The following is a 72089-nucleotide window of genomic DNA, read 5'->3' on the forward strand; positions in this document are numbered from 1 at the left end:
AAAAGTTGTATAAGGGCGGTAGTAACTTTGCAATATGGAAGACTTTTTAGAATACATCAGGCAATAGCAAAGTATGACTTCCTAGGTAAGAGTGATGAAAAAAAATAATGCAATTAACAAAGCAATGATACAGAGAATTATGCCATAGTGCTTAGCTTTAAGCAGCTTCTATTACAAGGAAGATAAGACCAAGAGCAACTTTAGGGGAAAAATGAGTTCACATAATCATGTATAATTATGTAATTAATATACATGATAAATTGGTACATGATTAGAAGGATTAAAGAGCTGTAAATATTCAGGGGGTATATTTTATGACTATTAAAACATTTTATATGACTATTATCCTATCTTCAACTGTAAGCTCTTTAGAAGAGAGTCTCAAAATTAGCATAGAATAACTATTAAAGGTTTTGCTCTATAATCTATTTATTAAAAACATGAAGAGATCATAAAAGTTGTGATGTAAAAAACGCAAGGAGGCTGAATCCTATATCTTGAGATAAACATTAAATACATTCAGGAAAGCTAAAAATGTTCTGGCCCTTCTACATAACTTCATTTCTGAGGAATTAGAATCCGGTTATATTTTAACTGATGGGGAAAAATGATTCTAACAAATCAGTATGTAATTATATCTTAATTTTAGAAAGCTAAAAATGCCTCTTAAATGATGTCTATTTTGTGTGTACTTTATAATATTCCTTTTAAGTGAAAAAGTTTATAGCTTTCACTGAAATATTAGACAGGATTTCAATCATTCAAGTAGGTTAAAATCTTGCAGAACTGTTAATTTAACTATTTTACAATGTATCAACTACCATGTAGGGTTATTAACAATAATAGCTACTATATCACTAGATAAATTATGTGACTTAGTTTCAGCAGTTGCTTTCAGCCCCATAGTCAAATTCAGAACCTCCAATTAGACATCGCCATTCTGTTTCTCAAGCTACTTTCTATTTGCTGTTTTATGTGGTTTAAAGCCAAGTAACCAGTTACAAATTTTCATACAAAATATAAAAAGTTTTTCCTTTGAACAAATATGACACCAGCGTGATCTGCTTGCCTGCCCATTCTTTTCATTTTGAAAATGTGTCATGGATATTATGCTAAATGAAATAAGTCAGGTAGAGAAAGACAAATAGCATATAATTTCACTTATGGGTGGAATCTAAAAAAAAAGAAAAAAGAAAAAACCAAATTCATAGAGAACAGATTGGTGATTGCCAGAGATGGAGGTGGGCAGTAAAAGGTGGAGGTGGGAGAAATGGGTGAAGGTAGTCAAAAGGTACTAACTTTCAGTGATAAAACAAGTCCTGGAATTAATGTCAAGTACAGTGATTTTAGTTTAAAATATTGTATATTTGAAAGTTGCTAAGAGAGACCTTAAAAGTTATCATAAGAAAAAGTTTTTAACTGCATGGTTATGAACGTTAACTAATTGACCATTTAGCAATATATACACATTTCAAATCATTGTTATACACCTTAAACAAAATTTCATGTCCATAATATCAATACAGGAAGAGAGGGAAAACACGAGAGAGAGGAGAGGTGGGACCAAACCGAAAGGCCACCAGACTTGTAAACACTGGATGAGGTTTAGTCTGGAAAATAAAATAAAGTCCTCAGAAAATGGGTCCTCATTTCTGGAAGCAGATGTGAACAAATGCCCCAAATTCATATCTTTCTCAAAACTTTTCAGTTGGTGAGCTTTTCACATTGTAGGTTGTGTGTTTTTACTCAAATTTCACAAAAGTTCTTATTAGTTTACCATCTCTCTCCATTATGCACTGTCTTTAAATGTTTATTTCCATGTCTGTGAATTACAACAGAATTCAAAACTTAAGTCATCCGTCTTTGGATTTTGGACTAAGCTCCTTACCTGAAGATCTTCAACCTCCTCTGTAGCTTTCATGCAGGTCAGTTTATTTAGATCATTTTGGTAATGCGTGGATTCTGGTAACTGAGTTGGTGTGAGAAAACTGTTTTCTTTCAAGTCTGAGCTGTTCCAAGTTGTTAATTTCCTTCTGATAACCTTGTACTTTCTTAGAATCACCACGTGCCTTATTAATGGAACTTCAAAAAAGAATGAACTCGTTTCTTTTCTTTAGTTGAACTGGAGTCTGAAGAAGACTACTAGTAAAGTGCCAGGCTTCAAAGATAAACTTTATCCATCATTGTCACTGGAAGGCCTGAAAAACAGCAAGAAATATCTTCTGAGAGTGCTTTAATCTCCTTGGTTGAGATTGGTTGACCCTTTGATATCTTAAGTTTCTGGAATCGCTTGCAGTTCTCACAATCTATTTTCCTTCATCACTAGGTGTTATCCTGACAGCTACTATACTTACAGTGAGAGAAGGCAAAGGTCAAGGATTTTTCTAATCTCTACTTTATTCAGGCCTTTCTCTTTGTGTTGCCACAGCAGATAGGGAGCTATGAAAGCCCTGAAACTTCATTATTTTTTTGTTTGCTTTGCTTTTTTTTATGTTTATCAGTGATAAATCTAGAGGAGTAAGAGTCTCTTTTTAGTATCCGAACTCTCCTAGTCATTTAGCTTTTGATCTTAGGCTACAAAAGATCCATCATGCTGTTCCACGCACCTCCTCCCCACCCCTCCACCCCCGCCCCTGCCGCCATTGCATCAACAGAAATCCTTGTGGAAATTCAGATTTTAGTCTTTACATTAGACTTAGAAATGTACTGTAACTTTTTCTTTACTTGGAAGCATTATGCTTTTTTTCTAGCTCCTGAGAAATAAATAGGTGTTTGATTTCATCATCCTGATATAAGTGATCACTCTTTGAATCCCCCACTTTCATCGAGTAAGATGTTGGTATTTGCCTTGCTGGTTGTAGTGAAAGCAGTGCTATTCATATTGTCTTTCCGAAGGGCTTTTCAGAGTGGCTCATTTCTCTAAGAGGTCAATAGCCAGGATTTTGTTCTGCAATAGGTAATGATTAATCTTCACCCAATTTGTGTTTTGTAACACTCTGAGGACTAGTGGTTGGGGTAATGTCCTTATTTTTCAAGTCAATCTTTACTAAACCTTTTGAAAATACATAATTCATCTTGGAGAAACTGTTTTAAAGTATTACTCTTGGAGGCTACAGAGGCAAAATTTTTACATAAGGACAAAGATTTGGCACTGAATATACAGCCTTAGGATCCTTCCTACAGAAGGCTTTTCTGTGGCCTTGAGCACAGTATTGTTTTTTGCGAGTTTTGCCTGCTTTAGTCTTAATTCTTGACTATCTATGGCAATGATTTTTCAAAAATTAAAGCATTTATATCTTTTTTTCCCCCAAAAAGCCCATATTAAAGGGTAGTTATTTCTCAGATACAGCAAACCAGAACTTAAGATTATAGACTTCATTCAGGGAAGCTTCCTAAATTATTTCTGCTTAGATCTCCCAGCTTGGCACTACAGCAGCCTCCCTAGGTTGTTGAAGGGCCTCCAGGTCATCCTGATGCTGGATAAAGACCCTAGAACTGCAGGGCTGTCTGGGGATCCCACACACATCGGGGTCCTGGTTTAGCAGCCACTCTTGTCAAGCTTCAGGCCACCTGAGGACAAGTGGCCTAGAGATGAGCAGACTTTTTACAGGAACCTTTCTTTTTGCCCACTAATATAGAATAACAGGTAGGATAGTAGTTTTGATGCCAGGATTATAGTTTAACACTATGTGTTCTGAGAGCTTGAATAAGTTGTGTAACCTCTCTGGGCCTCAACACCTTTTTCTTTTAATGAAGGATTTCTCTATTATTGTTTTCAGCTGTCAAATTCTGTGAGTCCAATATGCCTTTGAGATACCACGGAGCTGTCAGAATTTAAAGCTTCTTCTGTTCCTTCACTTGAATTTTAGAAAAATTTCTTATATTTTAGTAAGTTATTAGAGACACAGCATAGATTTCTACACTGATTAGCTAGTTCAAACTGACCTATAGAGACTTTGCCTTCACAAAAGCATTTAAGGAGAACCTGATGAGAAAGGTACGCATAATATGCCTTTTGAAGTGTTAAGGGATAAGCAAGGTGAGTGATAATTGAGAGTACACAAAGGATGAGACAGAACAAAGAATTAGGCACTGATTCTACTGAAGTGGTATTTTCAGAAATAATGTAAGAAATGGTTTGAAAAGGAACTGAACCTTGCCTTTTGAGACCTAAAGGAACAACTCTGCGGCATAATAAGTTAAGACCTGAATTGTCTTATGAGACAACAATACCAAGGTTGCCAATTTCTAATGAAGGAAGAATCTTTACAGTCCCTGATCTATGTTCCAAAGGTGTCAAAACAAAGCTGATTAAGGTCTCTGTCTTAAAGGTGAGTTTCAGGTGGAGAGCATAGGCCTTTGAGAAGACATATTGACATAATTAACATAGGGTTACCTGTGTATGGAGGACTGGTGTCAGGAGGAAGAGAATCATGTCAGTTGGGTCCCTCCTTCGATCATTCTACAACAAAACATCTGATATAAAAGAACCCTGAGCACAGAGCCATAAAGTCTGGTTTTATGAGTACTGGGTAGGGCTGATAAGAAGGAAAAATCTATTGTACTGTAGGATAGAATTGATTTAGATTTAGAAAGTGATCAAAATTCGGAGGAAGACTGAAAGTCATTAGTAGGACATGCAAGTCAAACCGGCAGTGATGTGCCTGCCACTTTTTATCTGTTGTGTAGGCAAATATTAGAGTATGCAATGCCAAGAATCAGTGGTGATGTGGACACCCAGGAGCCTTTGTGAATCGCAGGTGGTGGTGAGGCCTGGAGAGACCATTCTGAAGAGCGATCGGGCAGCAAGCCCAAACATACTAGAGCAGTTTTGGTTGGGCTTGGGGGAAGAAATTCAGGGGTCAAAGAATTTAGGAAACAAGACGTTCTGAATCAGCGTATTGAGTAAGATGTTTCTTCCAGCAAAATATTGTGAGACTCAGGTGAGATAAGGAGACCATAGACATGAACTCTGGAAACAATTGGAATTCAATCAAGTGGAGCAGAGCTTTTGCCAGGCTGAACTGGGTGGACAATACTCCCAATATCCTCAGTTATGGTACCCCTTCCTCCTGTTGGTGATTTTGATGTGAAAGGCTATGTACATATGAAATAAACATTAATGATTGGAGAATACCAGCTCCATTTTGGAGAAGTTGTGTGCAGTGGACAAAGAGCAAGATCACAGAGCTGAAAATAAAAGTGCTCTGAGCCAGCAAACACAAACAACCTTTCCCTTTGAAGAAGGCCAACAGGCATTGAATGGAGACACTTGTTCTCAGGGCTGAACTTTAGCCAATGGCCTGCAGAAGTATCCTCTCTTGTGCAGAATAGCTTATGGATGGTAGAGCTCAGTACCCAGAAAGTGAGTCACCTTACCTGGAATGTATGAGAGGGCATTCCTCTTGATTGAGCGACCTGTTAATTTCCCTATAATTCCATCCTAACTATAATCTATATGCTGGAGAGAAGGGGTCTTCACATAGAGTAAAAATATTTAAGGGGATGCTTTATTCTAAGAAAAAAATCATGAGTGCACGTAGAGGGTTTAGGGATATATAGATACCACTTAAAAAAAGGAGTAAGGGACATTTACATTGTAACTGTCATGAGTGGATATTTAGTTCCCCTAATGTTATCAGTAAAAATAAAAGAAAATGAGTGTGGTAGGACTGCAGACATTTGGGGTGCAGGAATCTTAACCTTTGAAAATGATAATGCTAGAAAGAATAGGAAAGTTGGCTGACCATCTGGGACCCTTAGGGGACAGTAGATGAATAAATGACTGGAAGTTTAGATGTTAATAAATGAGATGGCCTACTATCTTTTTCACCTCTCATAGTTTATAGAATTTTAGATTTTAGAGAGCATGAAGCACAATCATTTTCTATATGAGAGAATTATGACATAAGGAGATTAAATAAATTGGCCAAGATTGCAAAAATGGCCAATGGTGGAACTTGGGATAGAGCCTAATAATTCCAGTTTCCATGCTGGTCCTGTTCACAACCTACCACACTGCACAGCACCTTTTTCCATTTCTTTCTACTTATAGCTCTGCTTATAGTTCCCTTTAAGCCATTGCCATTAAAGAACAAGGAAATAATAAAATTCACTTTTTATTGGCCAGTAGGTAGCATCATATACAGCCCTTGGCCCATGGTATTCATCATAATCACCCTCCCTTAATTCTCTTCGATTCTCATCCATGTTAATCTTTGCTCTAGGCCTCTGCCTACACAAGACTTGTCCTGAAAGACTAGAAACTCAATGTAGAAGTTTCAAGTTCTGAGGACTTCCCACCCTACCACCCTCTCTCCCATAGTTGAAAAGAATTTCCCATATTTTGAACCGTGTAGCTGCCTAGCCCTTGGAATAAAACCTGTAGCCGTTGAAGGAAATGGAAAACAATTGAAGAGTATGTATTATTCTATAAAAGAGGTAGTGGGGGGCAAGAGGAGGAGAATCTGCATATCTGTTAATATTTGATTGATTTCATTGTACAACAGATTGTGTATAAAAGTACCTATGTGTTTTTCTTTCCAAATTAGATGAAGTCTTAGTGCTGCTCCTGGAACTGGCAGTTTAATTTGACCTTTCCTCACTCGTACTTTGGCTACATGGTATTTGTCATGTGTTTCAGAATCAGTTCCAGTAAGTACTAGACCCTAGAAAAGATAAACATTTTGAAAAGTATTCTTCCATCAATGCTTAATATTTAAAAGTTACCACACTTCAGATCTAAAGAGGGCAAGTCTAGAGCTGCAAGGGCACTTAGCCATTCAAATCTAACTCCTTCATTTTATAAGTAGGGAAAATGAGAATGAGAAAGTTAAGTGACCCCAGGTGATCCGTATTTATTGGGTGAGGGGAGCCAACTTTGCTTCCACAAAGTTCTGCTGAATTCTCTTTGCTGTGGAGTTCCCAGTTTCTTGTCAATGTAGGGTGAAGTTCTCTAGGCTCAAAGGACCATGGTGATTTATGATGAAGGTAAAGTTTGCTAGAGATCAAAGATCTTGGTCATCTACTCAGGAGTAGGGTGTGGTGAGAGGGGCATAGGTTTTGAAACCAGACTCCTTGTTCCACCACTTTCGAGATGTGTGTCATTGAACAAGCTTTTTAAACTCTGGTTCCTTCTGTGTGAAGTGGGCTAACAGTAGCTTTCTTATAGATTATTTGGAAGCTTAAAGTAAGTGAAAGTACCTGTCATAAACAGATAAATAGTGTTAGGTCCAGTCTATGGCCATGCCACCCTGAACAAGCCCGATCCCGTCTGATCTTGGAAGCTAAGCAAGGTCGGGCCAGGTTAGTACTTGGATGGGAGACCACCTAGGAAGACCAGGTGCTGTAGGTATAAAAAATAAAAAATAAGAGATTGTAAGCTGACAAGTTCCTTGCAGTCTGTGAGATCAGCCAAGAGTTGCCTCACCTAAAAAAATTAAATAAATAAATAGTGTTAGTCCCCTGATCTGTCCACTTGTAATTCCTCTCCATTGGAAGACTGTGGTTCTGCTGAAGGTCTGTGCTCTGCAAAGGCTCCTTGGAACAGTGTTGTTGGCAGTGAGGAGTCTGGTCTTTAAGAGAAGACTTCCGAGTATTTTAGCAAAGTTTTTTCCTCAGTGATCCAGGTTCCTTTTATGTCTGGGATAGAGTTTCTGAAGCGGATCCTTGGGAACTAAATATAATTGTCGTTAGATTATTATTTATATAGCACCTTCCACTTCGCTTCCAGAAACTAACAAAATATTCTTAACTTTTAGTCAGTTGCTTCTCACACAAAGGAGTTATTCTCTACCTGAAGCTAATTTCTCTGTCCATCAGTGTACCTTGTCATTTAATAAAATTCATTTATAATCTGTTCACTTTTATGTGTCTTGTTGGGACTTAATGTTTTCAAACTTTATGTGTTTCCTTTGTTGTCACAAACATTTGTAATGTTCTTAAAACAGAAGGCATCTTGCATATGTTTTCAGGAAGTCTCTATATAACACCTAGTATAAGATGTACAGTGTGATTAAGAAATGCCAAGACAGTTCCTAACAGTATAGTTAGAGTCACATTTGAACTTTGGTTTCTGAGCTAGGTTTCTCTGAGCACATGCATGGTGGAATTTTTCCTAGTAGAAAATGAAAAGATGGTCATGGCTCAATGAGCAAGTCTGCTTAGTTTCACACTGTGGCCAAAGCGTGAAACCATATGGCACCAACCTGAGAAACACCCATTATTTTATTTTCTCATTGATTCGTTTGTTTTCTAGTTTGTTGACTATTTAGTGCTTTCTATATGAAAAACACCATTGTGGGTCTTCTGGAGAACAGACGAGTTAATTGTAGCTGTCAAACGAGCTCACATGATATGGACAGTCTGGTGATTGGAACATTTTTGTAGTGTCAAAAACTAACACAACAGTTTATGTTTTCATCAGAGTACTGTTTCCATATGAGTGGGAGGAATAAGTTTACTTGCTAATATGTAGTCGTAACCCACTAACTGCATATATATACAGATGTCTTAACAGTGGCATTCTTTTGCCTTCCCTGTCATCATGTATTAGGTCCATGTGCTGAAGTCTGTACTGGTAAAATGGTCACAGGGCATTGGTTTGGTTTTGATACTGGTTGTAGTATCACTGGCCAGAAATGCAGAGAGAACAGGCAGAAGAAAAGTGAGGGAGAGTATATCTATTTCTTACAATAGGAGTTTCAGCATCTCAATTTTTGATGATGGCAACTTAATATTTTTATAAAACAATATACACAAGATAATTTAGCAAAATTAAACGTAGACAAAAGCCAAAATAAAACAAAAATCATTTATCTCCATAGACCAGATATAAGCAAAACTAATGTTTGATGTATTTCTTACAAAGTTATATATGTACAGTGCACATATATTCATAAATATGCAGCTCTACTTAAAAGGATTATAAAAAGCAATCTAAAATGGATACTAGAAACAACATGGGGGTGGGAGGAGGTAGAAGAAGGTAAAGGGAATCAAATATATGATGACAGAGACTTAACTTTGGGTGGTAAAGACAATGCAATAGACAGATGATGTATTGTAGAATTGTACACTTGAAACTTTTACCATATCAATGCCACCCCAATAAATATAATTAAAATAATGAATACTAAAAAACAACAGTATTGAATAATATGAAATAAAAAGTTGGTCTTCTGTCCAACACCATCCCCTCTCTTTGTATATGAAGTAGTTTTTGACCATTTCTATTTTTATTTTTCTGATACCTACTTTCATAATTCCAAATAATAATCTCACAACTTCATTAAGAATTTGTCAGTGGATCCCCACACTATAAAAGAAACTTAGCTCACATATACTAATTTACAAATTTTAGTAAAAATAAATTGGCTTCTATTTGCATAATATTATAGTTTTAAATAATAAACTTGAGTGTATTTTATTCGGTAACCTTAAATACATATTTTGACTCTCGATTAGGTAATATGTATAAATGTGGTGCATCTCTAGCAATCCTTCCTTTTTTGTTTTTCGCTACAAGTTGTGTTTATTTATCCAGGGTCACAGTTGATGGTTTTGCAGACAACTCCAGGGGGCACTCCATTCATTCATAGTCATCATCTATTTCTATAGTTATTGCAATGGGGTGTCTTGCAGATGAGGCACTATTTTATAATCCACACATATTGTTTGTTTGAGAATAGACAAGACTGATAAATTTTGTGCAGTATGTTCTGCAACGATTATAAACTCTTTACTCTGTATGTTTTGTTCATGTTTATTCTGAAACTTGAAAACCAATAAATATAACTGTGTATTTATTCACTGTAAAACTGTAAAGTGTGACACGATCCTTCTGGAAATACAGACTTATATGTGACTAAAGCTCTGTTGCTTAAGAAAGAACGTCGTAAGCGTGAAGGTTGAAGAATTGTCTTACATGCCTTCGCTTTGTTCAAAATCATGTTATATTTCAGTTTGCTTCATATTTTGACCATAGTTTGTTTCATTCCCCCCTTGAATTTTTAATTTCAATTTTTGTGGTTAATGAAAGCTCATCACTAAATCTTTAATGAGATATTTGTTACTGCTACTTCAAGAATGCTTTGATTTTTTTCTTCTAGTTTAGATCAACTGGGTCTAAATTTCTAGGTCTGCCATTCATTTTTTTTCTAGCATTTTCGATGTTTTCAAACTTTCCCCCTCTTTTTGGTTATATTTACCGTTTTCTGGGTCCCATGTTTTCCTTTATTCTAAAATTCTTACTGTATTTGTTGGAATACATTCTCAAATAATTTTGTTAGAAAATGTGCATGGGAGATAACTTTGAGTCTTTAAATGTCTGAATTTCTTCCACTCCGAATGCCAAAATAAGGAAACTTATACTCTGAAGTGTGACCACCCATAATGAGAGACAAACCTTTTCCATTTGGTCAGTGTACTTTTAAACAGCATGTCTTCCTTTTAAGACTGGGTTAGAACACTGTGCTGCCAGCATTCCTTGAAATGTTATGGTTCTGCACCATCATTTTTAATGGCTTCTTAGTAGTCAATTATTTAACTCAATGATAATCAGTAGACACCTAGATCGTATCTAATAGCAAATAAAAACAATGCTATGAAGACCATGCTTATTCTTATTTAATAAAGCAAACTCTTAAATGCAGGTTACTATATGCCAATATCCATTTATGTCCTTTACATGTAATAACTTATTAATTCCTACAGTAGCTGTACGAGGTTGTTACAATTGTCCCCATTTTACAGATGAGGAAACATGCACAGGGAGGTTAAGTGATTTATACATAGTCAGACATCTTGTAAATGGCAAAGTTGAGAGTAGAACTCGGGCAGTTTGGCTCTAGAGTCTGCTATTAACTCCCCTGTTGTTATTTCCTTAGTGTAAATCCCTGGAAATGAAACTGAGGGGTCATGAAGAGAGCATTCTGTTTTTATTAAAGAAGAAAGCACTCCCAGTAATTATTTACTAGGCGCAAAAGCAGTAGGATGTTAGAGGTGATGTAATGTGAGGTTTTCAGTTTCATAATGAAAATTTCAAAGAATGTCTGGAGAGTGGCTCAGAGGGGTTCTCAGGTTAAAAAACCCAGCTCTGAGAATTGAAGGAATTCTACCCATTGTGGAAAATTGCATTCTCGACTAGCAAAAGTTGATTTTATCATTTCTGCCCTGTAGGGAGCTTTCCATTGTCCTGTTTATTTCCTAGAGAGGGAGGGGAAAAATAAGGAGAACAGAAAATGAGGTTAGCTATGGCCTTGCAATTACACCATGCTGACAGTGGCATATGGAACACCTCATCTGAACTCATACTGTACATGTCACTTAAAGAGGGTAATCTATAGTTTATATGGTTTTATGAATGTGTTTAGGGAAGTAGAATCCAAGGCAGGGGAAGGGATATTAATATCCAAAAGCCAAAGGGCTGTCAAAACAGCCTCGTAGTGATCTGGTATTTATACTGAGATTATATGGCCATTCAAAGAAAGTTTATTGCCGAGCAGCTGAATTTGTTTTTTTTGTTTTGTTTTGTTTTGTTTTTGTTTTTGTTTTTTAAAAGGAGAATGAAGGAGTTCCAAATGGATATTATTTATTCATTAGTTTTTACTGCCAGCCTTCTGTATGCTAAGAGATGAAACTTTCAGAAGCTGATGCTATAAGGAATGTGAGAATTCTGAGAAATGTTTGCCTCATCTCCTTATTTGATACCAGCTAATTGGTTGCAAGCAGTAAGAGATTACTAAGGCTGAAGGATAAAGGAGTACTCATTATATTGCAGGTAATGAGGTAGCTATTTGAAAGGATAGTGTGTTTAAAAAATATGCAAATAAAGATGCCAAAGAAAGTGTATTTCCAAGGAAGCAGCCATGAGCTAGAATACCATTACTAGCCCCAGTATTTTCCTTAGTTGCTGAGTTTTGTGGGGATAGAAAAATATTTTTCCTCTCTACTTTTTAAGTCTTTCTGGCTGGACTAAAAATCAAATTAACATGAGACAGATTAACAGGAGAAAATGACTAAATTTATTATGTATGTCCATATTGGAGTTCCATAAGAATAGCGAGACCTCAGGACACATTGGGCAGTTGAGACTTAGATGCTATTCTGGACAAAGGAGGCAGGGGTCTAGGATTTCAAAGGGGAAGTAGGCAGTTCAAAGATACATGAGAAAGAGCAAACGTGGTAAACAGATTCTTGCTGGACCACACAGAAACAACTGGACACAGAGGGGCGTCCAACAAACAGACTTAGCTAGATTTCTGCCTCTCTGCCACTGAATTCATTGTTGCTAAGGTGACCATGCTACGGTTCCCTTTCTGAAGCAGGTTTTTCTATCTAAATTTTTTTAGGCAGGTAAAGGGAGAGGTTGAAAAGCTCTTCTTGAATTTGTTGGATTTTAATTGTTTTCAATTCAAAATAATCTGCATGCTAGGGTGGCATATTCTGGGGAGACTCATTCTAGATCCCCATTGTTTCAACTCAGGTGCATTTATATGTATTGAGCAAAGTTTTTGTTTTGTAAGTGAACCTTTCAAGAGATGTATATAGGAATATAGAAAAGAAAGATTTAGGTGTTCCTGGAGAATGGAAAGATGGGGATAAGCTGTATTCTGCAGAGCCAGTCTTATCAAAGTAATGAAGAAGATAGATAGACCATGGGCATTCTCAGTATTTTTTTTCTCTTTCAGTGAAATCTTATCTCCATTCCCACTTGTACACATAGTATACTGTTCTCTATCAAAATAATTTCTGATAGAATCATGTTTCTTTAAGTGGTGAAATAAACTTCAGTGTATTATTTCCTTGGGATATTTTAAACACAGAAACAAAGTATTAATCATAAGATAGTTGAAGGCAAGAACATTTTGGGGGGAAAAGTTGGGAGACTTGGCCTACCAGATGTCAAAATTTGTCTACTGCAACAATTTGGTATTGGTGTAGGTACAGAAAAACAGATCCATGGGATTAAATAAATCAATGAGCAAATCTGTGTACATGGAAATTCGATATATCACAAATGATTTTCCAAAGGCATGTATATACCAGACAGAAGAATCAGTAGGAAATTTTAACTTGGAAAGCAGAATTTAGAATAAAATAGACCATCTTTATGACTTTAGGATAGGGAAGGGTTTTTTTTTAGCACAAAAATATAATTCAGAGGGGGAAATATTGGATAACTTTAGCTATATTAAAATGAAAAACTGCTTTTTTTGGAAAAATACAATAAAGAAAACCTAAAGACAGGCCATAAACAGAGAGATATGGTTCATGTAACTGATAAAAGAATGGCATCCAGAGTATACAAAGAACTCTTACAAATCATTAAGACTAACTCAGTAGAAAAGTGGGCAAAAGATATGAACAGATAGTTCTCAGAATCAGAAAACAGGATGACCAGTAACCTTTGACCTAGAAGGTCTTGACATTCTCCTTAGCTTGACTAAAATTCAGATAGGCCAGACCTCCCTTTTCTTAGAACACTTACTTAAGAAAACTTCAAATTATAAATTCTTCCTCTGTGCCTTTGAGATGTAAATCTCTTGAAAAGACTCTTGCCAGTTTTATAAACTGTTTTTTCTTAAGGACCTGGAAGCCATCCCTTTGAAATGTAACCATCAAGGGAGATACACCTGCCTCTATCTCCCAGGCTTTGTGGGAAGGGGAGCACAGGTAGCCTAGTCCCAGAGGAAAAAAAATTGCCAACTCAGAAGTAACAATGGGCTCAGCACACCCCATTAATTGACTTCTGTCCTAACATTCTCCAGTACTCTTCCACTAACTCACCCCAGCAGTTCAAAATCCTCCTGGTCTTGGTTTCAGCAGATTTGAATTCAGACTACATTTTGAACTCAAAATGCATCTCTATACTGTTGCATAGCCATGAGGAAAGTCTTCTTACCTGTTTGTCCATGAAACTTTTGCTCTGATACCTATCATCAGGAAAATGCAAAATTAAAACTACATATAAATGCCATTTTATAGCCACCAGAATGGTAAAGATTAGTGGGAATAGAGAACAATCCTGGTGCAAATATAAATTGGCATAATCCTATTGGGGTACAATTTGGCAATTGCAAGAAAAGTTGAGGCTGTGCCTACCCTCTGCAATTGACCCAGAAATACCATTTCTAGATATATACCATAGAGAAACTCTCCCTCAAGTGCACAGAAAGATATGAGAATAGTACTTACAGCTGCTATGTTATAATTAAAAAACACTGGAAACAATCTAATTATTATCTGTGGGAGATGGACAAAAATTAAGATACAAACAAGAACAGAATGCACTACTGCACAAAAGTCATGAATATAAAGTTGACCAAAAAAATGTTGCAGAATACATACAATATCACATCTTGAATGTAAAATTTAAAAACATCAAACAACATTGCCTTGAATGTAAACTTTAAAAACATCAAACATCCAAACATATCACCATGCATTTTATTTATTTATTTACATACTTATTTATTTTTGCTAACATCATTTTCAAATTCTGAGTGGTTACCACTAAAGACAGGGGTGAGGAGAGAGAGGGTGATGGATTGGGGAGGAACACACAGGATTTCACATGGGTTGACATTGGTTTATTTTTTGAGTCTAGTGGTAGAATCAAAAGATAAAATATTTTTACATTTAATGTCTAAAATTTTCATAATAAATTACAAAAGGTGATTTTGGGAAAAGGGTTGGATGCTTCTACTTCATTATGTCAATTTCTAGGTGTCACTTCAAGTTTTTACTGTGTCCTTGAGGTAGAGTGCTCTTTGACTTGTAAATGGTATTCAACCAAGTTTGGGCTGGTGATTGAATATAACTCCGATCCAGCCCCTGCCTCTGGAACATGGTGTGATCTTTCAGTCATCAAAGTACTTTTGGGACATTCAAGCTTCCTTCAGGAAGAGATGGAAATGCCAATACCTAACATGCAAGTCTTGGAAATAATATTTGTCTCTGTGAGCCCATTAGGCTTCTTGTACATCATAGGCAGGATGTTCAGAGACAATCATGCCAAAGGTCACTATGATCTAGATAAGAAGGTAGACAGGGACCTGGAACTGAAGATGGGGTCCTTCGAAGAATTCTTACTGCCTTTATTCTTCCTCATCCAGCTCAGTTTTCTTGATGAGGTACCACTTTCCTTACAAATTGGGAAGTTGGGTGGGTTTTGGCTGCATTTCTACCGAAGTCTCTGGCTAAGAGTAAGGGGCCTGGAGGATACCTTTGTTAAAGCCCCTGAGTGGAAGTTAAGGAACCTGTCAGGGAAATGCCACTGTGGTTTGTCTTCTACTCACTGCTACCAAATGCTGGCAAACCACACAGAATGATTTGGGATGAAGAGTGAGGCATGGCATTATTATCTGGTTGGGAAACCTATCAGAAAATGCTTTCTGATATATAAGAAGACCCTAATATAAGAATTTCAGTCTATGGCCATGCTATCCTGAACAAGCCCGATCCTGTATGATCTCAGAAGCTAAGCAGGGTCGGGCCTGGTTAGTACTTGGATGGGAGACCACCTAGGAAGACCAGGTGCTGTAGGCGTAAAAAATAAAAAAATAAGGGATTTTGGTTGACAAGATCCTTGCAATCTGTGAGGTTAACCAAGGGTTGCCGCGCCTAAAAAAAAAAGAATTTCATTTAATATAAGAATTTCATCCATATAAACATAAATTCCCAAAGAAAAAGAAGCACTGTCTTCTGAGTGCTCTGTAGTTGGTTTTACTTTTCATTTTCTTTTAAATTTGTATTACAGAATAGCTTTGGATAATCAAGAGAAATTAAAGAATGGCTCTTCTAAGTCCTCCCTAGCCTTCAACTGAATTGCAAAGCAAAACTGTAAGCACTAAATGAGAGAAAAGCAGCCTATTCGCAAGTTTTGTGGATGCGGTAGACAAATGTAGAAGTGGCACCGATTACCTGTCTTCTTAATTGGACTGGTGGTTCCAAGGCAGAACACTAAGAACTACCATTCTACTGTTTTTATGAGTTTGATAGTTTTGATAACTTATGTCAATAGAACCATGTAATATTTTTCTTTTGGTAGGTAACTGGCTTATTTTACTTAGCATAATGTCCTTTAGGACCTTAACTGCTAACTTTCTGGAAAAAAAATTGGGTGTTTTTTCTATTATGCATAAATAAAATCGAAAAATGAGTTTGGTATGACCACAAATACTCATGAAAAATTCTTAAGGAAAAAAATACAAGGTACTAAGTAATGTGGGGAATATGATTCTATTTCAGTTTAAAAAGGCAAAGAAATATACATCTGATTTTTCAAATGTGTAAATATTTGAACAAGGAGAAAGTATGACAGGACACGCACACTAAATTGTGACTGTTGGTTACTTCAGAATGTGGGATAAAGTAGAAGGGAAATTAGATTTTTCTTTATACTTTCTGATGTCTCACCTGTTGTAATACTGATCTGCTGAAAATCAAAGTAAAAAAGCTTTTAAAAAATTAACAATATAATGGATGTAAAGTTGTTGACACTCTGTTTCATAGATTATTTGCTTTCATTTTCTATTCTTTGGTGGAATTTCCAGCTCCTTTCTAGTACCTTTTCATTCTATACCAGGGCTCTGCAGACTGGGGAGATAGATGTAAAGTAGCTCTTTATTTTATGGGGATTAGGGATCTTTGAGTAGCCCCAGTCTGAAGTTTGAGGTTTCGTTCTTGTTTATAGTATATGTGTATATATTTTATTCTACAATTATCTGTGTGACTATATCTTAGTCTGCTTGACCCTGGTGATATGATAGGGGAATACGCTAGGCCCAGTTTCTGCCCTTAAGAAGGTTACTTTCTGGTGGATATACCCAGAAGGGGACAGGAGTAGTTTAAAGCAGAGACAATTTAGGCAAGTTGTTGTCTAAAAGTGAAACTGGACCAACATCTTTGAAGTTCTGAAAATATAACAAAACTAGTCGTTTAACAGAAGCCTTTATGCTAAGAAAGAACAAGATTCAGTCTTACCAAGGATTTAAGTTCTTGAGTTTAATTTGGTGAGAATGAGGTTAATATTTTATCACTGACAACAAATAGCAACCATCATTAGTCAACTTTAACACTTAATTGCAGCTTGAAACACCATAAGCTGTGCATATGGAATTTCTGCTTTAGCTGAGCAGTAGGCAATATAGCATATGCAGTCTCTAAGAGGTGCTCTGAACATGCAAAGGAAGTGACACTTGCTTTAGGAAATCTCTCCCTTCTTGGCAAATGTGTTGCACAGCAAACCTTTATCCAGCTTCATATAGACCTTCTGCTTCAGCAGGAGTCCTAAAATTACTTCTCTATTTACTACTGCTATTAAAAGTCCCTTGTGGCCATACGCAGTAGTAATCTCCAGATTACTAGAAACACTTAGGGGCATCTGGTACAATATGCAAATTGGAAACACGTTGAGATGTTAATCTCAAATATCTGAAGTTACCCTACTATCTCAGAGGATTTGAGGAAATTGTCATCTGGGGGGAAAAGTAACACTGTAGTCCAGAGAGAAGAGGTTTGAGTGTGAGTTGGTATACGTGGTATGTTTAAAGCTGGGAAGGAACCCCATCTGCTTTATATAAGTAAGCCATTCAGAGAGTGTGGAAGCTAGCTGCTCAGATCGTGTGATTTGAAGGTGATTAGAGAGCCCTGTATTTTATCTTTCTCACTGCTTGTTTGTATTTCCTTCTTTTCATTTTCTAGAACTTTTGGACTGAAAAGAAAATACCTGTCAAGAAAAACTGGGAAAAATGTTGAACTGGGCAAAGGAAGATTAGTACATGTCTTGCCTAGCTCATCCATCAGGGTTATTGCTATCTTTCATTGTTTCGAGTTATTTTACAACTCTGAAAATTTTAGCAAACTGATGATAATTGATTCTTATCTATAGAATTGCAAATTAATTGAGTCCAGTGAAATGCAGTTATTTATTGCCTTGTAGATAGCCATTTTGCATTGTTTGTAGATTCAATTTAGAGTTTCTTATTCTCTACATTCTTTGCAATCCCCTTGGGACCAGGTAACCAAGCAGTTCCCCTTCTGTAAGTGTCCTCCTGGCCTGGCCGTCGGGCGAACAGCACATCGTAGTCTCTGAATGTGGCCCAACCAACACCTCAATTTTCCTGCCTCCTCTCTACATTATTTCCCTTCAGAGATTTTATTCCCTTAATCTTAAGGGGATGTTGAAGGAGGAAGGTCTGTCTTCTGTAACTTCTTCAAAGCTGAGATTAGGCTGTAGTCCCTGACTACTGGGAATAAAAATTTCTAAAAGCCTATTCTAAGGGCCCCAGAGGCAGACAACGTGAGGTCGGTCCAGCATGTAGAGGTGGTAGAAAGCCTTGTAACCTAGAAGATATAAACTTAGCAAAAGGATAGAAAAGACAAGTCAAAGTTAATAGTAGAGGTAATTGATGATGAAGTTACTTTTTCATGACAGTTTGTTATTTCAAGGTACACAAAAGTTCCCTGATTCCCTGGGACATGTGGACTTATCTAGTTTGCAGAACAAGAAAGAACTTAAGATCTTCCACGGGTTCACAGGAATAGGTTGCATTTTCTGGTTTATTTTCTGGAGGAACCTGTGAGGACTCATAAGAGACTGGTTTAATTCGAGATAAATATACCCACCCAGCTGTTGATTCCTTGTAATTTGACAACAGCTGTGAACTTAACAAAACTTGGTAGGGCCTTTTCTGTTTGCCTTGAGGGGTGACTTTCAACAGATTACAGGGAGGTAGTTGCTCTGCTAGTAGGAAACCCTGACATAGAGGTGGATTGTCTATGAATGGTTTAGACTTAGGTTCTCTATAAATGTGCTCTGTGTGGTGGGTGAGGGAGCTGCCCCTTCTTTTGGCTGTGTCCCAGTTTTCTGGACAGGGCACTCTCTGCACTGGACCCTGGTCCTGATGTGTGGCAGAGAACTTCATTGCTAGTCCTGGTCTCACAATGAGAAGAGTAAATTACATTAGGCTGACTATTTATTCCTATCACTGTGCAGTTAGCATCGGAGAGAGGCCCATGGGATGGGTCAGGACAGAGTAGGTAGCTCCTGTATCTAGTAAAAATTCAGTTTTTTCCTTCTTGCCATGTCGAGGGTGACCTGAGGTTCTATTGTTGTGATCGTGGTGGATTTCTCTAGGTCTGGAGCTTGCAAGCGCTTGGGCCTCTGTTGTTGGAGGAGAGAGCAGCCCCTTAATGAGTGGCTTGCTGTGTAGGGTGAGAGCTTATGAGGTCCACTCCTCCCTAGTTTCCCAGGGCTGAATGGACACTCGCCCTTCCAGTGCTCTTCCTTTTGCAGTTTGCACACTGATTATGCCTCAGTCCCGACAATGCCACTCATGGCCAACCAAGATCGAGGCTCTCCAGGCCGGCAAGGTTTTTATTGCCTAGGGTCACCTCAAGATGGTCCCTGTATTATGGCAGCTAAAATTTGCACCCTTTTTGTACTTTGCTTCCTTCTCTGCCCAGTCCCAGTTACTGGACACCTTAAAGACTTTTGGCACCAAGGCAGCCTGCGAGGTTGGGGTTCAGGCTCCAACTTTTGGAATTTCCTTTGAATATTAGGCACAGACCGAGATATAAAACGTATAGCTAGTAGTGTCTGGCCCTTTGGGCTAATGTTAGTATATTCTCAGACTTTGGGCTAATGTTAGTATATTCTCTAAAAGCCTCAGAAAACTGGTTAAGGCAACATAAAACACAGAAATTACTTTGATTAAGCATGGAATCCTTGTTTTCTACTCAGAAAACTTTTCCATAACATCGGTAGCAGACTAATAGTCTAAAAAACATTAAAACATAACTTTAATTTTGCATTAGCTTACTTTTGGCATTTAAATTTCCAATCTTGTTTAGCTTACATAAAATTTCCTCTAAAGATTTCTCTTCACAAACCTTCTACCACTTTCCTCATTCCTTCAGTTTGCCTCTTTTCACTCATTCAGAAATAACCAACTTTAAGACAAATACTTTTTCTTTAATTTCCTTCAAAATAAATCTCTATACTTTATGCCTTCTGTTACCAAAAACATACATTTTCTTTTCTATCATAATTAGAGTTCTTAACTGAACCACCATATTACATATAACACAGACAATATAGATCAGAGGTCATGCACATACTCATGCACATACTCATATTTTTCCATCATCAGTATTTGTAACTTCCCTGGGGGTACATATCTAGTGTCCTCAGGGAGTGATGAAATAACCGGGGTCCGCAGAGAACTAGACTCCCTCAGAGTCTGAGGGTGGAGGGGGAGGAGAAAACTCCTGATGATTTTGAGATCTATGGGAAGGTGCTCTTATCATCGGGCCATCTAATAAGTCTGGGTCTTGGTAAAGGACCATAGAAGCATATATGTTGGGGACTTCTTCCTATTTCTTGCAAAAAAAAAAAGATCTAATTGGAAGATAGTATTGTAGTTTAGTGAAATGTTTACAGTCTAAACTTTTTGATTCCCCTCCCATTGTTAGTTTGGAAGGAGGAGGGTCCCTGATGGGTCCTCGCTGTGAGGAAATGCTGCTGCTGTATTTCACTGACAGCTGGGCCATGGGGCTGTGGTTTCTTCCTTCCCTGCAGGGCACAAGCTGGGAAGTGCTCGTGCCGCTGGTAAGGAAGGAGGAAAAGAGAATATTCTTCCCTAACCGAGAATTGAACTTGGGCACCCTGGGCAAAAGCACTGAACCTTAACTCCTAAAATACCAGGGAACACAATCCAAGTCGTGTCTGAATCTGAAAGCGTGTTACTCACTCTGAGAGGATTATGTGTGTGCCCTGTGGCGTGGTGCCTGGAGAGGCTGAAAAGGGATGAGAGATGGCAGCTTGGTTCTGGGAGTTTCAGTCTGCGGGGCTGGGGGGATGAGGGGTTTGGGAGGTGGGGGTGAGTGGGGGGGGTTAGTGAGTGTCCATTTGATTTTTGTTTTTCTTTTCTTTCAAAGGCCTTCTGTTTGTAGATTCCCATAGGGGCTTCTCCACTCCCCCCCGCCTCCTTTGTGCCTATTGAGGGGTTTGGCCACATGTGTCAAAGGTAATTTGAGCCTATAGTTTTCCTGGGGTCAACTTGACCCTGTAATCCCCTGAGAAGCCTTTCTTAAAATTTTTCAACATACAATTCAGACAGTTGGCTTAGAGGAACCTCCCCTCCCCTCCCATATTTGCCTTAGGGAGTTTCCTAATAGAGGGGAAAATAGACCTTAACATTTCAAGAAAATAATTTGATAGGGGACCCCTATTTCAAAAGGGCCATTTTTATCTCTCAAAGGGTGCAGAGTTTCTGTAGGGTGAGTTTAACTCCATAATTTCCTGGATAACCCTTTTTTGAAGTTTTTGACCATCGTGGCCAGGGGAGGAGGCTTTCCCTGTGTACCCCCCATGCCTCCCATGACAGACAGCAATCATACCACATGGAGGGTTGGGGGATAGGGTCGGGGAAACTTCAGAGGGGATGTCACTCGTTTCCCCCATGTCCGGCCATTCCCCTCGCCGAGATCTTTCAGGCATGCCTTAGCAATTGGTGGGTCAGTATAAACCCCCGACCTGGATCACTGGAGTAGACTCCTCATGGAGATCCAGTGACACCACCTTAAGCCGTATGAGGTTCACCATGGACCCGTGGATTGGGGCTCAACTCTCTCTTTGTGGCCAGGCCAAGTCTCAGTCATTCAGCACTCACTCTCTTCCATGCAATCTCTCACAATTCCCTAACGTGTCCTGTAGAGAGTAAGCAGTCACTCCTTTTAACCTGTGGAGGATGCTTGGTTACTCTCTGGAGGGTGATTTGGCCTCCCTTTGCCCAATGTTAGCCAAACACGTCCCACCCTCCACCCCATGTACCTGTAAGGTCACAAGTTCCCCAAAGAAATGTAGAATATTCGGGTAACTTTGGTAGATGATCAGTCTCCCCTTCTACTTAGTGGGGCAGTATCTCAGCTACCCTGTGCCCGGTTTTTCCTTACTGTGTCCCTGACATGTCCTAGTTTTCTTGTTTCTTTGTTTCTTGTTTCTTTGTTTTTTGTTTCTTATTTCTTCCCTTGTAGGGACCGGCAGCTGGGGTTTCCCCATTCTGTCCTATGAGGTGTCCACATGGGGTAATCCCCGGTGTGCACTCAGCGGGCATGTCTACAGGGCAGGTTGGGGTTTCCCCAATGGAGTACACAAAGTCTGCCAAACGTGGGCATTGTTCTTCCACGCTTCCTGGCCAATACACCAGAAATCTGTTGCAGAAAGCAACACCTGATGAAGGTTGCTCAGACAACTTTGTTAGAGGAAGGAGAATTTATTGGCCGGAGGAGCGTGCCGGGTTAACACCATGCCCAAGCTCCCCTTGGTTAGATTTATTACAGTTCATATACCTCTGCAGTGTCCATGCAAGTGGCACATGATTCCTTTGTCTGAGGTTCTATGTGTATTTCGTGACTCAGGATGGGGAGGAGGAGCTTCGGGTGGGGGGTTGCAAGGAGGGGAGAATTTCCAGACCACTGGTTTTATTTATCTACAGGTCATTTTTTGCCTTGTAGAATCTGAAACCTTGGCGTTATCAACACTGTTATAGGATTCTCAGAAAGACAGGACACCGAGGCTATAAGCAGGAAGTAGCACTTACTGATTCCAGCACCGACTCAGCAAATTCCTAACCAAAGGCTGAGCCCTGATTGTAACATAACAAACAGTTTTACCTAGTCTTGTTATTCCTACACAACTACAGAGACAAGGAAGAACATTAGTTGGACAGCAAACTATAAATCAACAGATGTGAGCTGGAGAGTTCTTGATGTGGGGGAGGTAGCTATGGGAAAACATGTTAGCTGGAGAGTCCTGGAGGGGGTGAGAAGGCAGTCAGGAATGGACACTAACTGGCTGTGTCGGTCATTTCTGCAAGCCCTTTCCTTTGCATTTTTTCAGATGCCTCCTCTCCTTTCTTTCCCTTTGGAGTTATTGTAACATCTATTGTAACATGAGTTAAATATAATCTTTGATATTTGTATGAAGGTCATACTTTAATTTTTTAAAAAATTATCCTTTAATACACTTCTGGGAAAGATAAATCATCATTTCCAGAAGCATATCCTAAAGAATGTTCTACAAAATGCTAGTTCCACTGGATGTTAAGAGGGATTATGTGTGAGGATGGGTGACCAGTACAATGATAAGCTATACTTGGGAAATGTAGGATTGAATGAAATCTTCATTGTGGCACTTCTCAGTCTTAAATATCCAAGGTTTGATATTAATCTCCAGGAATAGGATATAATTTTCTCAGTTTCACTAAATCTTTGGCCAAGGAATGCTCTGAGAAAGGCACTTTTGAGAAATCCTGCCTCAGGGAGATTTGCTGAGGGAGTGCTGAACCCAGCTTGGCTCTGGTTGGGGAAGGTAGAGAAAGTTCAAAATTAAAAAGAAACTAAAGGAAAGGTAGAAAGGAGCTAAGATAAACTTTACCTTTGTGGAATTTTCTGTAAGATTGGCCTGATTGCTGATTAGCCCCAAATGATGTACCCAGCTCTCTGACACTTTTGTGGTCAGAGAAATGCATATGCCCTTTAGCACATATCTTAGTATAGTACAGGGACTATAGCCAGGCTTGGCATCATGACAGGTTTTCCTACATCATCCGGGACCACTGAAGTCATGCCTAAAGTTTGGATTGATTTAGGACAGACCTATAAAGCTTACAACTAACCAATTTGGGCAGGTGTGGGTGTTTAAAGGTGTGACGAAGTCTTGTATGGTTGACGGGAAGGAAGATCTTTGTCTTTAGCTCTTGGTCATTGCTGAATATCTGGGAGGTTTCTAGGTACATCAGGTCATCATGCATCTTTGACTGAATTTTGTACCTAGTATTGCTGGGGTGGGGCAAGGGATTAAGGGAAATGAGCTCAAGGAGTGCTATTTTCAAGAGCACCTGAAGGGGCCCCTCTAGGCTCTGATTTCATGGGCATATCATCATAAGTCTTTAGCACCAGTCTAGGCCTAGTGCAGACTTTCTGGCTTGAAAGAGACTTGTTCCCCTAAGCACTTCCCAGTTTTCTGAAACTTATCTCTGGATTGGGCTGAGAACACAGAAATCTAATTGGACAGTCGTAAGGTAGTTTTCATTGGCAAGTTTGTTTGGAACCAGAAATGTATCTTGTGATGATAGATAAACACTTACCTTCACTATACTTTTTTTGACTACGGAAATGAAGGGTTCGTATATCACCATTAAACTCTATTGCTGTATACAATCTTAGATTATTCTATAAAAGATAATGGCATAGCAGTGCTTAATGCTATAACCTTAGCAGAAGTCTCCTGGAGAATTCACGGGTTCCATTAAGCTCTGGGTGCCAAGAGTAGAGAGCTGATGCGTTGAGGCCCTGGGTGAGAGGTGCTAGTGATATAGGCAGCAGTGGCACAGAGTTGAAGCTTTGCTTGGATAGTGCTTGAAGAACTACCTTCCCTTTGCCCCAACTGTGGGTTCCCCCTTCATATTCAGTGGAATACTTCATCTAGGTTCTCAATATACAAATCTTATAAAGAAAACAAAATTTCGGGCTCTGATTTTTTTTTTTGAGTAATTTTCTCTTGATTTTTAAAATTATTTTTCCACTTAATGAATATATAATAAGTATATACATATGTGTATATATAATATAAATGTGCCAGACATTACTTGTTATTTAAAATATTTTAGAAATCACTAAAAAATTTAGACAAAAATGAAAATAAATTAAAAGCACTCATTAAACCCATTATGCAGAAGTAGCCAATACTAAAAATTTTGTGTATGTTCTTCTAGTCTTTTACTTATGCACACGTATGTTTATGTATTAAAGAATTATAGTTATACAGTATATTAAATTTTTGTAGGCTGATTTTTCCCCCACTTGAATTATCATAAACATTCCCACGATATTAACCATTTTTCAGAAGTGTATTTTTTTGTGCTTCGTAATGCTTAATTTTGTTGATCTAGTACAATTTATTTAATCAAATTACTGTTTTGTTTCCAAGTCTTTGCTGTCATAAATAATCCAATTATCACTCTTTTGCACAGGACTTAGATTAAATCTCTGATTGATTGTCTTAGGATAAATTCCTTAATGTGGAATTACTATGTCAAAGCTCATGCATCTCTTTCATCCTCTTGAAAGGTTGAGCCAAATTACACTCTCACCAGCACAGTATGAAAAAGCCTATTTCAGTGGTACCAACGTTTTTATGGCCTTGCTTTAAGAATATGAGATCGCAGCATTGGGAAAACTGAGCAAGAAGGTAGAGAAGGCCTTGTTGAGTTGATTCTTTTTTTTTTCCCCTGATGTGGCTCCAGCCTCTGAGAGGGACCATGACTGAAAAGCCCAACTGTGTCTACAGTTCTCTGTATCCTGTTCCCTGGCTAAGAGCCAACTGATTCAGAGGGCATCTGGCTAATACGAGGCTGTGAGCTAAGGGACACTATACTGGTGGATGGGTAAATCTGGTCACACTCTGGCCAAACTCTGTAGGGATTTGGACCAGCGCCAGTGTCTCTGCATTCCTCCTACAGTAGCTGAGGCCAGATTCCCATTGCAGCTGCTCTGGTGTTTGGACTGGCTTCTGATCATCACTATCGTATTCCTTGGGGTGTGCTGAGCCTTCAGGAAGGCAGGAAAGCTGAAGAACCCACACTCAGAAACAGCAAAATTAGCCAGTGGAGTGAAAAAGGCCTCAGGCTGATGAAACACATGGTTTTCTGTGTCTGTTTGGTTTTAGTTTTTAGATGAAAAACTTGAGCTATGCATTTTTTCGGTCACCTCTTCTTGATTCTGATACTTTTGAGAGAGACATTTTGTAACTTATTCCTCTATGTATTCAAGTACTGGTAATTGGTATCACTTCTATGTTACATTTATTTGGTGCGAAAGCCTAAGTAAGCATAAAACCTGGTATAATATTAAGTAGCAGGAACCCATGAGAATCTCGTTTGGAATGTTTGATACAATATTTTTCTGCATTCTTTTATTAGGAATTTTTTGTCATAGGCCAATGTTTTGACAAGCTACTGGTACAAAAGTAATTTGCCAGTAAATTTCACTTTATAATTGAAATGTTCCACGCAGAGGCTTTTCTTGTGGTTTTAAAATATAAACTTATAGGCTCAATTTCTTTAAGATATTTTCTAAAACGCAATATTAATTTTATGTTAATTTAAAGAACTTACCCAATCGTTGTGTGCAAATGTAGTTACAATTTATTAATTCAGTAATTTACCAAATGATCCACTAAGAAACTGCTGTATGTTTTGTAAATTTGTCAAAATCAAAACCTTCCATTTCCAAAATACAACAAATACTTCATTTTTCTTTTTCTTTCTCTTCTCCTTCCCTTTCCCATCATCTTTCAAATCACGATTGTAGGCCTACTTGATATAAATAAACCTAATAGAACAAAATAGGATTTGTCATTTTTTTCTTAAATATACTTTAAAGTCATTTTCTGATGAAATTAGAAACAAAATTTGATGAATTAAGCATTTTGTCTCTAACTATAATTGAATTTATTTTTAGTTTTCTTCAACTTCAAGTCAGAAGTAAAGAATAGTACATAAACAGAATAATAGAACCAAAGAATATTTGATGGCACTCAGGAATTACCTAGTTTAAATGTTCTTATTTTATAGATGTGGAAACCAAGTCCTATTCTTTGGAACATTTCACATATAAGATCAAAAATCATTTTCTGCACAAAATAAATATCACAAATTCAGTTTGACTCTCATAAATTCTCTACAAAATACTTTCATTATTTGCAGGATGAACTTCAAATGCTTTGTTCTTCTATTAAGTGTTTTTGGGCTGTCATTAGCGAGCTCAGTTGAATGCATTTAAAACGGCATTTGTTCTGGGACTGAAATACAGGACACACACAAAAAAGTGACTCTAAAAAAATCTTCAGTTTTAAATATGTTAAGTATAGTCAGTTAGAAAAAGATTTTAAAAGACACTTATTCCTCACTTAACACAAAATCATATCAGTTTCTCAAATTTTTGAGGTATATTTTAGAGACTGGGCGCTAATATTCCAAAGAGCCCCTCTGAAATAGGAGCTTTATAGGTGGACTTTCTGCAGTAGATGCTAGAGATTGATTCTTTCTCCTTTTATTCCAGGCCTAGCTGAGAAAAAATCATGGATCGATTTAGGAGAAGTACTTTTACAGAAAATCTGGAGCTTTTATCAAATAATTTCCTATATTTAAATCCATTTTAGAGCCAATTCCTGATACAAACATAAGTTTTGTGCAGAAAAGAGTTACATTTTTAAGAGATATATTAGTATATATTATTCTTTATAATAGTGGTTTAAAAAATTATCACAGTTCATTATGTAGCTAAAATTATGCTTTGTGAAAAAGGATTATAAGACCTTTCAATACAATATATGTAAACTTATTGATGAGTCAGGAATGGTTAATGAAAGTCTGTGTTGTCAGATAATTGATCCTTAAGTAATCATGGAGAAGCAATCAGTTGAAAGAAACATTAGGATTTGAGAGTGTGAAGTATTGGGAATCTTTTGAGAGCCACATTCTAGTGCTGAGGGAGGTAGATGTTAGATTTTAAGTTCTCTAGATGAGTCTGATAATTAGCAAAATTTAAGAATTTCTGCCTTCTGTACCTGTCAGGTAATGAATAGAAAGATGCAGGACTTCATATGACTCAGGAAACTAGGAAAAATGCCAAAACTCCAAATGTTTAGATTGTCAAACTATGGCTTTCTCTAATAAAATCCAAGAAAAAGCCGAGAAAACTGCTTAGAGTCTGAATGCAAGATATCCATTAAATAAGTACTAGGAAGAAATTCAGTTTACACTTGGAGAAGGAACTAAAAACATAATTTTAAGTATGCAATGATTGATGCATTCATTTAGAGTAAAAGGTATGAGAATGTATTCAGGTTTTCATATTTTAATATTTTTTTCTACAAGTGTCTCGGCTTTGGCAAGATTACAGGAAAATTCATGTTAATTGTTTAGTTAACCACTTCTGATTTTTCAGATGCAAGGCCATATCTGAGGTCATTGTTGTGATGGCTTTTTCCTCTGCTCAGCATGCTTTCTCCACCCTTTCACCACCCTTATGATAGCACTACCTCCCTTTCTTTGAGGAACTGGTCAGATCTGTTCCAATCACACTAAACCTATAACTCCCTCCTCCTTGGACTGTGAACTCTTACTTAGTACGTGACCTCAGAGCTGTCAGCAGCTATGTTCTCTGCCTGAGGGAAGGAGACAGGAAGCCCTAATGCCCTTTGAGTCTTTGGATGCAACTGATCTTGAAGCCAATGTGACCAGTGTCTTTATGATTTGACTATGTGAACCGTGATGCTTACGTTAGTTTGAATATGTTTTTGTCCTCTGTAATACCTAGAGATAGCTTATTTCATTTGCACAATTAGCACTTTAGAGGAAACACCACCCTTAGATTTGTAGAACAAGCTGATGGCAAAGTTGAGAGAAAATATAATAAACTCTGCATGAAAATTTCAGTTTAGAAGGTGGAACTGGTGCTTATTTCAGGCCAACTCAATTGTTTCTACAAACTTTTTTTTTTGTATATAGATAGGTTTTGAGAAATATGATTTGACAAACATTTGAATCCATGCTATAAATGGGTCACATTTTAAGTAAGTTGCTGGACTAGATCGGGAACAGAAGGTCAATGAGAGACATATGTGCTTTCAAATGTACAAAGAACTGTTTATTTGAGGAAGTAGACCAGTTATTTTCAAACTCTTGCTCTTGACTTATTTTATTAGTGGCTTAAACAACTGTCTGGGTCAACTCTGCCTCACCTTTACTACTTTTTGCCCTTCTGAGTAAGAAACATTCTTTGTAGATAATGCTGTTTAGGTAAAATTTTTGCCAAAAAAAGGGGGTACAGTGGAACAATGATAGGAAATATGGAGTCTTCAAATATATTAATATCTGATAACTATGTCCAAAAATCCTAAGGCTATCATATAATAAAGTCAGTGTATTTGATAGGAAAAAACTCCCTCTAGAACATGAGGGAGAGATAATAAAACGCAGTTTGGCGAGAAGTTCAGAAACTATAACCAGATGACCTTCAGTGACACATTCTTCCCTATGAAGCTGACTTGATTAAAGCCTGAAATTTTCAGGCAATCTGAACTACTCTGTGCAGAATTCTAAAAAAGTGTCTTCTTTTGACCCAAAGTATTCTTTCTCTACACTGGTTTTCATAAGGTTAGTGAAGTAGATTAAGGAGAAAATAAAATATTTTATCAAACTTATTTTCTCATTTAAAAGCATTTACCCTAGCTTTCCCACTGATGGACTTCAGTTTGCACCTACAAGTTAATGATGGACAGATTGTATTTGCCAACCCAGAGTCACCAATTGGCCTGTATTCCTTCTCTTGTCATTAGCTTGATGATTCCCATACCTGCTGCTCTGTCCTCACCTCTGTTTAACAAAACTGTTCTTTCTGCCTTCATGAGAAGGCTACTTTGATGAGCTCTGCCCTGGGGTCACTTACCAAGCTGATAGCCTGAGGATGCCAGTCTATGTGGATAGTAATGGTAGAAATGGATTGGAGGGGTTTGTCACATAGAAATGGAGTAGCATTTGGAAATGCCGCGTAGATTTGGGAGTGTGATGTGTTGATTGGTTGGCAGTGGCCTTCAGCAGCAAGAAAATTGCATGGGAAGAGGGTTGACTAAGGGTGGAGATATTGACTGATAGGGAAACTGATTTAGATGATGAAGTTTGGTAAATGTGGGACAAGTTAGAGGGCTATTGAGCATCTGGTACAGAGCATGAAGGAAGATAAGCGAGTAGAGACAGGAAAGTTAGGTAGAGGTAGATTGCTTGTGTGGTCATTTAATCTATTAACTTCCTGGATATCTAAAAGCAGTAATTTGAAGTCATGAGTGAAGACTTGTGCATTTTTGGGCAGTACCTGAATGATTTGGTTACCAACCTCCATTTGACAGTATAGTATTTGATTTTATTTGGATCACATCTTTAGTAGGACAGATATTAAACAAACCTTTTAAAATTTTAAATTTTCAATCAAAGCGTTTCAATCCCCATGGCCAAGTACTGTTTTACTTCTCTAGTACAACTTGTGACATTTTCTGGCCAATATTATTAGTAAGAAACAACTTTCTGGGAGCTGTAACAACTTTAGTGGTGCTATATAGAAGAAGCTGGTAGACCTGTTCCACTTAGGGATGACTGATGTGGCACAGGGAATACCTACAATGCAGTATTTCTCAAAGCGTGAGCCTCCAACTGCCTATATAATAAGATCACCTGTGTATGTTTCTATAGATGCATGTTTCTGGGCTTAAATCCAAATAAGAGACCATATTCGGATATGTGAACTTCTAAACAATATCCACAGATAAATCTGATTCATGTTACAGTTTGAGAGTCTTTAATCGGGAAAATTATTTCATGCTCAACAAACGAGGGCTCTTTATTAAAATAATAATGTTACCATTCATGTCGACTCTTCCTATTATAAAAACTTAGAATAAAAATGGTATAATTATTTCTATGTTCACTGCAGCATTATTTACAGTAGCCAAGATATGAAAGTGTCCACTGATAGATGAATAGATAAAGAAGATGTGTACACACACACACACACACACACACACACACACACACAAAGATATTAGCCATAAAAAAGAAATAAATTTTGCCATTTGCAACAACATGGATAGAACTAGAAGATATCATCATGCTAAATGAAATAAGACAGAGAAAGACAAATACCATATGACATCCCTTAAATGTGGAATCTGAAAAAATAAGAATGAACAAATAATACAAAAAAAAATTAGAGAACAAACTGATGGTAGCCAGAAGGATGAGGGGATGTGCAAAAAAAGTGAAGGGGATTAAGAAGTATAAACTGCCAGTTATAAAATTAGTCATGGGGATGTAATGTGTAGTATAGGGAATATAGTCAATATTATTGTAATAACTATATATGGTATCAGATGGTTACTAGACTTATCATGGTGATGACTTTGTAAGGCATATAAATATCTAATCACTATTTTGTACATCTGAAGCTAATATAATATTGAATATTAACTATAAAAAAGAATGGTATAATTGACTTTGGTGTATGTAAAGTTGGAATGATATTTTACACTAAGTTGTGCTTACCAATGCATCACGTATTTCATGATTTCTAAGCATAGAGTTTTATTAGAATTCTAATTAGCTTGAAGCAATAATTCAAAGGCTGATATGTAAAGCTAGCTGATCCTATTTCCTCTGTTGCTTAATTCTTGAGCTTTTAATATTTCTCATTTCACAGCTCATGATATCATGAGTCTTTAGATTTGGGCTATGTCTCCTGCAAAGAATACTCTCTTGACATAAATTCAAATGGTGGATACGTGGGAATAAGGTCAGTCCCTGCAGGTAGCTGTATATTTCATCTTCTGAAATTAAGTCACTTAAATTAATGGGTGAATCTTAGATCTAGACCAATTTTCTTTGTCTAAAGCCTATGGAATACAGAAGGACATGCACTGACTTTGTTCTTATCATTTCCTCTCCTTTTATTAAGGAATATTCTTCCTCTTTCTTGAGTTTTCCCAAGAAGATGATCACTGTGATATCTCTTATGGACCTTCACTTAGTAATCCATAGAGCTGTCTCTGTGCAAAATTTCTCATTGACTTTTCATTTGATTTAGAGTCATGCTTGTTTATAGTATTTGTCTTTAAATGATAAATAAATACAATTTCTAATGTTTATATATTTACTCTAATGGAAAATCCTTTGCCAGAATTGCAGGAGCCACCTGTCTGGTTCTTACCTTGGATTTTCCTCAGACTGTCTGTTAGAGTAGCTGAGCCTTGTGTGGTCTGACTACAGAGCATCTCCTTTTCAGATGTGAATAAACATCTGGTCTGGATTAGATAGTTTTGGCTCTAGTAAAAGGAAATAAACCGTAGGAGCCTAAGTAAGCCCTGTGCTCGACTTGTGATTCAGATATTTTGATGTCCTTCCTTGTGAAGAGTCAGCCCAGGAACTCCTTAGTTTCTCTGATACGTCAGTCGGTAGCTTTTATCTGCTTTTTAAAATGGACTTTGTTTAACTTTAGCAATAATGCTAATTAAAGGATTTTTTTCTTTTTTATTTTTTTTTGTGGTGCGTTTTTTCAATTTAAAATTTTAAAGCTGCTGCTTCTGTTTTTGTTCATGGGAACTATGCTAGGGGCAAGCTCTTGTCCAATTGAAGGGGTGATATATAACTTGTTCTTTTTCTCAGGTGAAATAATCCCCCCTGGTCTCCCATCTTAAAAGTTATTTTGTGGGGGGAGCTATATTTAATAGCTCCAGAGACCTTATCAACATGCTAAATATCTCCCACACAGAGACCCACAGTGCATGCTAAATATCTCCCACACAGAGACCCACAGAAACAGCCTTGAATATTGTTCGTAAAAGTGATTAAACAGAATTATTTTATATTATATGAATAGGTCATCAATTGCCTGAGGAAGAAGTAAGGAGGGAGTAATAGGAGTAATAGTTATAGAAGGCTCATTATGTAAATGTCTAACCACTATGCTGTATACCTGAAACAAATAAAAAACAAAACAAAACCTTAAAAGAAAAAGACAACCCAATAGAAAAAAGGAAAAAAAATAGAAGGCCCTCAGTACACTTCTTCTACAAGTTCAATTTTAGAAAAGAATCAGGTTATGCTGAATCTTTCCATGAGACTTTGGGAAAGATGCAATAGAGAATCCTTAAATAAGTAATTAGAACAGGTTGTACACTGGTCTGCCTCTAAAAGAGGCCTGAACTTCTTGATCTACTCCATTAATACAGGACTTGAATGGATTATTTTATATCTAGTTTTCCCAATCCCTTGAGCTCTCATGAAATACAAGGAGATATTGGCCAGGGTTATATTCTCTGCCTATTCTTTCCTGTTCAAATGGATCTTACAGAGCAGAGGCAGATATGGGTCTGTTGAGTTATGCCATATTCTTAACAAAGAACCCAAAACATTTTCTGATATATGAAGGACGGATTGAATTTTAAGCCTTCATAATAGGGATCTTGAAACGTTTTGATCCTGCTAGGTTCCAGTCTTCCATGAAGAAGTTTCACTAAATTCTGGTTTCATGGGATTAGAAGAGATCTATCTCAGTTAAGTGAACACTCATCCTTTGTTGCAATACTTCCATTGTGCTGCTCATCTGAGTTATTTTTTGTCATTGAAAAGTCTAGCCCATAGTTTGGGATTGAGTGGAAAGTTTTGTAGAACGAAGCATTGAGGGCAATAGACACAGGGCATGTTTCCTCTTCAGATAAATTGTGCTGCATGCTTATTGAGTGTGACACCTTCATATGTATCATATGTATCATTCTTTTCTTTCTCTTTGCTCATTCTGTCCCATATTCTTGACCTAATGAAAAATCCTAATCCAGAACTTTACATGCTCACCACCATTTGGTAGATAAAAAATGTGAAGCATAGATAGGCAGCGCAAAGGTAAAGAACTTGTAGATACTCTTGGAATATCCAATAATGCTGTAAGAAAACAAAGCTGTTTTTGTTCAGGTCAGTTTTCAGGGTTTTGTGATCCATGAAGAGTGGATTGAACCATAGGAATCTCTAGGGTAGGAAGCAACGGGATTGAAGTGAAGGGAGTTGCCCTTTCCCATCATATTAAGAGGAGCCCAAGTAACAATAATGATTCACATTTACATAGTGCTTGCTATGTACCAGGCACTGTTTTAAGTGCTTTACCTGTATTATATAATCTAAACCTCATAATACCATTATTACCCTAATTTTACAAGAAGAAGAAAAATAGAAAAGAAAAACCTCTGGATGAGGGAGGGAAGGAAAACCAAGATTGGTACAGAGAAAGGCTCCAGGCACAGTGAGGTCCGCTAATGAAGACGCTTGCTGATAAGATTAAGTCCAATTATTCTAAAAACAATTAGAGCAAAAACATCATCAGAATTTCACCTGAGTAAGACACTAAGAAATTGGTGAATATGTTTCAGACATAGTGAAGGAGGGAAACATAGAAAGGGGACAGAGAAGGGACTCCCAGGCTGTGTAACGACAAAGACCCAAGGACAGAATGATGAGGTGATAGCAAATCAGAAGAAGGACCTAAAGCACAAAGGAGGAATATTTGAGGATCACTCAGGAGAAAATTTTTCCTGAAGAGGGATTATGGCATGACCTACTGACATTAAGAGGACTACAGAACATCTATTTCATGCATCCCAGAATGAGATGGCACAGCTTGGAGACCTGTTCTGGGAGGGGCTGGAACAGAACGAGCATCCTACATTTTCTCTCAGGGATGTTATTCTGAATTTCCCCTTTCTTGAAATTCTCAACAACGATATTAGTATTTAATAAGGGGGTGAAAGTATAGAGGATAAATGAACATTTGTCCCTGAGACAATTTCTATGTCCAAGATAGTTCTGGCTAGATTTATGAAAAATTTTTTAATTCCTAAAACTTGTTTTCTCAACAACATAGCCTTTTCTCTTTTTTGATGCCTGTGTTATCCATGTCTCTCTTTTTGTTTCCTGTAAAGTACAAATCAATTTTTTTTTCTGGTTTTAAAAGTTGTGCCAAAATTAACATAATGTAAAATTTACCATTTTAACCACTTTTAGGTACACAGCTCAAAACCACTACCATCATCCATCTCTCAATTTAGTTTTGGAAAAGGCATGTGCTCCCTTTTTCCCTAGCAAGAGAAATCACTTGACTGCTGTTGTATCCATTTTTCTATGCCTTCATCCTCTGCTATAACTTGGAAAGTATTTATTGTTGTCAAATTATTTGGCTATTATAAATAAAGGTGCCATTAACATGCACGTACAAGTCTTTGGACAGAAGTTACATTTCTCTTGGGAAAATTCCTAATGGTGAAATTACTGGGTTACATGTTAAGTGTATATTTCACTTTCTGAGAAATTGTCAGTGTTTTACAAAGTGGTTGTAGTACTCTACATTTCTATCAACAATGTATGAGAATTCCAGTTTCTCCATATCCTTGCTGCATCTTGATAATGTCAATTGTAGTAATTTTAGCCATTCTAGAGGATACACGGTGGTATCTCATTATGATTTTAATTTACATTTCCTTGGTGACCAATGATTTTTAAGTGTCTTTCATGAGCTTATTGGCTGTTTTTATAACTAACTTTGGTGAAATGTAAAGGTTCTTAACGTATTCTGTATACAAGCCTTAGATATATGTATTATAAATATTTTCTCCCCATCTCTGGCTTGTCTTTTCATTTTTCTAACAATGTCTTTCAAAGGACAGAATATTTTAATTTTGATAGTCAGATTTATCAATTTTTAAAATTTATGGTTTCATGACTGTGTCTTGCCTAAGACAGTTTTGTCCTCCCCAAATTCACAAAGATTTCCTCCTATGTTTTCTTATAGAAATTTTATAGTTTTAGGTCTTATGTTTTTCTCTGTGATCCAGTTTTTTAAAAAAATTTTTAATAGTACAGGTAGGGTTAAAGGTTTCATTTTTTTCCATTTCCAAATAGATACCCAGTTGTTATAGCATTACTCATTGAAAAACTATCCTTTTCCCATCAATGTGACCTTTGTCAAAAACCAATTGACCACATATAGGTGGGTCTTTTTCTGAAATCTCTATTCTGTTTATTGATATAAATATTTCTTGCAACAGTTCTATATTATCTTGATAACTGTAGCTTTGTAGTTTTGAAATCAAAAGAGTATAAGCACTTTAACTTGTACCTTAAAAAAAATGTTTTGGGGAGAATTGAGATCTTCTTAACCATGGTATATCTCCTCATTTATCTGAGTCTTCATTAACTTCTTTCAATAATATTTTGTAGTTTTCATTATAGAGGTCTTGCACATATTTTGTTGATGTATCAGTGATTGTTTCTTGCTTATTTTCATACAGTTATAAAAGGTATTTAAAAAATTTATTCTCAACTCTTCATGGCTATCATATAGAAATACAATATATTTTTGATTATTGATCTTGAATCCTGCCCTCTTACCAAATTCTTAAGCTCTAGTGATTTCCCCCCATAGATTCCTTAGTATTTTCAATGTATATGATCATGTCATTTGCAAAAATTATATTTTTTTTCCTTTCCATTCTTTTTGACTATTGCTCCATTGATTTGCTTTATTACACTGTCTAGACCTCCAGTACAATGTTAAGTAGGCATAGTGAGAGTGGATATCATTGTTCCAATCTTAGAGAAAAGTATTCGGTGTTTTGCCTTTAAGTATGATGTTAACTGTAGATTTTTTTTGTTGATGCCCTATATTAGAATGAAATTTTCATTATTCTTAGTTTGTTAAATTTCTTTTTAAATCATGAATATTATGTCAAACTTTTTCTGCAATAACTGAGATAAGCTTTTCTTTACCCACTTAAGTTATTAAAATGATAAATTACATTAATAGATTTTCCAATATTAAATCAACATTTCTGGTATAAACCCTACTTTGCTATAAATTATATTTTAATATTGTTTGATGTTATTTAATAATTTATTAAGAAATTTTGCATCTATATTCATGAGAGAAATTATTATATAAATATCTTGAAGTCTTTGACTAGTATTTTATTAAAGCAATTCTGGCCTCATGAAATGAATTGGAAGGTGTGCCCTCATTCTCTGTATTTTGTAAGAATTTGTTTGGTAGAATTTACCAGTAAAGTCACCTGGCTTGGTGTTAGTTTTTTTTTTTTTCCTAGAGAAGAAGGTTTTTAATTATAAGCTCAATTTCTTCAGTAGCTATACGGCAATTCAAGTTTTTTATGTCTGCTTGAGTCAGTTTTGGTAAATTAGTGCCTTTAAAGAAATTTCCCATTTTGCATGTTATCGAATTTACTTGCATGAACATTTTAATATTCTCCTAATCTCTCTTAAATATATGAATACTCCATAATGAGTTTCTTTAATCCTGATATTGGTAATTCAAATATTTTTTCTGTTTGGTTAAAGATTTATCATTTCATTCAATCTTTCCTAAAACTCTGAATACTTCAGCACAATTTCATTCTCTTTAAATTTCTTGAGACTTGTTTCATGTCCCAGAATATTTGATGTTCTGGTGTGTGTTTCATATATATTCCATTTTTGTTGGAGTAGTCTATAATTGTCATTTAGGTCATGGTTTGTAATATTGTCCATGTTTTATTTTTCTATGATGACTTTCCGTTTGTTCTATTAATTATTAAGGACTGTTGAATCTACAACTCTAACTATAGATTGTCTGTTTCTCCTTTAAGTTCTGTCAATTTTGATTAATTTATTTTGAAGTTCTGTTATTGAATGCCTGAGTTTTAGGATTATTATGTCTTTTCGATAAAATGTTCCACTTTATCTCTTACGATATTCCTTTACCTAAAATCTTTTCTTTTTTTTTTTCTGATATAACCACTCCAGCTTTCTTAGGATTAATTCTTTCAAGAAACGCATGTTTCCATTCTTTTACTTTTAAACTTAGTGTCTCATTTTATTTAGAGCGGATTTCTTGTAGACAGTTAATAATTGGGTTTTGCTTTTTCATCCACTCTGACAATCTCTGCCTTTCAAATGGAGTGTTCAGAATATTTCTATTTCATATATGCTTATCTATATGTGTAGGTTTAAATCTGAACAATTTTTCTGTTTGTGTCATTTGGTCTTTTTCTTTCCCTCTTTTCCTGTCATCTTTTGTATTGACTATTTTTTAGAATTCCACTTTATCTCCACTTTGGATTGTTAACCACATCTCTGTTTTAATTTTTTTAGTTGTTGCCATAGGTTTAGCATATTCAACTAACTTTTCACAGTCTACCCTCAAAAATATTAAAATAATATTCTACCATTTCATAAATAAGAATCTCGTAAGAGTATACTTTCATTTTCCCTCTCTCATCTTTTGTTCTATTGCTGTCATACATTTTATTTCTACATATTTTATAAACTTCATGATACACTCATTTTTGCTTTGAAATGAGAACATGGTTTATACTTAACCAACATAATTGTCATTCATCATTTATGGTTCTCTTTTTTGTAGATCTCAGTGTCCGTTTGTTGTAATTTTGTTTTTTGCGAAGAATTGTTTTTATTTCTTGTACTACATGTATGCCGGTGAAAGATTTTCTCAGGTCTTATTTGTCTGAAAAAGTATTTTGCCTTCATTTAAAGAGAATATTTTTTGTTGAACATTAAATTCTCAGTGTATGATTTTTTTTCTTTTAGCACCTTAAAAATGTTTCATTATCTTCTTGCTTCAATGGTTTTGTTTTGAAATTTATGATATTTCTTCCATTTATCATAATGTGTTCTACCTTATTTGATTTTATAGTTTTCTATTGCTGGTTTTCATCAAGTTGATGATGATATGGGGTGTGTGTGTGTGTGTGTGTGTGTGTGTGTGTGTCCTGCCTGACTTTCATTGAGCTTCTTGGATCTGTGGGTTATGGTTTTCATAAAATTTGAAAAAGTTAAGCTATTAAACTTTTTTTTCTTTTTTTTTTTCTGGGAATCAATTATATGGATATATATTACAACCCCAACTACCCATATCATCATCATGTGTGTGTGTGTGTGTGTGTGTGTGTGTGTGTGTGTGTGTGTGTTGGGGGGGAGATGGAGGGAGGGAGATGAGGGGAGGGAAGGAGTGAGAGAGAGAGAGAGAGAGAGAGAACACGAATGAGAACATGAATAAAAATTAGTAAGAATCAGTTGGAGTTGTTGAGTCCCATGTCTAGCAGGTGCTTTCGGGAATGCAAACAGTATACATGGGAGAGCAAGACAATTCATAAACTGGTGAGTAAGAGCTTGGATACAGAGATATCAAGAATATAAACTCTCTCTGCCTTCCTAAGAGTTCTCAGAAGTATTGAGAAGTCATAAGACTTTCTACTAATATAAAAGTGGGAGTTTGTGCCAATCTTACCTAGATTTTAAGAGACCTTGTAACTCCAGGCAATATCTGAGTCACACATAATGATAGTTGTTATTGATTGGGAACTTACTATGTGTCAGGTTAAGTGCTTTATAAATGTTATCTTTTAATTCTCTTTAAACTCCTATCAGGAAAATGCTATTAAAATTCAGTAATTATCAAGAGATACAGCTTAGAGAGACTGTCACTTAGTTGTGGTTGTTCAACTTGATAAGAGGATAATAGTAGGAAACATTCTGGCAGGTGAATCAAAGATAGGTGGTTCAAGCAGTAGAGAAAGAGTAAAATGCAAAACTACAATTCCTTTCTTTGGGGCAAAGCCTACTAAGGGGAATGATTTGACAAGCCAATTAAAAATAATTTTTTAAAGTATATTCATAGAAGAGTCCCAAGGTTGCTATTTTATTGTACCTGCCTTGCCCCAGATACAGCTATCTTAGGCTGATGTTATGGGGCTTAAGAGAACAGATACTGGAATTAGAGTCCTAGATTTGATCTTGGCTCTGACACTTATGGGTATGTAACCTTGTCCTAGCTGTTTAACTTCTGAACCTCAGTTTCCTCCTCTGTAAAACAGAGGACACTAATAATAACATTGGCTCTTTTTGTGAAGATTAAACAAGAAAATGAGTATAAAGAGCTTGGCACTATGCCTAGCACATAATATTTAATATCTTATAGTTGACTGAGGGACAAAAAAGATTGGTAAGAGAACAACACAGGACCTGCAATGAGTCAGGCATCCTTTTAGCTACTTTGTGTATGTTATTGTATTTGATACTCACAGAAGCCCTGTGCTATGCTCTCTATAAACTACATCAAGCAGTGGAAAAAGTTTGAGACTAAAAGAGGTAAAATAACGTATCCAAAATGGCTTCATCCATATGAAGTTGGCTATGAACCCAATTTTCAGATGAGAAAACCAAGACTGACAGAAGTGAATTTGTATTCATATACCTATTTAACAAAGATGTACTGAGTGTACATTTGCGCCAGAAATTCTCTAACTTCAAAGCTTATCAGATCCCACTACTACATGCTAGCTTCTCTAGGCTATGCCTACTTTTGAGTGCAGTAAGACTGAGCCCTTTTAAGAGATTAGTGGCAGCCTGGGAAAGGAGTCTGTTTGCATGAGATAGTGTACGTGAAGTCTTTGTGTCTGAAAGAAGAGGGTGTTCAAACATAATTTATTGAGAGACATGCTAAAGAGGATAAAATGTTTTCTATTGCCAGTTGAAAAAACACAACCCAGGGTTGAGGATGGCCCTACTTGCTACACCTTTGTATGGAGTACAGGGGAATCTAGATGTAAAGATGACTGAAGAGAATACTGGCTTTATACCTACTTTAACAGAATTCTCATTCTTCTAGAGGATGTTGGCACCTACGGCATTGATGATGTATTATACTTCAGGGCCTTTGTGGGTGTTGAGCTTTAAGATGAGAGGGATAAGAACCTGGTGAAACTGGAGGAAATTTTGTTTATCAAGCTGCAAGGGGCCAGCTCCAGGCAGAATGCCCAAGTGTGCGAGAGAGTAGTTTGGTTGGTGTAATAGCTATTGTGATTAATGCCCTGACATAATTTACACTTCTTCTAACGTGATTCGGAGAATTGATCTCAGCATGTGGTGGGCTTGATTGACCTAGAAGTATTTTCATCCCTCTTGTCAATGATTGGTTTAGAAAAGGACATGCACTTAATGAGATGTATGGAAAAGTATACTGAGGCTTCTGGGAAACTACTTCAGAGAGCCTAATGGGATATTGGTCTTTCATTCCTCATGTATAAATGAGGAACCTATAGCTTCACGTTGTTACTGACTTAAACTACAAGGAGAACCAAAATTAAGATGAACCTGTGCATGGCAGTGGAGACAAAGGAAGCAAATAGGTCTTGGATGATGTGGTTGAAATGGTAGATCAACTAGTCTTGAACCTGTTCTACTTCTCCAAAGGAAAAAAAATTTTTATCGTATGTTAGTTTTATGCCAGATTCTGCTTTAGGCACTAAAAATTCAGTGTATGGAACCTGCCCTTAAAGTGCTCACTCTTTGCTGAGAATACAGATAGTGTAGTTAAAAAAAAAAAATACAATACAGAAAAAGCCATAACTGGATCTATGGAAACACGGAAAAGGTCCTTTCACCTAGGCTATGGAGTAAGAAAAATTTTACTGGGACGGATAACATGTGAGTGAGGTTTGAATGAAGAATGTGAGTTGGCTACGTAAAGGGAGGGGTGGGGAATGGCTAGTCAGTTAGATGAAGCAGCAGGTATAGAGGAATGGACTTGTAAGAGAGAAAGGTACATTCTGGGAAAGGATACATTCTCCAGTTCTGTGTAATTGGAGAACACACTGCCAGAGGAGTAAACTTTGGGAGTTAAATCTGGAAACATATGTAAGAGCTAGATCACAATCATATTTGAAGAATTTAGATTTTATCGTAAAGACATCTGGCTTCCTCTGAAGGATTTTAAGAAGAGTGTATGATCATATTTGGTAGTGGTGTAAAAGATGAGATGTAGGTATTATATATGAGAGAGGAATCAATTATGAGATCATTGTTTCTGATAAGAAATGATGAATGGGATTTAGAAAATAGGAAGACTTTGAGAGCCATTAGAAAATAACTGTTAGAATTTGATGATTAGTTGTAGGCAGTAAGAGAGGGAAGACTCTAGTATGATCCTGGAATTATTAGGTGAATTATAGTGCTTACAAATCAGGTTACAGGAGGAATTTGGGGGCTGATAATTATTTGCATACTCTTTCCATGATATGCCACTCTTGATAGGCATCCTCATGGAATGGTTCTCCCCAAAGAAACTATACTGATGTAATTAAAAATGGAGGAAAGTAACAACTTTTATAAAATCCGATATTATAAATGAATACATATTAGTGTTATTAACCCATCCGATCAGGCAGGACCTTTAGTGCCTGTAAAATCATCTTGAGACTTCTGTGAATTCATCTCTAAAAAACCTGTCAGCAGGGATACCATGAAGACCTGTGTTCTTGCTTCAGCATCCTCGTGTCTCCTACCCTCTAATACACTTGAAGGGGTTTCAGTATTGTCTGAGCTGGAACATAAGGATGCCATCGTCTGTCTCCAGGGTACCCTTTCCTAGTGTCCTTGGAGCCACTGTCCTTTGCAGGTGGTGGGAAGTAGGGTCTCCATGAAGATAGCTATGTTCTCTGCTCTGTCTTATTTTGTCATATGACCTCTGAGCAGCACCCCCACTAGTGCCATTAACTCACATAGTCCTTCGGCCTTTAGTCTTAAGCTTTCTTCTTGATATTTAAAATCAGCCTCAAGAGGTGGATGTGGGAGTGTCTCCCTTTCCCAGTCTACCCTAATTTTCTAAATTAGACAGTAACCCCAAACAAAGAGACTTGAAGTGTATCATCCCATGCAAAGAAGAGATCAGAGAGGGGTCTTTATTTATTTATTATTTATTATTATTTTTTTTAGAGAGGGGTCTTTAAGCCTCCATTAGTTTTATAAAAACCCAGGTCATGTTTGGCTCCACTGAGACATCCTGGTATATTTCATTTTTTTAAAAAAATTCCCCAACCACCACACCTCCATGTTTCTATCCATCCACACTCTTTCACTTGTGTCTTTTTAGAATATACTTTTATACTGAGAGCTGTCAGTCCCTGTGGGGACATGTCTTCTCCGTGGCAGATTCTCAGAGAGAGAGAGAGTGTTCTTTATAATCACTCTCTTCCAAAGTTTCTTGGAATTCTGTAAAGATGTTCTTGTTATCTTTTTGCTTCTTGGGCATTGAGTAAGAAGCTGAACCTGATTTTCCAGCATGCCCCTGTTTCTTCATTCTCCACAGCTTTGCTGTACTGTTCTCAGTATATCCAACTCACTATAGTCTGTAGAGTATTCATGCTGTAATGAACCCTAGGGAGAGCACCCTATTCACCCCTTCTCTCTATCCCTCCTCAGTTTATTGATAAAGAGTCCCAGAGATAGCACCTTTGGGTCAGAACCCAGACTGGTTTGGACTCCCCTGATGTCAGTGTACTTCCAATGCACAGGAATGGGGCAACGTGAATCAAATTGGGTCCTCACAATAGCACTGTGAGTACGGGACTTGTAAATTCATTTCACGAGTGAGAAAGTAGAAACTCAGAGATTTAACTTCCCCAAGTTCATACCGCCATTTAGGAATGGAACCATTTGGGATCCATCTTCTTTGTAGTGTTTCTCTCTGACTTTATGAAAAATTTGAGAAACTGTGATTTTAAATTAAACTTGTAACCTAAGGTTCACCTTATCTAAGAATGTTGTGACAGATGCACAATATATAACCAATTTTTTTTTTGACCAATGCATTTCCTGAAATCTGGAGCTTTTTCTATGAATTTACTGAAAAAGAAATAAACTGTTCATTTATCTTCATGCCTCAAAAATGCCATTGGAGAAAAATCTTAATAAAAATCCATCAGCTTGGCAGGAGGATATTTTATTTCTGAAATCTCACCTGTCTGTGCTGGATGAACTTAGAGACAGTGAAAATATTTAAAGTTTATTATTTGCATTTTCTTTCCAAAGATGGCACTTTTTCTCTGATTTGGTCTGGTTATATCTTTTATGACAAGCTGATTGACATGCCTACTTATAAGTTAGAATTTTTATAGTTTTTCACTTTGAGGGAAATTAGATCTGTTCCTGAGTGTAGGAATGTGTGAACATTTCAGTAGGTCTCCCAATGTGGTTAGGAAATCCAACAGGTAAAAGGATCTTATAAATTTAATCCTCTTTAATGGAAAATATTTTTTATGCAAACACTGGGTTACATTAGAACTGACCTCTTCCCTATGCCACTAGCTAGATGTTGGACCTGAGGTGAACTTGAGGCTCTCTGGTCCTGTTTTCTGTTTTCAAACGAGGTAATCTCTGAGGTCCCTTCCAGCTGTAGAATATTAGGTCCCTTACCTTCCTGTGGTGTCACTTGACTGTAAACTCAGAGTAGACCTATCTTGTCTAGTTAGGAACTGCATTGTTGTTATAAAGAATAAATAAGATAATGGGTATGAAAGCTCTTTGAAAAGCAAAAATCATGAAGCACATGATAGGCATAATTATTATTTTAGTCCCCAGACTATTTTTCATTTTTTTTCTAAGTAGTTAGCTGCTTAGGTAACAGACTCTTTTCTAAGAGGATTTGATATAAGATATAATTTTCTCTTTTGAAAAGAAAAGAATTACAAGGGGTTGTATTCTACATAAAGTCTATAAACTCTTTTTATTTAAAAAGTGATTCAGATTACATAATGTGCAGAAATGAATTCCACCTTCTACCCAGACGGGCAGTGTGTTCTGTGTGGCAGGACTCAGCTGCTGGGAGCATAGTCACATTGAACCAAGTATATTCTGGGCTTCCAAAAGGAACAAAGAAATAATTATGTAGAGAGAGGCCCAGGGTCTTCTCAGAGACAAGGTTTAATAAAATTTATAGTAGAAGGAACCACAGAGTTCATCTGGTCAAAGGTTCATAAAATCAAATGTCTTTTGGAGTCAAGTGGGACAGTAAGGGACTGTGTTGTACTAATTGAGGGCAGCTGCAACTCACCTCCAACTAATTGATGAGAAGGTGGGACCAATGTTTAGGATACTTGAAGAAAAGCTGAAAATCTGGATTTTATGGGGTGAACACTTCAGATTTCTAAATGTTGGAGAATGAGTTTCAGATCTAGTGTATGGAATACTGAGTTTAGGTCTCTGATCTAGACCAAACCCCATCATTAAAAATGATTTTAAAATTCTTTTATCCATCATTTATATATAGAGAGTACTTATTATATGTTTAGGGATTTTTCCTAGCTCTAGAGATACAAAGAGAAGTAGAGCCCAGTCTGAGGGAGTCAGTCATACAAGTGAGGGTAATTGTGTAATATGAGGGTACTATAACAGAGGTGTGTCCAAGGTAAAGTAGGAGAAGACACATGAATGTAATCCACTATATTAGGTGTCCTGCATCTCTCACCACGATTTGGGTTAGTCTATTTTTTTTTTAATGTACCTTTGCTGATATGTTAGTGGTATGAAAATTCAACAAGGCTACTTTGAAAACAACATTCTAAGCTTCATCAAGCATGATTATTGTTAAATAAAAGATAAAATTATTTTTTTCCAAGCTGAAGGAAAGTTATCTGTTGATAAATAAAATAGAAGAGGAACCTCCGAGCACCAATAATTATAATCTTTGAGAAAGAATCAAATCATAACATGTACTTAATACTTGTGAAATGCCTTACATTTTATTTTTTTCCTTTTTTATTAAATTTATTGAGATGACAGTGGTTAATAAAATTATATAGCTTTCAAGTGCTTTGCTTTCCATTTTAAAAGGTGCTTTTTAAAAAAATTAAATAATGGTGACAAATAGTTTGTAACTAGTTAAAACTGGAAAGTGTCTGAAAACACTGGTAGCTGAGCTGGTGGGTGTTTCCAGCTGAGCTGCATAGGGATGAACATGTATAATGTTTCAAGGGATATGCAGGAGATAATTTGTTTTCTTTTGACTGAGAAAAGGGGTACTGTGTTTCTCAAATTCCATGGAGGATGAGAATAGAGGAACTAAAATGATCAACCACATAGACTCTTTATTTCTTATATCTTTGGTTCATAAGAGAGAACTATTCCAAGCAAATCCAGAGAGAGTCAAATTATTTTATTTTTTTTAATCGAAAAATGTTTGACATATAACTGTAAGTTTAAGGTGTATGACATGTTGATTTGATACATTTATATATTATAATATGATTGCCATTGTAGTGATAATTAGTACCTCTGTCATATCACATTATTTCTTTTTAGTGGTTGGAATAAAATCTAGTCTCTTAGCAAGTTTGATTATAATACAATATTATCTATATTTATTATACTGTGAATTAGATTGTCAAGATATTTTCTTGGATGGACATTGGCTTCTTGGGTCCTGGGCAGATCGTATAGGTCTATCAGGAAACAAAACATGATAATAGGGTAAAGCAGGGAAAATTTTCCCAGTCCCTTCCAGGAACTAGCATTTTGCAACTTGAGGAGTGGTGACAATGGAGACATGAAGTAGATAGCACCTTTGCAGACATTGACATTCTCTAGGGATGGGAACTATCAGGCAGAGGAACCCTGAGGTACTGCCATGAAACTTACTGAGCAAAGGACATCCACAGTGGGAGAGCAGGAAAGAAAAATCATGGTGCTTTAGAAAGACTGTAGTTTTCAGACCAGCCTGTGTATGTCAAATGCCCCTAGGCACTTCCGGAAATACTAGGAGCCAACTAGGGGGAAATTTTTATATTGCAGAAACTCTTCATAAACAGATGAGGGCAAGGGTAGGAAACTGGGCTTCTAGTCGTTAATATCACTTCATTTATGTTAATAAATGAAATGTGGTCCAGGGACATTTAGATTATTAAATTTCTAGAGTATGTTCACTTTTGCTCACAGCATTGCTATACCGACACAGAGCACATGAAATTTTTGTATTTATAATGAAAGACTACACAATTTCCTGATCCTGTACTTTCCCCCTTCTTTGTACAGAGAGCAGAACCTTCCTAATGCATATGGTTGTGAGAAAGTGCCTTGATTCATCATTTGGAAAACCAGGCTACATGAATAGCATGGATGCATTAGGGTGCTACATTCACTGGGCTGTGACTATTTGATGGTGGCAAGTCGACCCAATCCTGATGCTGTGGGGTTTAGTCCAGGATTTTGCAGTTATGGTTGATATGGAAATGTTGACAGGTGGTTGCTTGACAAAGATTTATGGAAGCTATTAAATCCTGAAACATTTACCTGGTAGGAATAGAAGTTATTTGGGGGCTGGTATGAGTTTATTTTCCTATGGGAAAATGGGGAGGTAAGCAAAATATAGATATCTAATCTATCCTCAAATGTATTCTTGACTCAGCGGCATCCCATTAGCTCTTCCCCTTGCCTGCATTGAAATTTGCTGTTCCTATCTCATATTTCTTATTTACATTCTTATTTGTTCCTTCTCCCTCTTTTCATCCCCATAAGCACATGTGTCATACAGGTAGACCTGACCTCCCCTCTCTTGCTCACCACTGTATTCCTGTCATAAGACGATACTTGGCAAATAGTAGGCACTCAAAAATATTTGTTAGAAAATGAATAATTTTGATACCATTTGGCAGTATTTTAATAGAAAAATTGGTAAACAAAAGTTTCATGTTAGGTTGTATTTTTTTTTTTAAACTTTTGAACTAATTTTAGAAAAGTTGCAAAAATTCTATAGAGAATTCTCATAAAACTTTAGCTCACCTTTTCAATAATATCAATGTAATACTGATGCCAGTATTATCAGTATGATACTACTAATCAGTGTGATACTACTAATCTACATATTTTATTGAAAATCCTTCAGTTTTCTTATAATGACCTGGGTTAGTCCAACAACCAATCTTTGATCATTTGGTTAAGGAGGTGTCTGCCAGGTTTCTTCACTGTAAATTTTCTGTTTCTTTTCCTCCATAAATATAAGTCTGAAAATCTATAATAAGTATCACAAAAATATGATAACTGGGGAGATTCTTTGAGACTATGCAAATATACTGTTTCTCATCACATTTTTGCTTACTAATTTTAACAGCCATTGATAGTTCTCACCTGCAAGTTATTACTGTAGTGTTTGCTTAATAGTGATTTTCTGTTTTTATCATTTCTTCTACATTTATCAATCAGAATTCTTCAGGAAGGAATTGTTGTATCTTCTTCCCCATTTATTTATCTGTTCAATTACTTATTTATATTAGTATGGATTTATATTAGTATTGATTCATGTATATTTATTTTATTCTATGGGATATAATCTAATATCATTGTGATTTATTTTATTGCTCTGATTGTCCCAGATTTTGCTATCAGGAGGTCCAGTATGTTGGATCCTGTTTCCCATCATTGCAGCCCATTAATTTTTGAGCACTTCTTACTTTCTGGCATCACATGATATTTCAGGTTCTTTTTGTATTTTCTTAGTCTCAGATGTCGAATCGACCATTTTCCCGATGAATCCTGATTCCTTTTATTGGAAAATGGTATTTAGAACCCAAGATCTTGGCTAAAAGTTTGATGATTGCTCTGAGGTATCCTGGTTTCTAGGCTCTTTCGGCATCATGTTTATGGAGGAAAAATCTTTTCCCCAAAGTATCCTCTAAAAACCCCAAGTATTTACCTGTCTACATCTTTCCCTGTGCCTAGGTGACACTTTTAGGATGGGAAGTGCCATGATCTTAGTCTCTAGAGTCCTCTCTTCCCCTCCAATGAACGTCATGTATTTGTGGCTTTGCTTCAATACCTACTGGTACTTTGACTTCCCATTCTTATGCCGTTCGCTCTCACCTCAGCATTATTTCATTTGAATTAATTTGTTAATTAAAGGGTTCTTATAAGTGAGCCTACTAAATGTCAGGCTCTATGCTAGCAGTCATGATGAATATAGAAAAGAATTACGTACAGTTTATACCCTCAGATTTAGTATGAGACAAAACATAAACATGAAAAGAACCAAAAAAATATAGTATAAGGCAGAAAGAACAGAAAAACACCTTGAAATTCTTTTCTTTTCTATATTTGTTTTACATCCAACTTGAGGAAGGGGAGAATAGAGATGGTTTGAGGGTGGAGGTGTCATCATTCTCATCTCCCTTACCCCCTTTTACTTAGCTCTAGAAGGTTCTCTTCCATGTCTCTAATCTAACCATTGGTTGGCTGTGTCTTTGTTCTTAAATAGCCCAGGTTTCCCTACAACAGAAACATAGGACTGGCCTGTCACCATCATTCATGCCCCTTAATTCCCCCTTAAACTCCATTTGCTTTATCTGGCTGTCTGTAATTCTTCTTTTATTCATTCTGGGGGTGGGGGTGTTCGAGCTCCTAGCCCTGAGTAACACATTTAACAACCTGTGGCCCTTTCTGAATTGTGAACCAGAGGATTAGAGACTGAAGGAAACTCATAAGGCAAGGGGTATTATTCTTTGTGTTATTTCAAAAAACACAGTGTTTCTGGTAGATTCTATTGGAGGATGTGACTTGGGCCTGAAGCTAAGGCAAGATTTTGTTCTACGTTTGTCATCTCTAAACTTAGACCTTAGAAGCAGTCTTTGGGAAAGTTAAGCAAGAAGAGTAAGCTCCAAGCATACTCTCTTAGCCATGTAAATAGAAGTTTGAAGTCTGCCTTATTACATTGGAAGGACAAGAGAGAAAGCCGATGGGCTATTAATTTTTTCAGCGCAGTGGTACTTGTTTCCAAGATAGTAGGATCCAAAGCACCTTACTTTGTTACCATCCCTCCAGCCTGAATTGTTCTTTCCAATGCTGTCATTAGTTGAGGAGTGAGATAGAAAAAGGAAGACCACACAAAAACACGAGGACAGTGGAATATGGCACCCAGACTAACGGAGTCCATGTAACCTGTCTTTTATGCCTATACACAGTGCTGCCTCTGTGTTTTCTGTCAGACAAAAACATGGCTGAAGCCATACCTATTAACCTTTCATCCTGGGCCAATACACAACTTTATTTTTGTTTCTTATAACTCAGATAATAACTCTTATTTCAATGGTTTACCTGGTGAATAATTATGGACCAGACCGTGAGTAGCTTAATTAGGAAGCTAGAGCATGTGTATAATTTTTTCCTCCTAACAGTGGTTTGGAATGTTAAAGAATTTCAGGGAGGAAGAAGCAGACACCATACCCATTTTTAAATAACATCATCTCTGGAGGTATCTCATGGAACTTGATGAAATTGTGTAAAGTCCCATCTACTTGATCTCATGCCTTCATGTCCTGCCAAGTGGATAATTGAGGAAAGCAGTCATAATTTCTCATGTTTATAGAGTCATTTCTGGACTATAGTCCTCTTTCAGTCCTCTTTGCTTCTTAGCCTACAAAAGCCGAGCCTTTTAGGTGTCCTATGTAGATGTTTACTTCTTTCCAACATTAACTTGAATTCTTTCTACATTTCAGTTTTCTCTATCTTCCTGATTCTCTGGTGTCTTCTTTTAATAACCTCTTCAATGGCCTTAGTCTTCAATTTCTGACTTAATTTCTCCTTTTTTCATTATGTAAACTTTTCTTCTTCATACTTGAGAATAGAGTCCAATCTTCTGACCCTTCTAGTACCTTTGGCTTTAGCTAAGTGTTAAAGAGAGTTTTCTTTTTCCTTTCTGGTTTCCCCCTCAAAATCATTTAAGGTCTATACATACCTTGCTACAATGAGCATTAATGTTTTCCCAAAGTCCAGTTCATAAGAGAAATAAATGTTTCTTTAATTAACGTATGCCCTACAAAATATTCACTCTGGTATTCATGTGCTAAGGTGACAGTCATCTCCTTACTATGCATGCTTTTATTACTAAATGCCCTGCTTTAACTGAGAGTGCCCTTTTCTGACATTTTAAACTTTCTAAGACAATTGGCATAGCCCCTCAATAGATTTTAGTTTGATAAATTCTTTCCTTATTGGAAGATGTGTGTCTGTTTAGGCATGGGTGGTCATTCCAGTTTCTAAACTATCACTACCAAGAATATATATGTCAAACATGAAGTTTCAACTTAAAAAAAGAAGCGAGATTGTGAGATTCTTCTCAATCTTTTGGAAACCCCTATAGTTTCGATAGGATGTATAGAACCAGCAAGCATTCAGTGAACTCCACATGATGGTGATAATCATAACTCAACCGAATTGAATTATTTATGCAGAGTAAAGTAACGACAAACCATTGTATATAAATTATCTAGGAAAGCAGTGTTGCTAGGCAATGAGACTCATATACTTACATCATTGTCCTGGAAAACCTATTATAAGCTATTGTTCAAAGGTATTTCTGCAGTGTGCAATCCTTTCACTAGAAATTGAGATATATAAGGCATAAAGAGATTTAAATTAATATGTTTAATGCCTAGCCTTATAAAAGCACAAATTTCTGGCTCATTCGGGAAAAGTTTGAGTGATGGTAAAACAAACAGCTTTCAGTGTATGATTAATCTCTCTATACAAATAAAGATAATAGAAATGTTTCGTAAGGTAAATGGAGGCTAAAGGAATTTGTTCCTACTCCTCATTGAAAAACAAAGCGATGTTACATGATAGTAATGGAAATAGGTGGCTTGAATCCTAACTCTTGGTACAAGGAATCTTCATAAATTTTAGACCAAATACAATTTATAATGTGTTGTGAAAGGTTAAAATGGCAGGATGTCTTTTTTCCCATTGAAAGTTTGAAAGGTTTATGGTTCCAGCTCATTAGTCAAAATTAAGTAGGAAAAATCAGTTTTCTGATGGTATTTTTCAGTACGATTGTCAGTAAAACAATAACGTGCATGAGCAAGCAAACAAAATTTGCCAATATAGACTTACCATTTAGATGAAGAACCAAAAAAAAAAAAAAGAAAGAAAGAAAGAAAGAAAAAACCTAGAAGCAAATAGAAGAACAAACAAAAAACATGCAGCCTTTTGAAAGATCTTCACTGTTATTACTACCACATATCAAAGTCAGCATGACAGCAGGAAAAGTGCTGGACCGGTCTCAGCTTTTCAATGAATTTGGATTAAGTCATTTAACTTTTCCGGGTCATGGTTACCTCACTAAAGATACGTCTGAAATAATTCTGTGGTTCCAAAATATAGTCCACAGATAAGTGCTAATCAGTGAAGGAAGGTGAAAAAATTAAAGACAGAAAAAAATTATTTTAAGGACTGCTCTTTGATATTTTATTATTGATTTTCAGGATTAATAATGTAAAACTTTTTTTAACTTTATATTGTTTCAATAAATGAAATATATTTCAGAAAACTTTAGATTGTTGAATTTCTACAAGCTTTCCATAAACTTCTAACTTCGTACTGTGCAATTTTATGAAAGTACTTGCTGCAAGTAATATATCTAGGATTGAAGTAAAATTTTGGTAATACTTTCCAAACGGTAGTGTAGGGCTAGCTGAGGTAATGGGAAGCTATTGAAATCCAAATCTCTCTACACACACCTCTCCCTCACTCCCCACAATTATACAGATTAACAAGAGGATAAAGTAAAAGCACACACATTCCATGCCTTCAAAATCTCTACACTACAGAGGCTACTAAAACTTCAAGTTACCTGTAAATAGAAACCACTAATTTTCAGTAGCACTATGTCTTAAGTTCCTGCCGTAAGCCTTTGTGGAATTCTAAGATGTCTGGAAAACCGCTATGGAAGAAAATGGTATGCTGTGAAATCACTTCTAGAGAGAGAAAGTCCTAGATTTTCACACCCACAGAGGACAATAACTAAAAGATGTTCTGAGAGATCAGAGCACTGACATAGGGAAGGGATTTAAGTTTATGCAGAGCTTTAGGAAGAAGTCTTAGAAAGGGATATACTCTTAGAGAAGAAAAGAATAAAAATGAAGAAATAATACTTTCGAAACAAAAAGGATTAATAGGAAAGTGGTAAAAGGAAAAAAAGCATGAGATGGAAATTTAGAATCTTTCCAGACAAATCTAAAAAATGAAAGGACAAAAAATCTTTCTTTATGACTTCTCGAAAAAGCCACACACTAAAGAAAGTGCTACACCAATGGAAGAGGATAGTCTTGAACTAGGCATCTTGTAAATCACCCCAAATGCTAGCTTTGTTCATGCAATGCAAGGACGCACAGTCTTAGCTCCACAAAGCTATTTAAATAAACACAAAACAAAAACAAATTGAGAATAAGAACTTTTGAGCTGATGATAAATTTCCCACAAAACAACCATAAAATAGGAAAAGTATCAGAATATTCTAAACTGAATTAAATAGCCTCAAACACATGAGAAGTAACACATCAAATCCAAAGTTCAAAGATTAATAACAGAAAAGGATAGTAGATAAGTGAAATAAGAATTGATTAGACTTGCTAAAGAAAATAAAATAAGAAAATGTCAAATGATTAAATTACAAGTGTCCAAGAGAGGATCAATATAAATAAAAATCTAACAAGGGGCATTGTGTAAAGCCAACAAAAATAGCCAATGGAATAAGAATGAGAAAAGTAGTAAATGTATCAAAGTCAGGAAAAAGAGATCAAACATATGTATAATGAATAAATAAAACTACAAATAAAACTACAAATCAAAGACATTTTCCAAAAATAGACCTGAATCTACATATTAAAAGAATCTATAGGGAGCCTTGGAAAATTCATTATAATCAATCAACAATAAGACATATCCTAGTAAAATCATTAGACTTTAAAGACTCAGAAGAATTTTCAGGGCTTCCGGGAAAGAAGATTAAGTAATTTACAAGGCCAAGAGAATTATACTTGCATTAGGCTTCCCAGAAGTAATAAATAAAGCAAGAAAATAATGGAGCAGCATTTTCAAGGAATGAGAAAATTGTAAACAATAGATTTTATGTTTAGCCAAACTATCTTTCAAGTATCAAGACAGTAGAAAAACATTTGGGGAAACAAGCTCTCTGATACATCCCTGGTGGGAATAAAAATTTATACTACTGTTGTGAGGCACAATTTGGCAACATTTAAGAAAACTAAATATGTATGTGTCATTCGATGTAGCAATCCAGCTTGTAGGAAACTATTCCAAAGATATCCATATAGCAGTATACACACAATGCATATACACAAGTACATTCATTGTAGCATAATGTATAGTTGAAAAATGTTAGGAACAACCTGAATACCCACATATAGGAGAGTGGTTAAATAATTGATGTTACATTAACCCAATGGAGTATCTCAGGAGTATATAAAGAATGAGAAAGATTCCTATGAACTTATATACAGTGATTTCCAAGATGAGTTGTTAGGTGAAAAAGTAAAAAAGAGTACCTCTAGTATTCTCACTTTTGTATAAAAGAAAAGGGGAAATGAAAAATATGTATGTATCTGCTTATTTCTGCAAAAAGAATCAAAAGGAAAATAAAAAAATTAATAAAATTGGTTACTTTGGGTGAATGGGTTGGGGTGGAAAGATGGAGAAGGGGATGTTACTTCTTTAAGAATATCTTTTTGTATACTTTTGAACTTTGGAACTATGTTAATGTAATAACTGACAAGGAAGGCCAAGAGAAATACTTGGGTCAGACTTCTCAGGCAACAAAGCCAAAGTATAATGGAGCAGCCTTTCTCCAAGAAATAAGGAAGAAGAATGTAAAGAAAGGATTGGAACACATTATTGTCTTACATACATTAAAAAAAAAAAAAGGCCAATAAAAGAAAACCTTGATAAGAATGAGGAAGAGGATTCCCTATAATTGAATATAAATAGAAACAATCATCCCCCAACTATATTTCACATGAATAAATGAAAAAAAACAACTAACTTTTGAATAGCCCTTTGTGTACTCTAAGACTAAATACCAAATAAATGATAATCATATATTGAACACTGAATAGTAGTTTTATTTTTGTAGTTGTATGGGCTAACAAATCTAAAACTATTTTCTGTGTATTTTAGGAATGGGCAAATATATTTAAGCTAATGGTTTCTCAATTTAAGGAGACAGAGTTACAAATTCAGAAAGAAGATTGGAATGAACCAGAGTGATGGATTGGAAGTAGAGCTATCAGTTTGAATTCTGTGTGTGTGTACTGGTTCATATATGTGTATGCATACGTAGATTTACTTCCTAGCTCTTCCTGCTAAGATGTCCTGGAAGCAATGACACATCAGCAGCGATGGACATATGTAATGAGCAGGTCTTAGCTTCTCAATATCATTCTCTAGTACAAGTATCATTTCTCCTTGGAGACATAGCTGATTTCAGAGCTGAGGTATGAAAAATACAGTATGAGCCTAAAACGTCTTGTAGCAAAAGCAAAGAATTGCTCAAAGATTTATGGGAATAACCTGAGTATCAAAATAATTAATGATTGTAATGGACTATAACCCATCGAGTAAAGAAATTTGTGAATCCACATTGATATAAACTTAAAAGATGATAGTAACTTTACAAAGAGGGCAACCTAGCAGACACTATATTAATCAAGTAATCAAAATCATCTGCCATGAGCAGGAATGGAACAAATTATCATGCACTCCCTGACAGGCATTGAGCAGGACACGATATAACTTAGTTGTGTGCTTTACAAGGTATGCATAACCCGCATACAATTATGAGGAAACAGCAGACATCTAAATTGAAGGCCATTCTATAAACTAACTGACCTAAAAACATCAATGTCTTATCAAAATTTCTTTCAAAAACATCAGATCATGAATGTAAAAAATTATAAACTATTCCAGATTAAAGACATTAAAGAGACATGATAACTAAATGCAATGTGTGATCTTGCACCAGGTTTTTTTCCCTATGATCAGTAAAGAATATTATTGTGAAAATTAGCAAAATGTGAATAAGGCTGACAGATAAAATTCTTAGGAAATGTACTCTGCTGCATTTATAGACAAAGAACTTCGTGTCTGCAATTTATTCTCATAGTTCAGAAAAAATGGAGAGGGAGGTAAAGGCAGTACAATGTTAACAATGGAGACTCTTGGTGAAGGTAAACAGAAATTATTTAAATTCTTGAAAAGTTTCTTCAAGTTTAGAATTATTCCAAAAAAAAGTCAAAAAAAGTAAAAATCTAAAGAAAAAACTCAGTGCGTGTATTTCTAGCACTCATGCTTACAGTGTCCGTTTACCATTCTTCAGTTATAAGAACCTTAAGTATCTTAAATTGATATGGTGTTTTCTACCATTTATATCTATATATAGAAATTACATGTATATATATATATATATATAAATAAAATATACAATCTCAGAAATCTAGAAGGTGCCAATGAGTTAGAAAGCAATGGAGAATGTAGCAGTACCTACATGACGTATCTAGTTATAATTCAGCAAATGAATAACCTCTGTGTTGTTCTCCTGCCTTACTTGATTATTGATCAGTTTTCAAAGCTTGTTAGACAAAGTCAAAATTAAACAAAATCAGCATTTCATCTGTTTGCACATGTGCCATCCAGTGCAAAAAGATAACTGAATTTCACACTTTCAAATGAGAGAAGATTGGTGTGTGTGTTATTTTTGGCCAGTATTTTAATTACAGTTTGTTTTCCTTTTATTCCCTAAATTTCTTTTTACTGTTGATATTTACAATTCATGTTTGTATTTACTGACATGTTTATGATAGTTTTGCCATTTCTATTTCAGTTCTTTTGGAGTTTAATACTTTTATTTTTCCTGAAATATATATTCAATAATTCCTTTAGTAAGAATCTACTGTTAAACTTTTTTTTAAGCTTTTCTTTGTCCGAAAAAATATCTTAATTTTGTTATCATTCATTACCTGTCAAGGTAGTTACGGAATTTTTGGTTAATAATAGTTTTCTTTCAACATTTCGAGGATACCATTTTTTCATCTTTTTAAGATACTATCTAGAATCCTCCTATATTTTATTTCTATCCGTGTAAGTATGGCTCTTCTGTAGGTCAACTGTTTTTATCTCTGCCTGATTTAATGATACTCTCTGTCTTTGCTGTTCTGCGTTTTCACTGTGATGTTGCTAGGTATAGATTTCTTGTTATTTATTTTGCTTTAGATTTGTAATTTACATCAGAAATTCATATTTCACCAAATACTGAACAATTTTCAGGGAGTATCTCTTCAAATATTTCCCGTTCACTATATTCTCTCTTTCAGGAACTCTAGGGGAAATCTTTCTCATTCTGTCCACCATTGTCTCTCGTTTCTTTCTTGTTTTCTGTCTCTCTCTCTCGGTGCTGCAATTTCTTCAGCTGGGTGTAATCAGATAATCCAAGTCTGGTCTGCGGACAAGTGCTGGCTCATAAATTTGTCCATGACAGAAATACAAAACCAAAACAAAACAAAAAACCCCAAGAATAAGTAATTGGAAAGTTTTGTAGCCGTTTAACATTGTTGTAACATTATTGGTGGTGTTTTAAGTAAACATAGCAGCCTGACATATCAGCCTGCAAATTTAAAAAGTGCTGCTTCACCACAGCTTGATGTGTACAGTTGCTTATATGTATATACATATTTGTGTGTATTTTTCCTGAACTGTCGTTGCAATTATCTTCTTCAGGAAAAGATTTAAATATTGGATTTTCTTTGTATTTATATCTGTTATTTTCTCTATTTTTAACTCTCTCTTGTCATTTCATTTTGCTTTTCTTATCTCTTCCTGTTTTTAATAATGTCTGCTCAGCCGTATGTTTCCAATATGATATTCATCTCAGTTATGGTTTTTAGTTTTCCCTCCAACATTATTTCTGACCTCAGCATGTGTTCTTTTCTTATTGTTATCTTTATCGCTTATTTCCATAGCTGTAATACATTTTTTGAGCTATTTGAAGGAGGCAATTATTTCAATAGTTTTAACTCAGTTGCTTTCTTTGTTGACTTTCATTTTCTCTATGGCAATATTTTTGTCATAATTTTTCTTCTATTTCTTATTCTTTACCCCCAATATTAAAAAAAATTATGACATACTTGTATAGTTCCAGTGCTGGTTCTTTTTCACTTATAACTCATTTTTGAGGCGAATTCTTTCTGCACTACTTATTTGCAGGAGGTTTATGTTGAGAAAAAACCAAAGTTATATTTTGGATTGGCCACCAAAAGTCTTCCTGTTTCACAAAGAAGTTTGTCATAATACACTGTGTGTCTGTAAGTCAGTTCTTTTGGCCTTGTCCCTGGTCATCAAGAATGGAAGTTGTGGGGTCTGGCAGACAGTACACAGATCAGATCCTTATTATTAAACTTTGGATATTGTTGATTTTGCCTTTTGGGTATGCCACCTATTTGAAGACTTTATTTCTGCCATCTTTCTCTGAGATTGCAGCCTTTAAAGTTCTCTCAGCATCTTTTTGCATGCTTGTTTGACCACAAGACATTTGGATGCTCTTTCATATACTTTGAGATTGACTCATCTAGTTTCATAAAAGCTTTTAATTTGTGTTTCTTGTTATACTTTTTTTTTTTATTTTTGAGAAGAAATTGCCTCTATTTTGCAATTAGAGCCTGATAGTTTATTATATAGTTTCAGATGTACAGCATAATGGTTAGATGTTTATATAACATAAAGTGATCCATCCCCCCAATAAGTCTAGTACTCATCTAGTACCATTCATAGTTATTACAATATTATTGACTATATTCCCTATGCTGCTCTTTACATCCTTGTGACTATTTTGTAACTACCAATTTGTACTTCTTAATCCCTTCACTTTTTTTAACGAGCCCTCTAGCACTCCTCTCATCTGGCAACCATCAGTTTGTTCTCTGTATCTATGAGTTTGCTTCTGTTTTATTTTTTATTAATAATTATAAAAATTTTTAAATTACAGTTGGCATATGATGTTAGTTTCAGGTGTACAACATAGTGATTAGACATTTATATAACTAATAAAGTGATCACCCTCATAAATCTAATACTCATCTGACACTGTACATAGTTATTATAATATTATTGACTATATTCCTTATGCTATACTTTACATTTCCGTAACTATTTTGTAACTACCAATTTGTACTTATTAATCTCTTCTCTTTTTCACACACACCCTAACCCCTCTCTCATCTGGCAACTATCAAAATCTTGTCTGTATCTATGAGTTTGTTTCTGTTTTGTTTATTTATTTTGTTTTTTATATTTCACATATACATGAAATCATATGATATTTGTCTTTCTCTGACTATGCTATATACTACGCATTTACCATAGTATCCTCTAGGTCCATCCATGTTGTTGCAAATCGTAAGATTTCATTCTTTTTTATGACTGAACAATTTTCCACTTTATTTATGTACCACTTCTTTATCTAATTATACATTGATGGGCACTTAGGTTGCTTCCATATTTTGTCTATTGTAAATAATGTTGCAATGAACATAGAGATGCACATATCTTTTTGAATAGTGTTTTGGATTTCTTCAGATAAATACCCAGAAGTGGAATTGCTGGGTCATATAGTAGTTCTATTTTTAATTTTTTGAGAAATCTCCAAACTGTTTTCCATAGTGGCTGCACATACTTGCAACCTATCAAAAGTACATGATTCTCATTTCTCTGCATCGTCAGCAATACTTGTTTGTTGATGTATTGATGATAGCTATTCTGACAAGTGTGACATGATATGTCATTGTGGTTTTAATTTGCATTTCTCTGAAATTGGTGAGTTGAGTGTCTTTTTATATGTCTGTTGACTATCTGTATGTCTTCATTGCAAAAATGTCTATTCAGGTCTTCTCATTTTTTAATCAGATTTTTTTTGTGTGTGTGTTATGTTGTATGAGTTCTTTACATGTTTTGGATATTAACTCTTATTGAATGTATCATTGGCAAATATCTTTTCCTATTCAGTAGATTGTCTTTTTGTTTTGTAAATGGTTTCTCTTACTGTGCTAAAACATTTTAGTTTGATGTAGTCCCATTTTATTTTATTTTATTTTTATTTTTGTTTTCCTTGCCCAAGGAGATATGTCCAAAAACATATTACTAAGAGCAATATCAAAGAGTTTACTGCCTATGGTTTCTTCTTGGAGTTTTATGGTTTAGATGTTAGACTTAAGTCTTTAATCCATTTTGAGTTTATTCTTATATATAGTGTAAGAAAGTGGTCCAGTTTCATTTTTTTTTGCATGTATCTGTCCAATTTTCCCAACACCATTATTGAAGAGACTATCTTTACCCCATTGTATATTCTTGCCTTCTTTGTCATAGATTAATTGATCGTATAGACGTGAGTTTATATCTGAGCTCTGTAATCTGTTCCATTAATTTACGTGTCTGTTTTTACGCCAGTACCATGCTATTCTGATCACTATAGCCCTGTAGTGTAGTTCGATATCAGGTAGTTTGATACTTCTAAGTTTTCTTCTTTCTCAAGATTGCTTTGGTCATTTGGGGCCTTTTGTGGTTCCATATAAATTTTAGGATTATTTGTTCTTTCTAGTTCTGTGAAAAATGACATTGGTATTTTGATAGAGATTGCACTGAACCTATGGTTTGCTTTTGGTAGTATGGACATTTTAGTGATGTTATTTCTTCCTATCCATGAGCACAGTATAAGCTTCCACTTATTTGTATTTTGTTCAGTTTTTTTCTTTAGTGTCATAGTTTTCCATGTGTAGCTATGTCTTTTACCTTCTTGATTAAATTTAATCCTAGATATTTTCGATATAATTTTTAATGGGCTTGTTTTCTTAATTTCTCTTTCTGATACTTCATTATTGTTGTATAAAAATGCAACTTATTTTTGATCATTAATTTTGTACCCTGTTACTCTACTAAATTAATTTATCATTTATAATAATTTTTGGTGGAATCTTTAGGATTCTCTCTACATACTATCATGTCATTTGCAAATAATGACACTTTTACATCTTCCTTTCCAATTTAGATGCCTTTTATTTCTTGTTTGATTGCTGTGGCTGGGACTTCCAATACTCTGTTGAATAAAAATGGTGAAAGTAGCTGTCCTTGTCTTGTTCCTGATCTTAAGGAAAACATTGTTAACTTTTCACCATTGAATATGATGTTAGCTGTGTGGTACACCACACTTATTAATACTTCAGTTGTATAATCCAACATACCCATTGCTTTTTATTTCATTTTATTTTATTTTTTGATAACTACCTCTAGGTAGAAGTGATATCTTGATAACCTTTTCAGGGATACTTCATTTCTTAGTCAGCTAGAAAAGTATGCCATTTACAGTAGCACAAGAATTATATCTGCCAGAGAGATAATAACTAAGAAATAAACAATTTGATTAGCTTGAATATTTCACCACTATTGCTAGTTCAATGCAAACAAAGTTCTGTCAGTTTCCCCTTAATTTTTAAAATATTTTTTCCTCATGTAGCAAGATCCTACTTTTGCTTCAGGCATTATGCTAACTAAGGCATATAAGAATTACAAAGGAATGAAGACTCTGGTTTTCACCTAGTTGGCAACTGACATTATTATGGCAAAGACCTGTGAGGCTTGTCATATTGGAAAAGGTGGGTTGTATAAGGAGGCGTGACACCATTCTGGAATACCAGATTCTGGTACCACAGAGGCAGATGACCAGGGATTTGACCTTTATATGAATACTCAGGGCTCACTAAAAACCTAGATTCAGATTCCCAGAAATTTATTGGGTGTCTGTTACATACTTGAAGTTTTCACATCTACAACCTTATTATCCATTTAGTAACTGAGGGTAAAGGCTGTTACTCTCACTTTTCAAATAATGAAAATGAATGTTAGAGAGGTCATATGATCTTCACAAAGTCACATAGGCTGATTCTTGTCAGAGCTGTGCCTGAACCTAAATTTTTAGATTTCTATTTCAGGGCTCCTTTTACTCTCATCCTGCTTCTAGGTGCTTGATTACCCACTACCTGATATTATACCAAGTGTACTCTTTTGGCTTAATTCAGTTTTCATTAATTTTACATTAAACTTTAACTTTCTGACTCAGCTTTTGTCTGATCCCCAGTGATGGCAGAAACCTGAACACCATGTTGAAGTTAAGTGATTGAACCTCTCCCAAAAACACTATATGAGATTGGGAAATGACACTTTTCCCCTGCTCAAACATGATGTACCTGAAGCTGCCTAGATTGTTCTTTTCTTCTGTTCCTTAATATCTTGGGAATCGTGTGTGTGAACAAAGAAACCTTTGACACCGAGGATATTTTTAGAAATAAATGTGAGGCTATCACATTTTGAACAGGTAACACATAGGACCCAAAGAAAGACAACTCAGGAGAGGGACAGATGGGATGATTGAATGATTCTCAATAGTAAAGCTCAGGGAGGAAGAAAATGTTGAAAAAAAAATACACGATAGAGTTTTGCTGTTTTTTTTCTCTAGTTCTAGAATCTGAGATGACTTTTAATTTTTATTGTGCTTATAAGGAAGATAGTCTTTTATTGCTTTCTCCTAGTTCATTAGCTTATGTGACTTTTGAACTTTATATAAATGAAATCATATCGTATGTATTATTTTGTGTAGTCTTTTTTTCTCAATATTAATTTTTGTGAGATTCATCTGTGTTATCGCATGAAGCTACATCTTGTGTATTTTCTGACTACAGTATTTCAGAGTATGAATATACCATGCTTTATTCATTCTATTGTTAATTTGTATATCATAATTAATAAGGCTGAGGGAATTCTTAATGTTTCCTGGAATACATATGCATTTAATTGTATTTTTGCATATACTTATGAGTAAAACTGCTGTTCATCCAATTTAGTCTTCTCTGAGATGGATGGGAAATAAAGGAGATCTTGTTAAAATGCAGACTGTGACTCTAAGTCTGGAGTAGACCTGAGATTCTGCATTTGCATAAAGATCACAGGTGATGCTGATGCTGCTTGTCAATAGACCACTGTTTGAATAGGAAGGATTAACACAATATCATTTACATAAATTAAATACAAGACAACAGTGATACACATTGCTTGGAAACCACATGCTGTGGTTAGTTTCGTGTCAACTTGGTTATGGTACATAGTTGTTTGGTTAAACACTAGTCTAGATGTTTCTGTGAAGGTATTTGTGGGTGCGATTAACACAGTTAATTGGAGGTAAAGTAGTTTACCTTCTGTAATATGGGTGGGCCACATCCGATTTGCCCTTAAGTTGAAGGCCTTAAGGGCAAAAACTGAGGTTTCCAGAGTAAGAAGCAATTCTTCCTCAAGACTAAAATATAGAAACCCTGCCTGAGCTTCCAATATGTAGATTTTGGACTCAAGACTACAACATCAACTCTTACTTGAATTTCCAGCCTGCTGGTCTGCCTGATTTTATTCTTGCCAGTTGCCACAATTGCTTGAGCCAATCTTATAAAATGAATAGTTATCTGCCTGTCTGTCTGTCCATCTGCCTGCCTGGCTATCTATCATCCATCCATCCATCTATCTATCTATCTATCTATCTATCTATCTATCTATCAATCAATCTATCATCTATCATCTATCATCTATCATCAATCTATCATCTGTCAATCAATTACCTCCTATTCTGTTTTCCTGAAGAAGCTTGACTAATACAACATACAAATACAAATAAGAATATTAAAACAAAACACAGTGGTTGCCTATGGGACAAGTGTTAGGAAATGAGAGTGTGATGAGAGGAGACAGAAAAATAGGGACTTTGCATGGGTTGGTGATGAAAATGTGCCATGAACTGTGTCATTAAGACAACCTCTAAACCTGGAGGTCTAACAAAGAGAGAATAATGAACATGTCCTCAGAAGCAAAAAGGAATTGGTCCTAAACAGAAGATTTTTTTTTTTAGATAAGAGGGGAGGCTCATCTGCTCTAATAGCAGGGAGAACAGGATAGATGATGTGCCACTTTACTCCCATGGCTCCCATTTTCATATTTTCTATAAGATGGATGTTGGAAGCCCATATTGTCTGGAGACCTGAATTTCATAAAGAGGGGGGAAGAAAGCCATTACTGGCTGCTGTGCAGTTCTAGATGGCATTATAAACAGGTTAATAGCTAACATAAGGAAAGGAGGCTGGATACAGAAGGTGACTGATATTCTTTTATGAGCTGAGACAAACCACTGGTGAGGAAAATATAAAGTATACTTAATATAATAGCAGGAGGGGAGGCTACACATCAGGTATTGAAGGAGTGGGGCTCAGGAAGAACTCTTATTTAGACAACTGCTATTTATGTGGTGGTCCTAGAATCAAAACCAGTTACTTCTTTTATTAGGACAAAAGACATAGAGTCAAGTATTTTTGACCTAAAGGTGAGAAGTCAAAGTGAAAACATCAGCTTTTCCCTAATTGAGCTAGACAGTTTTATCCAAATTTTACAGATGAAGAATTTTCCTAGTCTTATAGTACCAATGGCAAAACTAGTATTTGGTACTTAGTTTAGCTAATGCTAAGATTTGTTTTCTTAAGGAAGTAAAGTCTGAAGTTAAGCAGCTCCAGGTTCAAACCCTTGCCCGTGCCACTTACCAGGAATGGTCCTGTACAGTCTTTCTATGCTTTAGTCTCTTTATAACATGGGCATGGAAATAGTTTCTTCTGAATGAAATTGAGAAGTTAACCCATGTAAACAATCTTGCTTTGCTTAGCAGAATGCCTAGCACACAGTAAATGCTTAATGCGTGATATTTTTTAATATTAGCTGTTAGAAACAGTGATCTCAGTATTAAGAAACATGGAAATTAGTTTTTCCAAGTATGACTCTGTGTTCTTGCCTAGTCTTCTAGTGACCAATGACAAACCTTAGTTTAGTGAGACAAGTGATGCATTATAACAGTTAAATTAAAGACAAAGTTCTTGTCCTTAATAGATTAAATTTAGAATCCTTAAATACTTGACCTCTTACAAAATGAAAGGGAAGATAAGAATCGATTCCATGTTCTTTCCCTAAAGGTTTCAGTTAAAAGTACTTCCATCAAGCCAAGCATTATTGCATTATGAATAATGCATTATGCCTTTTCAGAGATAAGAAAGATGCAAAGGACCAAAAAGTACATATTTTGCTCTTCAAAATAGTTACTAGTTATGTTGAAGGATTATCTATATTTTTTCCTGTTATGTTTATGGATGTTTTCATTGGAACCAGTCTTGTAACATGAATTCTATATCAATTGGATAAATAGGAAGATGTCAATCTTTTTTTCCCCTGATATGTGTAAATATTAAACCACTAAATTCTTGGTTTCCATTTAGGATGTTTTGCCGCCTGTGTTATGGGTTAAATTGTGCCCCGTTCCTCCTAATTCAAATGTTAAACTCCTAATACCAAAATGTGGCCTTATTTGAAGATAGTCTTTTTTTTCTTTTCTTTTCCTTTTTTTTTCTTTTTTTTTTTTTGAGGTGATGAATATGTTCATTACTTTGTGGTGATGGTATCTCAGGTGTATGCATATGTTAAATTCATCACATTGTGTACATTAAATGTGCAGTTTTTATTGAATGTTAGTTATATCTCAAAGCTGTTACAATCAGTGTAAATATAAAATCAAAACAAGAACATAAGGGCAGAACTTAAATATCCTGTAGGAATTACAATGAAGTCTTTGACAGGTCACTTGTCAACATGAAGGACTGCCAGGTGCGTCTTAGCTATACTAAGTCCACGGCTTGAATTTCATTTGAACAACTTTTCCTTTGGAAAGACATTAAGCTCTGACCAATGAAATTTCATGAAATTCTTCAGCAATTTATAAAACCAGATAAGAAGATGGGAATAATCTTTTATGTTGTAAAGAACAGTGTAAGAGTTTAATGCATAATCAATCTCTGGAAATAAACACAGCTACCTGGTAACAACATTTCCTCGGGGGACAGTGACTGAGGGTGACTGAAACTTATTTTTCATTTGTGAAATCTACAGATGTTGGATGCAGAATATAAGGTCTTTATAGAGGTAATCAAGTTAAAATGACATCATTAGGATAGACTCTCATCCAATATGAGTGATGTCCTTCTATAAAGGAGAAATTTAGAGACAGATACGCACTCAGGGAGAACACTATGTGAGAATGAAGCAAGAAATGAGGGATGTATTAATAAGCCAAGGGATGCCAAGGGTTTCCAGCAAACCACCAGAAGCTAGGGGTGATACATGGAACAGACTCTTGCTCACATCCCTCAGAAGGAACCAACTTTGCTGACACCTTGACCTTGGACTTCTAGCATCTAGAACTGTGAAACAATAAATGTCTGTTGCTTAAGCTCCACCTAGTACATGGCACTTTGTTATAATAGTCCTAGCAAGCAACCTGTATATAGTAATCTGGGAGATGGCATCTTTAGCAGAAGGTCCAGACTTTTTTTTTTCACGTTTCAGCTCTGCCATATATTACCTGTGCTACCTTAAGCAACTTAACAACTTTGAAAAGCATATTCCTTATATCGTTAGTGGCCTGATGAACACTCATCCTTCACACTACCTCTGCTTCTACTTTGCTGGCAGAAATTATATGAGAGTCTGAGAATCATGATACTTGCTTTCTTTCCCACCTTCCCTTACAGTCTGAGGGGCATAAAAAAAAGTTGGCTGGGGAAGACTTTCTTTCCTTTTAAAATGAGAAGCATAAAATAAAACAGCTTTTTTCTTTTTAATTCATTTGAGAGTCAGATGTTATTTGTACATGTGATGCTTGCAACTGTGGCTGCATCTTGTCACGTGAGACTAAAAGTCAACACAATGAAGATGGCAGGATGGAAAGATGGGGAACTGACATCACAAACAGTGAACCAACCCTGGAAATACCTCACCTCAGACTTCCTGGGCTTGCCAGCCTCTGTTCTAATTGTTTTGCATGTATTAATCTTTTTTCGTCCTAAAGCAAGAGTTGGTTCACTGTTTCTGAGGAAGCTGAAGCAAAAAGTGCTTTAATTGCCCGAAGTTCTGCATATATATACTTAACAGTAGAGTAAGGATTTGAAAACTGTCATTCTGTCTATAGAACCTGCACTCTTAACCAGCACACCAAAATGAGAAATCTTTCATGCTATGCTGAAGGCACCCTAATGGAAAGCCTCTCCTCTAGGATGAGAGCAAGAGCCCCACTCTGATTTGTGGTGAGGATTTAATGAGAAAATAGGCTAAATGTCTGGCAAAGTACTTTGTGCACAGTATGTGCTCAATAAGTATTCAAATTGCCTTCCATTCAGGGTGCAAGCTACATAGATTGGAGGAACTCCCCATACTCCTCCCATCTTTAGAACATAGAGCCCAGCACCAGAGCCTGGCCCTGGGTGGGATTTCCACTTTCAGAAGTGGCTGTTGGAGTGTGGAATTGGGACAACAACAGCTGCTACTTCTTTCAAGGGTGGCCTTTCAGAAAGCTTCAGGTTACTCCATGCCAGGAAAATGGTTGGGCTGCTGGAGTCTCAAAATTACTAGTGGATGGTGGCAACTTGACTGCTGGGACAGAAGCAGGAGTGACTGGGATATGATGACTCAGGGCATTGGCCTTTGATTTCTTCCCCTCCTATTGTTTGAGCCCCACAGCAGGCTGAAAATAAAGTGGCCTGGAATGTCTTGAGAAGTTTGTTTCTGGAGAGAAGCTATTAAAAGGAGCTTGGAGAGGCAGAGGTATTCTGTCATATCTTGGAATCCATCCTCTAAGTACTATTAACTTTCAAACCACACATTTTGCTGAACTACACAGTCAGTATGGAAGGGGATGCACAGAGAGATCTCGACTCAGGACATATGAAACCCTTTCCATGTGCACAGCCCTGGTTCCAGTGTGAGACAGGATGTGGAACAAAGCCAGGTCTTGTGAAGACTGAAAGGGACATTAAATCCAGTGACTGTCACTCCTACATAGTGGAAATCTTGCTTGGAAGAAGAAATTAATATCTGATTTACTATATACCGACACCATGGGAATTATTCTGATAAATGTAATTTAGCTCTTATGTGCCAGCATTTTCTGAAAGGGATTTGAACCCTTTTTTGATAGAGGGCTTTTACAACTTTATTATACAAGGTATCTCAGATTATGTATTTGGGGAGTGATTTCCTGTTCCTTGTATTTTAGTTGAAATTTTGCTCCTTTCTCAGTTTACATAGCTGGTAATGCTCTGATCATGCTATAATTTCTACAGATTCAAGCTCTTGCATCTTCCAGTCTCAGAACCTAAAAGCTCTTATCAGGTTCCAGAGACACATTCAGCTAAATGACATGTTTGATTTTTGTTGACTTTATGAAATATTGGAAGCATTTCAGTTCTTCGCTGGTCTACCATCTTTTCTGTTTTCTACCTTCTGTCAATCAGTGTCATCCCACTCACATCACTTCCCAACCAGGACCAACTTTCCCTTTCTGTCAGAGAGAGTAGCTTTTGTTCTCATTTTACCATTACTCCATAGCCCAGGGACCAGCTAAAACCGCCGAATGACCTACAGCAACTAACCTACCCCTGTTTGAATGGTTTACATGTTTCTTCAACAAATAGAAGTCTCTTCCTATGGGGCATTAATATAATAGTCACTCAAGTACATATTTAAAAATTGACTGTCACAATACTTTCCTGCTTTTTCAATATTCTGAGCAAAATCCTAGTTGTTTTGTCTTGGACATTAATGTGGATGGCAGTGGTTGCCTTGTGGTAATTCTCAGCACTTCCAAGACTTGATGCATGTGGCTCTATGCAAAAGGACCACAGATAAATAGGCTTTATGAATTCTAACAACTTTTCTGCCCTTAGTCCTTGATTTATCTTACATATTTAGCCTCTTTTCCTTTTAATGTTTGGCTTTTGTTCTGCTGTGAAGGAGAAAACCAGGAAACAATAAGAACAACAATAGCTGGTCTCGATCAAACAGGTGCCAGATTCTTGCTAAGCACTTTGTCTGCATTATCGCACAACAACCCTGAGACAGATGTTCTCATTCTCATTTTTTTCAGATGATTAAAAGAAGGCATAGTGAATAAGTAGCTCCCTCCAAACAAGCTGACACAGTAAGTGAAGAAGCCAGGATTCAAACTCAGAGTTGTCTGCCTCTGGGACTCATCATTTTAACCACTATACTATACGGCTTAAATTGTACACAAAGAAAAAGTTACAGTTTTCCAGAGAAGGTCTACGTGGTTTCCCTACAAAGTACATTTGCTTTAGTCTATGGAATTTGTAATGTTTATTTATTATTTATTTATTATTGTTTAATAATAATGTTTATTATTATTTATTCAAAAGGACTATTGGCTCATTTATTAGATCTAAGTTTTGGGGTATTGGTGTGGGTTGAGGATCAGGGAAGACTTGTGAATGTGGTACCCGTGGCGACTTGGGGATTGATTACTTGATTTTCACTCTTGTCATTTATCATTCGTTCATTTGTTCGTTCATTCATTCATTCAGTTACTAAGCACTTACCATGCGATCTACACTGTAATGGACGTAAAAGATCAAAGATTCATACGGCTTAGTTATTTTAAAAGACCGCTTCAATCTCTCTACCCTGTCATAAAATATTCTGTATGACTCCGGTAAGATCATGTAGGAGAGTGAAGATAGGAGGTGATCAAGAAGAGAGTGAAAAATTGGTAGTAGAGCTACTCGGGACTGGGAGGGTAAAAGAGTTTAAAAGGTTGAATGAGTAGGAGTAAGGCTTGAGTCAAAAGTCTTGTTTAGGAATCTAGAAAGATGAGGGCTGCTTCTAATTAAATTTAAGTAAAGAGGAGATTTAAATGTTGACTTCATTTATCCTTTTATTAATGGACCAGACATGAGGTTAGACACCATGGAATCAGATTCCTTGTTTTTGAAAGGCTTGCTGGTTTTTGAGAAAGATAGAGTAAGTCCATTCTTATATAATGCAATGGGTTGAAAGTCATATTAGATGAATAAACGTGGATTTGAGAGCAAAATAACTCTGATTAGGAATCAGTCAAGGAATGCTTTGTAAATGAAATTACCCATAAACTGGACTGCTAAATAGGAGATTGCTGGGAACTGAGTGGGTAGAATAAGAGAATCAGATAAATGTTTCTGTCTGTTAAGTGTGGAAATAATTTGTTCTTTTTACTTTTTGTTTGATAATTTGTAGAAATTATTTTTAATTACAAAAGTAATATATGACTATTATGTCATTGTGAAAATTTCAACTGGAATAGATAAAATCAGAATTCTTTTTGACCAACCCTTCCTTCCAGAACCTCTCAATCTCAGTTTTTCATTTCTCAGAATGAACCACTGTTACCAGTGTCATTGGTATCTTCTCTATATTTATTTTAAAACATAGAAAAACAAATATTGTTTCCTGCATTTAAATACAAATAGAATCAAACATATGATGGTTCTGCAATTTACTTTTAAACCTCAACTTTATGTCCTAGACCTAATTTACTTTTAATGCTGCATACTGTGTATACATAGAATGTGCATACAACAGTTTAATCATTCCCCTAAGGATGGATATTTGTTATTTTTTCTTTAGTCATTACAAAGAATACTGAAACAAAGTCTCTTTGCAAATGTATGGATAGCAAAGAGTGGAATTTCTGGGTCAAAACGAGTATATAGTTAAAATACTAATAGATACTGACAAATTGTTTTCCAAAATGTTACCTCAACAAAAAGTTGAGTACACTTATTCTTCACATCTTTGCCAGGACTCTGTATTATCAATCTATATTATTAATTTTTGATTGAGTGATGGGCAAATTAGAATTCTTATGTTACATTTCCCTATATGATAATGATATTGAGCATATTTTCACATGTCTATTAGTCATTTGGGTTGTTTTGAGTTTCTTGTTCTCATCTTGTGTGCATTTTTTTTTTTTAGTTTGTAGGGTTTTAAATACATGTAAACTCATGAATAGAAATAGTTTATTATCTATGGTGTGAATGTTTTCTTTCAATCTATCACTTCTTTTAACTGTTTATAGTAGATCTTCAAATTTTCAATTTTTGAATTTTACGTAGTAAAATGTATTGGCTATTGTGTTCCGTATACGTTTAAGAAACCTTTCTCGTCCTCACTGATATAGCCATATTCCTCATTTCTGACAGTGAACAGGAAACTAACATGGATAATTCAACCCATTTTTAAAGCTGTAGAATTCCAATGAATTCCTATTAGCACTTATAAAAATAAAATAGAATATGAGGGGAGAAGACATAAAGAGACTTAACAACTGTATATTATCCATCTGTTTCTCAGGACTAATTAAATATTTTTATATTAGTCGAAGTGATGAATTTCAAGTTGATTTGACCTAATTTTAAACAACCGTTGAATAAAAGAATTCCAGAGAGATGCACAAGCATTTCACATTATTTTCAATATTGGTGGCTGTGAACTCCCTTCTTTTAAGTGCTAATCTTCAGCTGCCTGGCTTTCTGTTTGTATACTGATTAGTAAAAACAATAAATTTTTTCCAGATTTGCTGGGAGGTTTGGCTTCCAACTTCAGGTGTCAATGCTGAATTGGCTCTCAGTCCTTATTGAAGACTACTTAACCATAGGATATAAAGTAAATAACATTTCCCACCACACACACACACACACACACACACACACACACATTACACACACAATTGCTTTCTATATATAAAAATATAGAAAACAATTGTAAAATCCTAAAAATATTAGTCATTTAGTAATAGACTTAAAACTGAAGCATGTTGACTTCTTAGAGATCAGTGGGAAAGAAGTAACCAACATAATATAACAAGGAGAAGATAAAAATATCAGTCTTCAGCAGCACATCTGTGTGGCCCACAGCAATCCACTGATTGGAAAATTGGGCATTGCTTGGGCAGACATTGGCCTGAAGAGGGTCCAATATGTAAATGAGCTCAGCAGTGGTAGAAGTGTCTGGTGTTATTGTTATGGACCACCTACCCACTGGTGAAAGGATCCAAAACTGTATTTGGGGTGTGAGGAATAGGTGACAAACCGTGGGTAGGGCAATGACAAATAGCAGAGTCTTCAGGTCCCAACCAAGTAAGCTGGAGTTCAGGACTGGACTTTGATGCTATCAAAGGAATGGAAGAGCTAGTCAGAGGATAAAGGCAGAGGGTTATTTCTATTAACTGAACTAAGATATAATTGTCAGCTCATTCACTGTTCATTCACTTAGTAAATATTTCCTGAGTACCTACTATATCTCAGGCATTAGGAATAGCAGTGAAAATAAGACAAAAATCTGTCTTTGTGGAGCTAGGATTCTACTAGGAAAAGATATACAATACATAAGTAAAGCATAGACTGTCACATAATGGTATGGAGAAAGATACAGCTGGGAATGGAAATAGGAAATAGGAAATATCAAGGTGCAGGTATTGCAATTTTAAACAGAGTGGCTTGAGAGAGTCTGAGAAATTAGCATTTGAACAAATATCTGAAGGAAGTGAGGAAATGAGCCATACATACTTCTAGGGAAGAAGGTTTCAGACAGAGGCGAGTCTAAAGGTTTCTGAAGTGAGAGAGTGCTTGGCATGCTTGGTTCAACCAGAGAAGCAGAACTAGAAAGAGATATATACAGACACAATTACTTATTACAAGGAATTCATTGGCTTATGTGATTATGGGGGCAGCTAAGCCAGTCCAAAACTGAAGTGGGGTCAGGAATGGAAGAGTTTGAACATGACAGAAGTCCATGGACATA

General features: G+C 36.0%; 1 non-coding gene and 1 pseudogene across 1 annotated transcript; both read left to right on the plus strand.

Moving 5' to 3' along the window:
* The first annotated feature begins 7235 nt into the window (after nt 1-7235).
* LOC120604738 (5S ribosomal RNA) lies at nt 7236-7354 on the plus strand. Its single transcript, XR_005653399.1, has one exon. It is a non-coding gene; the product is annotated as a 5S ribosomal RNA (ribosomal RNA).
* An 8076-nt stretch (nt 7355-15430) lies between these two features.
* Nucleotides 15431-15549, plus strand: LOC120604803 (uncharacterized; annotated as a pseudogene).
* The last annotated feature ends 56540 nt before the right edge of the window (nt 15550-72089 follow it).

The sequence above is a fragment of the Pteropus medius genome, unplaced genomic scaffold, assembly GCF_902729225.1.
Source record: "Pteropus medius unplaced genomic scaffold, Ma_sr-lr_union100, whole genome shotgun sequence".
In the NCBI taxonomy this organism is placed as follows: Eukaryota; Metazoa; Chordata; class Mammalia; order Chiroptera; family Pteropodidae; genus Pteropus; species Pteropus medius.